This window comes from Prosopis cineraria, unplaced genomic scaffold (genome assembly GCF_029017545.1).
Source record: "Prosopis cineraria cultivar Desert tree isolate PC_DT_omini unplaced genomic scaffold, ASM2901754v1 PC1, whole genome shotgun sequence".
In the NCBI taxonomy this organism is placed as follows: Eukaryota; Viridiplantae; Streptophyta; class Magnoliopsida; order Fabales; family Fabaceae; genus Prosopis; species Prosopis cineraria.
Window position 1 is genome coordinate 41,289,448 of NW_026555332.1, and position 70,472 is coordinate 41,359,919.

Below are 70,472 nucleotides of genomic sequence, written 5' to 3' on the forward strand. Positions count from 1 at the left end.
TAAAAAAGATAATAAAAAAATTAATTATTTGATCTTTATAATTTTGATCAAATTATAACTTAATTTTTATACTTTAACATGTTATAACTTGGTTCTTATAGTTTTAATTTTTGCAACCCAATTCTTATAATTCTAATCATTTAAAAATTAATTTTTATAGTAAAAAAATAAAATTATAAAGATTCAAACTATTTTAAAATTTTAATTTTTATTATAAAGACTAAAAAATTTTAATAATTTAAAATATTAGTCATAAATTTTAATATAATTTTAATCTTTATAATTTTTTTTAAATATAAAAATTAATATTTAAATGATTAAAATTATATGAATTTAGTAATAAAAATTAAAATTAAGGAGCTGAATTATAATCTAATAAAAATTAAAAAAATTAATTTATATAAATTTAAAGTTTAAAAGTTGAGTTATAATTTAATTAAAATTTTAAAATATGATGATTAATTTGTTTAAATAAAAAATAAACGAGTGAGAGAAAAACGCAGTTAAAAACTAGAGCTCCAAATCAAAATCATGTTTCCGGTTTCACTCCGGATGCGTGTGCCGTAGAGTAATATCTTATTACACGTGTCCTATTCTTACCTGTCTTTTCTTCTTCTTTTATCGCTGCTTTCACCCCCGGCTCCCTGTCCTCCTCTCCTTCGCTCACATCATGGAACAACCCTTGCACTTGGACTTGGACGACTTCCAACTTGAACGAGTCGACTCCGACTCCCCCTTCTCTACTTCCTCTTCCGCTTCCACCTTCCCCTTAGTCCTCCGTTCCGAATATTCCCGCAGCACCTCCGGCTCCGGCGACATTTCCACCGTCAGCTCTGGCTCCGGCGACATTCCGGTGGTTGCGATCTCCGAGGCCCTGCCCTCGTCTCCCTCGCTGGATCCCCCTCCGTCCGAAGAGATGAGCGCCAAGAGGGACAAGTGCGTCGGAAGGAATAACAAGGGAATCAGTTGGGGATTTACGTCGGTGATTGGGAGGAGGAAAGAGATGGAGGACGCTATTGCTGTTATCCCAGGGTTTATGTCCCTCCCGTGCGATCACGTCGGCGGATGTACGGCTCCTTGCTCGAAATCCTCCAGTGAGATCTCGCCGGTTCATTTCTTCGGCGTTTTCGACGGCCACGGTGGATCTCAGGTACAAACCATCTACTTCCTCACTCAGCATTCTTCTGTGCTAGTGCTAGAATTTATTGATATGTTTTCGTTTAATATTAATACTACTTCCGTTTTACTATTTTAAAAAATATTTGAAAGAACTTGCTCCCATTTGTGACTAGCTATATAGAGTGGAGGGTAGACCGGAGGAGTACCTACCGCATTCTGCATATTTTTCATCGCGAACAGAAATGATCGGAGAGGATGTTGTTGCCTATTTCATCTGCTTAACAATAAATTTAATTAAACTCATTAGCAGAGTATTTTTTTCTCAGATTAAACGCTGGAATGAGATGATTGCTTAGGAAGACCACGTGGTATGCAAAGAGTGGTCCACCAGAGAGAAAATCCATGGCGCGTTCTGTTTCACATCCCGCCACGTGTAACAATGACCGTACAAATACTTTTCGTCTTGGGTCATTCGAGCGCCCCTTTGTTTGTTTGCCTCGCTTCGCTTCTCTTGATCTTACGGTCTTACTGCTTGCTTTAATTGATATATTCTCTAACGTCACCGACTCTCACACTGGTTTCTGGCTAACCATTACTGTCCATCTGGCCACCTTTCTAGAATTTTTTGGTATATAATATTGATACAAATGGCAGTGCATTGACAACACCGTTTCCATAAAATAAATATTATTTTTGTTCTTGTATAAAGTAGATATTATTATTTCAGCCCGCTATGTTTTACTTGTGTGGTTCGTATGGAAGAGTTTTAAATTTCATGAAAAAATTGTCGTAATTTGCAAAATAGAGTTTTTGTGAGGGGTGTGAAATCTTAACCGTCGGAACTGGAAGAGCCACGTAGAGAGAGGAATCCCTTTATTGTTGAAGGAAAAAGGCAGATAATAACAGTAGTATGTAGGAGGAGGTGGGACCAATTGTTCACTGTGTGCATTGGCGCCACGTTTCCAACTTAGAGCCTTAGAGGATAATAGTTGGTATGTTTTGGTCCTCATCCCCACTTTATTCTGAACTTTTCTTTGTTTAGGGCCGCTCAGCTCATCTACATCCACGTCTACACGGAAAAGCTTACGCCACATTCCCCATTCTTTTGTTACATAAACATTTAAATGAAATCACTTCTATGCTCATATATAAAATAATGATCATTGTGCTCTCTAAAAAACATATACATATATCAGCGTCTCGTCTTGGGTACAACGTACAATACTTGGTGATCAGTGGTTGCCGCGTGGCTCCGTCTGGTAAAGAAATTACTCTCTATATTTTTTGAAAAGTCTTTACATATACAACTGTTAGAGGTCCTTTCTTTCAACTTTTTGTGTGAATCACGAGATGAACGGGGCCTAATTACGTTACGAAGAGGGTAGGTACAGTTGACGTGTGGTATCTAAATCGAAAGTCTAAAGTTTAAATAATAAACCGAATATCATAGTTGGAATCCATTAAATTAAACGGAACAGTAAATCTGCCTAAGAATCCTTGTTACCAAACAAAGGAACAATATCCTATCATGTAAGGCTGACAAGTGCCTTTATGAAGATCTAGGTAAAAGATATTTCATGAATTGTGGTGTGCTGGTAATGTCAAATATGTGACTACTAATTTGTTTTTACTTACCAGTTTGTTTGGTTTTGAATGATTCTTCAACAGTGTTTTGAATCCATGGTAGGCGTTTCATGTTTCAAAGTTTATGAGGTTTTGTTGAAAAGGGCCGCCATTTCTTTATTTGGCTTACTACATTCAGTTTCTAGTCTTCTTCAATGACTTTGTCTCATGTTAGTAAAATCTGACCTCCACAATTTGGAACATGTAGAAGATATCTTGCCTTACAAAAAAGAGGTAATATTATGTCATAAGTAGATGATCACTCTCTTAACTTCGGTGGAAATTCAATCCCAGGTGGCCAAGTTTTGTGCCAAACGGATGCATGAAGCTATAGCTGAAGAGTGGGATCGAGACATAGCTCAGGGTACTGAATGGAAGGGAAGGTGGGAGGCCGTTTTTTCCAGTGGCTTTGAGAAAGCCGACAATGAAATCTTAACAGATGCAGTCGCACCTGAAATGGTAGGATCTACTGCTGCTGTGGTGGTTCTATCTCGTTGCCAAATCATTACATCTAACTGTGGCGACTCGAGGGCAGTTCTTTGCCGCGGCACACAAACGATTCCCTTGACCGTGGATCAGAAGGTCTTCTGAAATCCTATTTTGGCCCATTCTTTACTATATGTTGACATGCACACACACATTTGGTTACATATGCTCTGGTCTACTATCTTTTTTGTTTATTCATGTGTTTATGTGAATTAGAAGATAGAGATTTTGCATGTGTGACTTTATTTTGAGATACTTGCAACTGATGAAGGGGTAAAAAGAAAATGAAGGACCCATCTTTCCCATTCGCAGCCATTAGACATTGTATCTTGGGAGAATCACATTCAAGGACCCCTTAAGGAAATTATTTACAAACAAGGACTAATAACAAGTCCTGTTTGGAAAAAAAAAAAAAGTCACATTCCCATTTTAACAATCCATTCTGTATTGGTCCTTGTCTGTAAATAATTTTTTTTGAGGGGCCTTGGATGTGATTCCCCCTTGTATTCTTTTACTTAAGTACATTTATATATTGTTTTATGAACAAAAATTAAGATACAATTACCCTTGCTTGTACAGCCTGACAGACAAGATGAACTATTGAGAATTGAAGGAGGAGGAGGAAAAGTCATAAACTGGAATGGAGCTAGGGTGTTTGGAGTTCTTGCCATGTCCAGGGCCATAGGTACGTTGATTTCTTCTCTCTATATCCAGTCACAGGTCAATTTGTGTCAAATTTCCTCCTGCTGACCTGTTGATTAGGACGTCTCATTCCTTTGAAAATAATTTAAGAAATGCTTTGTCTGGCTTGTATACACTTGTCAGGTATGTAAGCAGCATTAAATATTCTTGATGCCTGGGCTAAAAAAGATCGTTCTCAAAAGTCAAAGTGGTTTATGTCTTATAAACATTATTATGGTAACTACTAATATGTGGCATGAATTTTCAGCAGTTGTTAAAAGCATGTGTTTGTCCGTTTGGTAACTTTCATGCATTGTATGGATTACCTTGTTGAAGGGAGATAGATTGGAGTGAAAAGGGGAGACCTAAACAACTTTTTTTCTTGGCCTAATACAGGAAACAACTTTTGAAAAGCTAATTTAATAGTAAATGAATGTTGTCACAATGAGAATGAGGGGGTGAAGGAGAGGGATAGGTGAGAAAAGTCTTTGAGAAGAGGAAGGGGAAAACTCATCACGAGAGAAGAACAAGCATGAATTTACAGAAAATTACCTTCGTTCCATGTATGATCCCCAAGCATGCATGGGTAGCTTTAGCCATTTGATTTGCTATGTTAGTTTTTCTTTTTCTGCCTGACATTTTAGCATTGTCTTGTTTATTTATTTTGCCAAGTAGTCTTCAATTACTGGTTTGTTGTGGTTTCTGCATTCTGTTCATGATTTGATGTGTCCGTAAAATTCCTTACTGCGGAGGATATTCAGAATATCTGTGTGCTGCTGCATATAACAGAAAGCTAGTCTGTTCTGACTAAGAAATCAAACCTATGACATTTTTATATATTACGTGGAGCTGAAGCCGGGTAGGTTGGACCTCAATATTCTAGAGTTATGTGTGGTCGGTATTGGGAAAACTTCATAAGGCTATCTTTTATTTCTGATTCTTATTTTTGTCCCTAACCTACTGATGCAGGAAAATGTTCCTAGTTTCTTGTCACTAAAATCTTTTGGTGCCTGAAAATTAGATCGCGAGAGGCTTGCCCCGCAATTTATAGATTTAAGTACACTTTGTTCACTTTCCATTTGACTGGAACAACCTAACCGTTTTAGTTACCTTCTACTAGAAAGAAGCGAGCACACAGCCAAGGTGGGTTATTCCGCTTTCTCTTCCACATTTTGTTTCTTAATCAGTTATTGTAGGAATCTTTCAATGAGGGCAGACATCAAACAGATGGGGGTCGTAGTAACTAAGTAGCTTTTTCTATTATGGTTGGGAACCAAAATGGCTTGTAAAGACTGGAGCGATACTAGTAAATTTACACTATCCATTTATAAAGAAGCAACACAAATGCGTAAAACTGTTTGAATACATGCCAAGATTCAAGTGTTTTACAGTGAAAGGTGTTCTGCGAGCTGCTGGAAAGCATGTTCAAAGTTGAATTACTAGCGTCTGGATATCTGGGAAACGAAATGATTGACTGGTTTTTTTTTTTTTTTTCCCTTTTCACTGGAACTGCTTACTGGTTAATGTTTCAGGTGATCGGTATTTGAGGCCATGGATTATTCCTGTGCCTGAGACCACTTTCACAACGAGAAGCGAGGACGACGAATGCATAATATTGGCAAGTGATGGGCTTTGGGATGTAATGACGAATGCAGAGGTCGGGGAAGTTGCACGCCATATTCTGAGACGACGTCGAAGGTCCTTGTCCACGGAAGAAACTTCACCTGCCCAAATTGTGGCTGATAGCCTTACAGAGATTGCATGTGGTAGAAATAGTAAAGACAATATTTCGATCATAGTTATTGATCTGAAATCAAAGAGAAAACGTCAGCAAAGGCCTCCTTTGACTTCCTAATTAACATCCAATTTTTTGAATTTTAGACATGAGGGCCTCAAGAGATGATACTGAAGTTGTAGCCGTTTCATGAACAAACGGGACCCTTCTCGAAGTTCTTGTCTGACCCCATTTACTGTGCGGGGCTGATCAGCATAGCAGAGGGACTTGGCTTCATGACAAGTAGCCAGAATTCTGCTTGAAGTGTAGATCAATCCTCAATTTTCGTTGGCTTGGTCCGGAAGAAGAGCCATGATTTGAAAGGACACTTCCATTTTACTTCATGAGTGAATGTACAGGAATTAATATCCTATAATCAATATACCATTGATGTCTACAAGGGCATATATATATATATATATATATATGTGCATGTGCGCGTTTTCAAGTATTTATTGTTTTATCTCTATATAGATTATAGAAGCGTTGCGGATTAGGTTGTGGGGAGGAAGGGAGCGAAGATCTCGAGTAATTTGTAAAAGACCTCGAGTGCGATGCCACTGTTACATCGTTTTTTCTTTTTATTGGCCAAATATGCTATTAGCTGACCTATTGATCAGTATAATGCTCTTATTCTCTTTCTTTTGTAATGTCATGTCCGAGAGAAGTCAGGACAGAAAGAGATGAAGACTTGGAAAAAGAATACAATATATAAATCATTCTAATAATAACTAATTAATATCATAATAATATTTAATAAATATAAAATATTCTTTAAATTTCAAAAGAATGAATCTTAATAGATAATCTTAACACAATAAATTGCAAAAGATAATATATTGTTTCCAATTTCCTTGATTTATCTCTGGATTTCTTTTATGGTATAGAGCTTGGTGGCTGGAGCTTTGTTTTGTATATTAAAACTCTAGCTGTCTATTTTTATTTTTTTATAATTTATTTTTTTGAGAATCATTTTTGAATTTTTTACTAAGTGATTCATTTTAAATCATTCATGAGTTTTCTTTCTCGTGATTTATCTCTCTAAGAATCACTCTTTAGTTTTCTTATCCAGTGATTTATCCTTTCAAAAATCACTCTTGAGTTTTTTATGTGGGGATTTATTTTGAGTTTTTTTTTTCGTTCATTTAGTGATGATTTATGTTCATGCATAGGAGAATCATCTTGAGTTTATATGTGCTCTCTTTGAAGTCTCTCTCTATTATACATTTTTTAGATCAAGCAATAAAAGCTTTTACAAATTTTATAGTATCTTGAGTTTGAGGAGGATTGTTAGATATATCATCTTTGAAGATTTATTGTGTTAATATTTGTTATTTGTCGAGATTTATTGAAATTTAAAATTATTTTGTATTCATTAAATATTATTAGGATATGCATTAGTTATTATTAGGACATTCTATATATTATAAGCTCTTTGTACTAATAAAGTACAGTACTTTTTCCTGTCTCATTTCCTTCTCTCCTAACTTATTTTCTAGAGGATCACCCCGAGTGTTACTCATTAGATAATATTAAGATATTAATTAGTTATTATTAGGATGATTTATATATTATAAGCTCTTCATATCAATAAAGTATGACATTTTTTTCAAGTCTTTATCTCTTTCTCTCATAACTTCTTTCATGATACTAAAGCTAGGTTAATCAAGTTTTGACAGTTTGTTCAGGCTAAAATCTCTGGCCTTCACTCTTTATTTTGCTTTTAGTATTTTCATAGTTCAATTTGAAATTTTGCCCAGTGATTTATCCCTTTGAGAATCACTCTCGAGTTTCCTTGAGTTTTTCTACTTAATAATTCATTCATTTGAGAATCACTCCTAAGTTTCCTAGCAAATAATTCATCTCTCTGAGAATTACTTTCGAGTTTCCTGCCCAATGATTCGTGCCTCAGAGAATCACTCGGGTTTCCCGCCTAGTGATTTATGGCTTTGAGAATCACTCTTGAGTTTTCCTGAGCATCTTGCATAGTGATTTGTTCCTCTGAGAATCATTCCCTAGTTTTCTCGTATAGTGATTTGTTCCTCCAAGAACTACTCTAATTTTTTTGTTTAGTGATGATTTATGATTCATGCATAAGAGAATAACCTCAAGTTTATATTTGCTCTCTTTAAAACCTCTCTTTGTCATACATTCTTCATATCAAGTGATACAAGCCCTTACAAGTTACAAACTTAAGGATATATGGGGGAGTGTTATGATGTAGTGAGGTTTATTTTTCAAATTAAACAATACAAGTTGATATAAACTTGAGAGCATCTTGAGTTTGGAGGAGTGTTAAGATATATTATTTATGGAGATTTATTGGGTTGTGTTTGTTATCTAATAAGATTTCTTCTATTGAGATTTAAGACATATTTTGTATTCATTAATTATTATTAGGATGATTTATATATTATACCTATTATACTTAGAAATGAAATGGGAAGACCCAAATCACCTCGTTCAATGTGGAGATAGTAAGACCACACATAGCCACATGGTGGAGTGATGCATTGAGAGAACACATTGCAATCTTATGATCTTATCTTAAATCAATAAATACTTCATCGTAAACACTTACCTAGGATTTCTAAGGAAAATTAAATCAATAGAAAACGGACTGAATTAATAGCAAAAGCCTTTACAACCTAAAAGGCTAAGAAAACTGCTTCAGAAAAGAGAGAGGGAGGGCTAAAGCTTTGCAATATAGAACTCTAATTCAGACAAACCATCAAAACTTGATTAACTAAGCTCTAATATCATGAAGGAAGTCAAAAGAGAAGTAAAGAAGACTGAAAAAAATGACATACCCTATTACATGAAAGGCTTACAAGTTACAATACATAAAAGAACTTAATAATAACTAATGAATATCTTAATAATATTTAATGAATACAAAATATTCCTTATATCTCAACAAAATATAAATCTCAACAAATAACAAACACAAAAGATAATATCTTAACACTCTCCCGAAACTCAACATGCTTTTGAATTTGTAACAACTTACATCACTTGATTTCAAGAATAAATCTTCATATACCATCACGATGTCATATCCTTTATAATTAAAAAATGGGTATGTTGCTTAAGTTCTACAATCAAATTAAAACATAATAGAATATGTTCTCACTAACATGGTTTAAAGAGTATATATATATATATATATTGACACTAAGAGCTCATTTGTTTTAGCTTATTTCATGAAAAAATCACTTATTTTTTTGAAAAAAATTTATTTTATGAGTTTTTATAATGTTTCTTTAAACTTTTAAAAATAATCAAAAATAAAAAAAGTAGATTTTTGATTATTTTAAAAAAGTATTCTAAGTGACTTTTGAAAATAATTTAATATGGTAGATGAGAGAGAGAGTGTTTAAAATAGATGGGATACATGAAAATATCATAAAATTTTAAAATAATATAATAATAAATTATTTTATAAAACAAAAATCAAGAAAGATACTATAAAATTTAAAAATAATTAACTAATAATTACTTTTTTTATTGTAACCAAACATAAAATAATGTCTACATTTTATAAAATCATTACAAAATAAATTTATTTTTATAAAATCTCTAAATTACCTAAAAATTACTTATTTTTTAATCTTAAATAAACGGATCCTAATACTCATACTAGCTAGGTTGCACCAGAGAACTTCAAAAAGAAATAGTATATCGGAGATGTTTTTTGGATTAAGGAATTTAAATTTACTGTTTTTCTTATGTATTTAAACTTCAATTTTTAGATTATACATATGGAAGGAATCACAAACAAAAAAAATATGAGAGTGACATGTAGTCGTCATCTTCATCTTTTCGGGATCAAAATATATTTCACCATGGATATGCCATTTTAATTGTTCTCTTATTTTCTTAATTACTTATTTTTATGCATTAGATTCCGGGGTGGTTTTATAACTAAAATAGATCATAAGAGAATCTCGAGTTATTTATTTCAAGATATAATTTTAAGAAGTTTGCACTTATGTGACACACACGCACACTATTAACAACCACAATTGTTTTGATTATTACATGTCTATTTTGTATTATTGCATGTCCAAAGTTGTTTGTCACTCCATTTATGCATCTTCATAATTATTAGAGCTTTAAATCTATGGATACATTGCTTCATTTATTCCTCTAATACATATATGAAGACTATATCGGTGTGCAACATGAGGTGAATAATTTCAGTGGAATTAAAATTAAAAAAATAAAACTAAACTTAGTTTTAACATTTAAGTTGTTATTTATTTTGACTTCTTAGCTAAATGAGCCCATCAAACTAGGGATCGGAGTTTAATTTATTTTTCTGGATATCAAATATCAATGTATCAATATTGGTAACAAATTTGCAAACAAGTTGTATTATTTATAATGTAGATTATTTTTCAACTTTGTGTAATGCGTGAAGCAACTTGTTTGATTGATCATAAAACTCATATATACTTTATCATTATTATTACAAAAAATAAAAATAAAAATATAATTAAAAATCAAACTCAAATTTTATATAACAAGAAACTATTAAAATAAAATCGAGTTCGTCACCTTCAACTTTGACAATATCATGTGCGCCGCGGTATTACATATTATTATTGAAAGATTTAAAGCATCCTCGTATTAGATTTTGCAATCTAAACCTAGGAAGAATAATTAATGCATGCAGATGCATGAGGTTTGACCCTAAATTGCTTTTTTTTTTTTTTGCACATATAAAATTATGTTCTAGGGTCACCATATTTTGCCACACAACAATGGAGAATCAGCAGCCTTTGCAACAAAAACTTGCTTTAATGAAACAGTCCTTCTTTGATGAGGTTCATCTCTTAGCTTCAATAATTGATGTTGATATTGCTTATTTTGTTATTATGAATTTGTTCACTTTTTTTTTTTCATTTTTTCTGATTTTAACTAACCAAGGCTAGGTTGTTTTTCAGGAAGTGTGGTGAAGGCCAATTTCAATACTACCTTTGAAATTTGACAAGGATCGTAACAAAGAAGCAATTTCATATTGTATTACAAAAATGATCTTTTAAAAAATCGCATGCTATAGACATCAATCAATGACATAAATGAATGGAACATGTTTATTATTTTTAGCTGTTTGGAGACTACAAACTTCACTTCCTCCTTGTTTTTTCTCTCTCCCACCTCCCTTTTTATTCAGTTTTAAATAGCTCATCCAACTTAAAATAATTAGATATTTTACCGCATTGAATATGTCTTGCTATAGCTGAACTTACAATCCTGTCACAAACACCAATTCCTTCTTCCAGGTGCTACATATGGAAACAAATTAGGAGAAAAGTAAGGTTCTAATGACTGTAACTCTGTAATACAAATTAAATCAGAATAATCCTCTATGTCCCTTCGAAATGAGAAGTCTTTATTGAATTTTCTATTGGACAATAAACCGCTAGATTCAGATCCCACATACGTTGTAAAAAACTGAAGACTTAAAACAGTATTATTCATGATTAATAAATAGTGTACGTAACACTGTTAAGTTTTATCAGCTTTTAAATTACATTTATATTGACATTGATTATTCACATATTCATTTACATGGCGTGCATTAATTATCATATACCAAATTACAATTCCAAGAGAAGAAATAATAATGTGGAAAATGGTGCAGGGATTTTTGAGTCGACCACAGTTTCAACAATTGGAGGAGCTGCAAGACTTGGACAGTCCTCACTTTGTTCAGGAAATATTTGCCTTGTTCTTTAAGGACAATGACAGACAGCTCCATGAATTTGACAACAGTTTGTGAGCTCCATATTTACTTTGATCTCAAATTGTTGTACCGTCCTGTTTATTAATCACATCAAATTGTAATTCAAGGATTGTGTGCCTGCAGGTTTCATGAATATAAAGACAAGCATAGCATAGACAGGTTGCTTCACCGACTCAAAGGAAGTAAAAAAAAAAAAAAAAAAAAACAGAAGATTTACAGTGTTGTCGGTATCTTAATTCTTTTCCTCAGCAACACGGTTCAATCAAAGAACATTTACAGTTAGATAAAAATGAGTTACGTAACCTGTTCTATAGGTTTGACAATTCGAAGTGTTAACTTTTGTAGTTTCGAAGCTCTCAAGATGCTGAATGAGGTGGACAAGATGAGGGAAAGTTGGGAAGACGACGACGTGGAAGGGTAAGGATCAATGACGACCCCACTTCACTTAATTTTATTTCCCTGTTGAAACTGAAATGGCTACAGTGTACTGATATGAATAGGCATGAGCCTATGCAGGACAATAACTGCTTATAAGCAGGTGAAGCAAGAGCAGCAGAATCTCAAGGCCAATGTTGAACCTTACTTTCAGGTCTCTCTATATCCTTCTTTGCATATAACCAGTGATACAACTTCAAAAGTTCAATGTAATAACTTCGATAAATTCACGTGCAGTTGCTGCGCCAAATCGAGCCACCTTAGACTACTCAACGGCCAGAGTGAACAAGAATGGGATTCCCCTACATGTTGTGTTTTGTAATAAAAAGAGTTGCCTCCAGCTCATAACTCCGTCTCGAACCACATATGTACATAATAAAATCTTTCCATTTGGCCATATAAATTGAATCAGATTTCTCTGCTACTGCTAGTAACTTCTCTAAGTTTGATGGGTAGAAAGATTGAAGAAGGCACCTTTCATGTGCCTTAGGCGCGCATAGGTTCCTCGCTCTATAACCTTCCCGTCTGCAAGATAAGCAATTGAGTCGAGGTTCTTAATGGTGTTGAGCCTATGAGCCACCACAATGGTAGTCCTCCCAACCATAATCCTATCAAGCGCTTCTTGCACTATCTGTTCTGATTGCACGTCTAAAGCACTTGTTGCTTCATCTAGCAGTAGTATTGTTGGGCTCCTAATTATTGCTCTTGCAATCGCTATTCTCTGCTTCTGTCCTCCTGAAAATTGTACTCCCCTCTCCCCGCATTCCGTTTCATATCCATCCTTCAGTGATCTGCATCGCAAGAAACCTTTGAATTACGTACATACCCATTTTGGATTCTTCCAGTTTTCTGAAAAAGTGGAGAAAGAAGACTTACGAGATAAACTCGTGGGCATTTGCCGCCATGGCAGCCTCCACCACTTCATTCTCTGTTGCGTTTTGCTTCCCAAACAAGATGTTATCACGTACTGTGCCTGAGTATATCACAGGCTCTTGGCTTACTAGTGCTGTGTGTTGTCTGTACCAATGAACGTCTAATTCCCTTATGTCCACACCATCTACTTTGATATACCCTCTTTCAGCTTCGTAAAACCTTTGAATCAGAGCTATCACTGTTGATTTTCCACATCCACTCTTCCCAACTAGTCCGATACTCGTTCCTGCTTTAACCTCCAAGCAAAACTGTCTCAAAATTGGAGCCTCCCTTCTGGTTGGATATGCGAAATCAACATTTTTCATCATTATATTCCCACCCATCTTTTCTAACTTACACCCACTAGCTCCATCCCCAGCCTGCAGTGACATGTCACACCCAAAATGAGTTTGTAACGTCATATGAAGTTAAAAATGGAGGCTTGAGATATACGAGCGCGCGCGCGCGCACACACCTTGGGGATTAGTGATTTGCGGTCGAGGATTTCGAAGACAGAGGCGACTGCTGTGGAGGTTTTGGCGAGGTCAGAAGTCATGCTTCCGGCGTCGGCGATGACTTTGCCGGTGCTGACCAAAACAAAGAATGTCTTGAACACAGCGCCTGCTGATATTTCACTATTTTTGACCAACGTGCCTCCGAACCAGAAATCCAAAGCCCAGGACATGAAAGTTAGACACTGAGCTGAGCCCATTCCTATCCCGGCTAGCCAGGATTTCTTTCTCGCTTCCTTCCTCGGTGCCTCCTGAGCCTTGTCGAATAGCTTCAGCACTAGTCTGGTGCTTTCAAATGAAGTTACGATTCTGTGATTATAAACTGCTTCCACTGCAATTTGAGTGCTCTGGTTTTGAGCCTTGATGAATTTGGTTGAGAGTGCGGAGAGCAACACCTTTCGTGTGTAGAAGCAGATAATTGTGAGTGGTTGAACTGCTATCATAACAAGAGCGAGCTTCCATGCCACCACAAGCCCTATGATCATGGCGATTGTGACCGCAGAAGTGGTTTGTACCAGCAGAGAAACTCGGTCTGCGACGAGTGACTTCACCATGGAAGCCTCATTGCTCAACCTTGAGCATAAGGCTCCACTGGAGTTTTGTTCTTCCTCAAACCATGCTGTTTCGAAGGTTAAGATCTTCTCTAGCATGCGCAATCTGACCCTCTTCGTTAACTTCTCTCCCATATGAGCAAAATTGTAGTGCTGAATGAGATTGACGACGATAGAAGCAAGGGCGAGGATCGAGAAAATGAAACAGTATGTCCTGATCTTTTGACGCATTTCCTCATGGCTTTCAATGTAAAATGCAGAGATCACACCCCCAACGGTGAAGGCATATATAGGTTGAACTGAGCCAGATGCTATAGCCGAGAGGGTTCCAATTAGTCCCTGTTTCCATTCAGATGCATTCAAAGAAAGAAGACGATAAAACGATGGTGGAGGGTAAGACACAGGATTTGAAGGGGCGTCATCAGGCATGGGTGACTTCAGGAAGATGACAGGGCTTGACCTGGCGGTGCTTGGTCTCCCAGCACTGCTTCTTGTGACAGAAGAAATACCCATTTCTGGATTTTGTTCTTGGACATCACAGCTTAGTTGTCTCTGTAGTTTTGCTAGTTTTGCATAGAGGCCATTTGGTCGGTTTATGAGTTCATTATGGGTGCCTGTTTCATTGACACAACCACCATTGACGACTGCTATGAGGTCTGCAGTTCGGATAGTTGACAGCTTGTGGGCAACAACCTGTCCATGTTTAGCAAGTAAAATTAGACAAGGGATGTGCAAATAAAGTTGGATGGTTCACTCACAATCCATAAATAAGAATTACTTTAAAGTAGTTTGAAGTACTTACCAATGTGGTCCTTCCCATGGAAGCCTGATCAAGGGCAGTCTGAACCAGTGATTCAGATTCAGAGTCAAGAGCACTGGTTGCTTCATCAAGTAGAAGAATTACTGGATTCTTTATGATGGCTCTAGCAATGGCTACTCTCTGCTTTTGTCCACCCGATAGAAGTGCCCCCTTCTCTCCAATCTGGTTTACATTTAGTTTTGTCAGTGATTACATTATTGTTGCTTTCAGGATGATATATAGTGACAGTGAATTCATCTATTTTCATTTTACATATCATTAGAGACAGCAAAATAACTGAGACTTGAACTTACCTTTGTCTCATAACCTTCAGGAAGCTGCCTTATGAAGTCATGAGCATTGGCGGCAGTGGTTGCAGCAATTACTTCATCCATGGTGGCATCTGGCTTCCCAAACATGATATTTTCTTTGATAGATGTTCCAAACAGTGCGTGCTCTTGACTGACGAGCCCCATTTTCCCTCTTATCCATTTCAACTGTAAGCTTCTTATGTCTTCACCATCAATTCTCACCACACCTTCATTGGCATCATAAAACCTCTGCAATAATGCAATTGCTGTGGATTTGCCGCTTCCACTCGCACCAACCAAAGCAACAGTTTTCCCTGCTTCAACTCTCAGATTGAAATCTCTCAGCACAACTGTTTCTGGACGAGAAGGGTATGTGAATTTGACATGCTCAAATTCTAGCTTCCCACTCATGCGTTCTAATGCAAGTCCTCTTGTGTCTTCAGCATCAATGGATGGTATCCGATCAATCACGTCAAATATGCGTGAAGCAGCAACAGATGCTTCTGTGAAGTACTTGAGGTCAGGAAGCACCACCCCAAGGGATCTGCATTACAGCTCACCAATTAGCATAATTACAAAGAACAACTTCATGTAAAAGCTAAACATCAGAAAAAGTTTGTAAGGGCTAGCGGTCTCATATTGTCAAACCAGTGAATTGAAACCATGCTGTGTTTCCATCTTTTCCTAACTCAAGTGAAGAGATTGTCGCCGGCGCATGATTTACTAATGAATAAGAGCTGATTTTGAATATAGCATTGTTCATTGTGATTTCTTTCCCGATTATACGAACTACAATATATTACCTTCTAAAAGTTTTATTTTGTCCAAAATATAGAATATTAGATAATTTTTATAATTATTTTTTTAAACTATACTCTTAATTTATTTATTACTCTTTATTTTAAATGATGTATTAAAATTTTAATTATTATTAGTAAAATATTTATATAAGATATTTAATAAGGATAAAATTAGAAAGATACAAATTTTTTTTTAAAAAATGAAAGTTTTAAGTAACATTTTTTATTATAAATTAATTATTAATGTCTTATATTTTGATTCAAACAGTAAATTAATTATTTCACTTTTTTCGCCTATGTGTGCTAATAATAATTGAATATCTTTGACTCGAGTTATCAGTTCATCCCATTTCAACATATTTTTGTCGTTTTAAGTGATTGAAAAAATGTGTCACATTTGTTGCAGCGATCATGTGAATAATGAATTACAGCATTTCTTTATTACAAGTTGAGTTTTTATGCTGATTGCACTTTGTGGCTAAACTATTATAAAAAAGCTTTACCAACTATGATAAATCTTTACAACTAAAAAATTAAAATGTTTTTTTTAATAATCGATTTGAAGAATCTTTGCTTTGCTTTGATTATAACGCACTATATAAATAATTGGAGAATATATCATGGTTGAGACATATTGAAAAGGCAAAAACTTCTCAAGTATATCAATTTCCCTTGGCATTATAACTTAATTGTGGCGGACCCAAAACTTTTATGTGAAAGGGTGCAAAATCTTAAAACTTATAGATAGGGATGCAAATATTAACATTTAAAAAGAAGTAGCTCAAAATTTCAAGTTATAAATACAAAATACTAAAATTTACACACCAAATCTATAATTTCTCCCAAAATGAGAGGATACATTTGTCCCGACCTCTCAACCATGTTGCTCCGCCCACAAATTATAACTCGAGTTCACTTCAGTAAACTTACTCAAGTGCCTAAATGCTTTTGTGAGAAGGTTTGAGAGAGCATTCTTGTGAAAAAAAGGGCAATTTTTTTTTTTTTCAAACAAAGTTAGGTGGCTTGTATTTCATTTTCACTTCTTTACTTTCGCACTGCCAAAAGCATGTTGTGTTGGAGAGTTTTCAAAGGTCGATGTTTGAGCAGTAAAAGATGTGGGGTTAGCGGGATCTTCTTTAATTTGGATGCACATTAGTCAAGATAATGATCAGTTAAATAATAAACAACTTGATTCTGGTCTTACAGTGCACATCAATCATGAAGTTGAACGAATTTAGATCTCCTTTACCCCACTAAATTCGGGGAGGATATCAATAACAAAACTACTAGTAGTTATATAATATAAAGCTATAGCCAGTTACTGCTGGTCTTGTGAGTATTTTTTTTTTTAATAAGATTTAATTTCTTGAATTTTCATGACTCAAAATCAATGGAAACATTTAGTAAAGATATATCTTATGAGTATAATAAATTTTATGTATAAAGAAGTTTAAAGACACTTTGAAAAATTAAATGTTTCATGTATGAAGCAACTAAAAAGAGTACTGATGAAAGAAACTACTTACAGCCCAGCCATAATGAAGGTGATGCTAGCTGCATAGACCCTTCCTCCGCTTTCACCACTGTACATAACCAAACGGCTTCCATGCCAAGAGAGAAAGGCCCAGATTGCAAAAGAGAGACCCATACTTCCTACAGCAAGACCCTTGGCTAGGCCATGCTTGATTCCTAGCTCTGAAGTTTTATCCAGTATAGCTGAGTACTTCTGGATGATTCTCTTCTCCGCAGTGAAGGAATATATTGTTTTAATAGAGCTTAGAGCCTGTTCTACTATGCTGTTTGCTTTGCCATACTCCTTATAAGACTTCTTTGACAAATAGATAAGAAACTTGCCATAAAGCATTCCTGGAATAATCAGCAAGAGCAGTGTTGGGAATGCTGCTAAGGTCACCCTCCAACAGAAGTATGCAGAAAATGCAACTCCTGAGATGAATGATGATGAGTGCATAAAGAATAGGGGTACCTGAGATCCCAAACATGAAATGAGAAATTCAGTAGATGATCAGTTAATGAATGAAGTTGATATAAGAGCCAGAAGGAGAGCTGAGAAAAATATGTATGCATGAATGAATGAATGGATTACCTTTTCACTCAGAACCTCTTGGATGAGAGAAGTGTCCTTTGATATGCTATTGATGATTTCTGAGGTGGTTGCTTCTTGGGAATCAAATAACCCCACTTCTTGTCTCAGCACAGCCTCCAAATACTTGTAGCGAATTCTTAGCACCTGCCTCTCGCCTGTTTTGCTCCAGCAATACCCTTCTGCATTAATCATCAGCAGTTACTCAGACTTGCATACATTATAGTTCCTATGGTTTTGTTTTTCTTGCTCAAGATCAAATCTTTAGAAAATATAGCCAGTCTTTTTCTGAAAATATGAAGCCAGAAGATGAAGAGGGGGGAGGAGGAGGAGGAGGTGGTTTGGAATTACCCATGAAGGCCACCACCATGGCTGCTAATCCCAAGTAGACAAAATATAAACTGCACTGTAAACAACGATCCAAGCCAAAATAAACAAGTTAAGAAAGGAAAACAAGTAATATATATATATATATATATATATCTCACTAATTAAGCATTACAACATGTGCCAACCTTTTCGACCTCAGCCATGAAGTTCCCACTATTTTGGTGTTTATTCCCATAACCCAGGCTGTTCATAATACGGCTAACAAATATGAGCAATACGTTGGTGGACATGCCATCTCCTATTGCACCCAAAGCACCCACTACCATGAGCACCACATCAATCCAATCACTGTATCTGAAAATTATGGCTAGAGAGTTATTCGAAGATCTCTGATCTTTTCCACCCTTCTCTAACACTTGCCTTTCTGATGAACCCATATATGTTGCTTCTTTCAACTTCTCCCAAAACTCATCAACTGCTTGGAAGTGTTGAATCAAGAACGGATGAAGGAGTTGATGTCCTCATCATGCTTATATATGAGCGGACAGGCGCGTGTGACACTATTGTTGAAGTGGAATACATAGTAAAATGAAGCACATTTTAAAAAAGCACTGTCTAATTAATTAAGTAATAGAGCTTTATTTATGTGTGGGTTCTTAAAGTTGTGGGGCTGCCCTATGGCGCTTCATTATTCAATGAGATCTTTGAAGATGCATATCAAACCTGTTTGTCTGGTTTTAATGAACGATATATGAAGACTACTATTATCTTGCATTATATAATACTTTCTATCTCTCCTTTATTTATTTTTTTATTCCTCAGGCTTTTTCTTTCATTGGTCAGTCAGTCACCAAGTTCTATTTTTCCTGCTCCTCCTGAAGGAAGGACTTCAAGAACATATTGAATATTACAGTAGTGGGAATGAAGGGGTCAAAAACTTGTTACTTTGTTAGGTTCAGTTTCCCTTGTCTACCAATTACATTAATCAATCAAGTCTGAAAAGTGAATTAGATCAGTCTGCATTATACACGATCATGAATATCATTTTCGGCGGAAAGAGCTTTAATTTATTAACGTTTCAGAGAAGGAGGGACGAAGATAATCAGAAACAGCATATTCTTCTTTTTTCCTCACAAGTCTTACCAAATAAAGTTGCATGCATGCGCAGACCCAATAATTCCTTTATTTCCTATCTATATTTCTCCTTTTGAACGTACAATGTGAATAAAACGTCACTGAGCTTCTACGTATGATTAGAATTTTGTTTCTATAATTAATTAAAAGTTAGATAGCATGCCAACGTGTTTGATCATACAAATACGTGTCTCAAAGTAAATTTTACGTACAGGAAATGTCCATAATTTATGGGATTTGCTTTTCTAATTAATGTTGTCAAGTACAGCTCTCTGTTTATTGGATAGCCATGTATTCCATGGAAGATAGTATGCTAATATTTTTGCACTATGATGATTACACCATGAAATAACTGATATATATTTTAATTTAGAATGGATACTAGACTAAATTTAACACGTTTAGCATGAGATATACTTAGGTTTTCAGATCAAATTTTGACCCGTCGATTTCCCAATATGTAAAATGAAGATTGTGGACAAGATGTCCAATTTGTTGAATTTTTAATTAGACCCATATCCTATGTGGTAATAATTCTAATATTCTGCACACTCTGAATCTATGATGTTCATGATCCGCGTAAATCACGTGTCAATTGAGTCATCTTTTCTTTCTTTAATTTGATATAGAATTAGTATAAAATCGTGCTTTTGCTTTTAATAAACAATAAATGAATCAAGTTCTTGCATTTATTTTTACTTTATTCTCTGTTTTATTTTGGTGAACGCTTCTTCTACTTTATTCTTGTTTAATTAAGCATGGCATCAACATCAAATTTTGATTTGAACCCACATAACATGAGTGATAGTAAGACTATTATTGAATCCCTTTTGTCAAGCGAATCTATTCATGTTAATTCGAAGAATTATTTTTTGGAAGTCACAATGTTTAGGTTTTAAATTAATTAATTATAACTTCACACTCTACATCCTAAATTAAAGGTTATGGTGAAATTATTTTTATCAAAAGATAGCCAGCCCCCATTACCATCGGTCGCGCCAAAATAAATGAAGGACTGTAGTCTTTAAATGTAAATTTAACTATTTCATGATACTAAATCATTCTTATTTATAATTTTTGTAGTGAGGGCCAAGCTGCTAGTTGGGAATGTAAAATGAAATTTCAAGTTTAAAAGAATCATCCCTAATGAGTCTAAAAATAAAAAGGATGGTTTTTCAAGCCTTATTTTTGTTTTTATTATTTTTTTTAATTTTCAGTTAAAATGAAACAAAGTAAAACTAAGAAATACATTTAAAAGCCTAAAATCCTAGGCTAATGACAATCATCAAGATGTTGCTCACTTCATTGGTGTTGATTTTTGATGATGTTGCTATTTGGTATTATATTTGATCTGGATGTTTAAATTTTGTATATATGTTATGGTATAGATTTACTTAAATTTATTTTTCTAGGTTTAATTAATCTTATGCGTAATAATTTCTTTGGGATTATAATTTTTTTGTAATTTTTTAAATTTAAAAAATATTAGGACTTAGACTCATAGGACCAGCCCTTAGACTCTAAAAAAGAATAGGATTGAGCTTTAAAAAATAGAATGCTAAAGCATGATTAAGCTTAACAAAGCCGGCCATTTAAGTCCTGGTCCTTTAAGAGTTTTCCTCTCCTAATTTCTAGCTTTAAATGAAATCCCACGTAACATACATGTGCCCATGATTAAAAAAAAATAATTTTTCAGTAGATATAAAATTATAGACTGATTAATATTTCAGTATATATATTTTAATAAAGTAACAATCGGACTCGATAATTTCGGCTAGAACATAGCTCTGTTTGTAATATTATATTAGGTCTCTCCTGGACCTGGACGTTATTATTATCACAGATTTTGCTCAAATATAATTAAGGATAAAAGTTGGCGTAACATTTTACTTAGCGGTGCATTTTGGTTGCCTTCATCATTAAAGGTTGGAGTGCACAATTTGTTTATTGTTTTATTTCACGGAGCCCCACTTACTTTCTTTCTTTCTTATTTTTTTATTTCCAATTCACGTAAAACATGTGCCCCCAATCATGAAATAATCATCCGCTTAATTAGTTAAACTGCACCCTGTGTTCACACTGGGGATTTGGTAAATTATCTAAAGGGAAAACCAAATCATACCAAATTTTAATTGGCTTTATTCTAATGCCGACGTTTAAGATAATCTAATACAGGTGCCAAATGGTGTGTCAAGATTCTAAATAGTTAAATGGGTCAGCTAGAAAATCAACAGTAATTTTATTTTATTTTTTTGGCCAGAAAACAGTAATCGTATGCTCAGACAGCTAGCTAATGATATTCAACAGCTATTGAAAATTAAATATATCAATGATAAGTAAAGTATCACTCCAAAAAGGTGATGCTGGTCGATCACAGCTACCTAAAAGTGAGGTAAAATGTAAACAAAGGTTAAAAATTTAATCCCTCTTTCAAACACTATTAGAAAATGTGTCTGATCATTAACATATTGCTGCAGAGATATGAGACGACCTATAATATAAATTAAGTTGGGAAGTGGGATTTTGACAAGAAATTGACCGTAGCCACATCCATTATTTACTTTTGGTTTCATTTTTTCAAACTACCAAACTGTTTGCCACATCATGATACTTCAAAAGCAGGTCTATAAAGTATGATTAAGATAATTGCATTGAATGGTTCTTTCACTTGAGCCATATGATTTTACAGGAAGGCAAAGCAAGCATAGGTTATTAAAAACTTCTTCACTCTGATCAGATTTTTAGCCCTTTCTCTAGTTAGTTGTCAGGTAATGTAAAGATTCACCATTACAAAGTTTTATCGGTCAGGGATTGAATTGGGAACAGAATAGGAACAGAGATGCGAACGCAACAGCTTTTTTTTTTTTTTTTGGACCTACAAAACATGAATAAGAATACCTGAATGACAAATTATAGTTCAAATTATTTCACTTGTTGCATAAAAACTCAGTATGATTATTACAATAGCCACCTAGCAACTGGTAAAGATACAAATAGGTATGGAATACACGAAACAATATTCAAGTGAAAGAAAGAATACACGAGCCATTGTATATAAATTATTGAAAGCTACACTGTTTAAAGAGTCATAAACAAGAACTTCTAAATTCAGACAAGATCTAGTTTTGCATAATCTAATATAGACCGCCATCATCATGCTAAAACTAACAGCTCTTGAAAAGGAATGGCTAATTGCAGTCATTTGATGGTTGTTGAGAAGTGAGACCGGCAAGGAAATTAAAAACCTGTCTCAAATTTCCCCTGGAAGGTCTTGCATTTGTTACAAACTTGCAGATATACACAAGTCGCCGCCTCATCTCTCCAATTTGGTGATACGGGTCTCACTGAAAGACTTTCCACCATCATACTTACCTAGCCATGGAAAATGAGTCAAAGTTTAGAAACAAGGGATGATTAGTAATTATAAGAACTCTAATATTAATGCCAATGAAGCATCTACCTTAAATTCATTCAGTGAATTTTCATAATCTTATAGTATATGTGTAATTTAATTTCATTTAATATGTGGTTAAAAAAAACTACTTATTTATCAAAAGATTAAATTACATTTTTGGGCTCAAGTTTTACTCAAATTTTAATCTGGTCCAAAAGCTTTAGAGTAAATTACAGCAGAATATCATGCCAACTGATGAAAGTTGTCTCTATCTGATTTCTTTCCACACAACTGAACAGACCAGGTATAAGATTTTTCAAGCCTATAATTTACAGGATTTATTTCCAAAGTAACAATAGTCACAGCAGAGGAAGCATTATTCAAAACTAAGTTGCACGGATACTGATACGCGTATCGTATATGTATCCAATAATTCTCAAATCAGCATGAAGTAAACATGGGAATTTTCAAGGGCAGAGCCCAGTGGCCAAGTTAAGCACCTAAAGACAGTTTAATCATGTGCTTTTCAAACTGAAGCATGTTGTATTTTTATGTTGGGCACAAACTTGAAAATTTAGCTTTAGGGACATTATAAGGCGTGAGTCACCATGTGATTCAGTGATACTTTTTCCTGGTTTATCCATCGTTGACTAGAAAAATCACTGGCTTTTCATATATGGTGACCCTTGCTAAACATCGAACAGTAAATCTTTCAGACGGAGTAAAAACATCAGCATCTTCTCTCGTTTTATTCTTCTTTCACTCTCTCATCATGCAATCAATTTACATATTTGAATTTCTTAAAACCATAAGATCCACGAAAGTGTTGATTTTATACATGAGAACTGGGCTTAAAATTAATCTTCCGTATCTAATGCAAAGCATAGACATGTACCTTCCTCATTGAATAATGATGTAAAAATGCTAAACAAACGCATACACTAATATCTTCCCCTGAAAAGCAACAAAAAAGATGTAAGTAGGAAATAATGGTAATGTTGAATAGCTAGAGATTAAAATAATTTGCTTATCCATAGACCTGTGCATGAGAGAGGAAGGTCATTCATTCAAAAGATAACCTAAGAATAGATACAAAGTTGAAGTGTACCAAAAGCTAATCTCAAATTCTGAATGCTCACTCAATTTCATTACAAACACATCCAACATTTTATATGCAGTATTATCAAGGAAGGACTTAGTTGTTCTCAAATCCTAAACAAACTAAAAATCAATGTTGAATCTGGTTATGCACAGATCCTTGTTCAGGTAACTGATTGTCAATTAAACTGTTAGGAATGGACTGATTAAGAATGACTCAAAATTAAAATAATTTGCTTATCCATAGACCTTGTGCATGAGAGAGGAAGGTCATTCATTCAAAAGATAACCTAAGAATAGATACAAAGTTGAAGTGTACCAAAAGCTAATCTCAAATTCTGAATGCTCACTCAATTTCATTACAAACACATCCAACATTTTATATGCAGTATTATCAAGGAAGACTTAGTTGTTCTCAAATCCTAAACAAACTAACATCAATGTTGAATCTGGTTATGCACAGATCCTTGTTCAGGTAACTGAATTGTCAAATTAAACTGTTAGGAATGGACTGATTAAGAATGACTCAAAAACGTATTCATTAATATATCTAACATAGCTAAACAATCGTGAGTGAGAGAGTGAGAAGAGAGAGAGAGAGAGAGAGTGGTGTGTGTGTGTGTGCGTGCGTGTGTGCGAGAGGGAGGGAGGTAGGGAAGGAGCCTTTACCGTTAGCACAGCAAACCAGAAGTCTCTTCCCTTCACTTAGATTCAACTTTGCAAAGCTCATCGCAGAAGGAAGATTGTTTATCAAGGAAAACCGATCATATTTTGAACTCTGGACATCAGAAAACTAAGATAAGAGAAGTTCATCCTATGAAATAACGGAAGCAAATTTTCCTTCCACATTATACTCACAACTATGGGAAGATGCAGATGTGCTTCTTCAACTCGAAGAGGGACAGAAATGGACTCATGATCACAATTCAATATGCAATCAACATCAGGCACTTCTGCAGCTGTACCAAAAATAAACAAAAATGAACCAATCAAAAAGAGAAGCACTATTCACTTGAACTAAAATCTGTACAATTAAAATAGTTTCATGGATGTTGCAAATCCTTCAAAAACATGCACTAGATAATCACAAAAAGGACATCAGTTCACTGTGCATACCACGTTGAGAAGTTCCAACAGACAGATTGGTTGAACCTAGCCAAGATATTGTAGAATCTTCATCAGAAGACCTTGACATATCAAAATTTATGTTTGAAATATCAGAAGATACAGACAATTCATCATGTGATAGAGTGGATGGTTTGAGAGACTTGACTGTGATCTGAGGGGCATTCTCTCCTCTGTAAGAACGATATACTCTGCTCTTCTCAACTATATCTGAAACTTTCTGATTACACACATCAGGACCAGAGTTTATAATATCATAGACATCATTCCAAAAAAGATTAGGAGATAAACCCTTGCCCAACTTTCTTCATCATCTCAGCACCCGGTATATAACTCCAGCTAAACTCAGAGGTAGTCCTATGCTGACTTATGCCAGTTGAGGAAGACGCAGACACTAGTATGATGGGTGTAAAATCCCAAGAATCATGGTGGGGAACTTCATTTATCCATATGAGAGTTCTCTGTGAAATCCACAGAGGGCGTAAGGGCTTCTTCAAGCATGCTGAAAGGGAAGCAATATCAGCTCGACTTTCTTTCAACCTTTCAGTCCATTCTTCAAGGCGCTCCTCAATGGAAGATTTCTCAGTTTCGGAAACCCACAGAGGAAGATGCAAGGAACAATCCCAGTCAAGGGACAACTCTCCCATAATCTCATGATGCTGATCATAAGCGCTTGAATCCTGTTTATGAAGGCAGTAAAACACAAGAAATTGTAAGGACAACATAGAGATAACCATACAGGTGAATATCCATGATAAGATTCCAAAACTATTATTTACTAAACCAAATTATTGTGCAACGAAATTCATTTTCATTTCCAAGAAGATTGCTCCATGCAATAGAATGCATCCAATGTATTCAATATATTCCTTCTCTTTCATCGTAAATCTTTTTGTTTGTTTACTTAAATAGCTCATAGGGTTGCGCCCTCCTACATGAATATATACCCATGTAACTTGTTCGATAAAAATCACTCGAGAATTTTTACAGACCTCTCTGTGTCACCATAATTCAATAGAAACAAGTGTAGTGAGAGGTATTAAGAATGCGTTTGGTACATGGAACAGTTATCTGAAGAAAGGGAAAAAGGTGAGGAATAGTATTTTTATTGTGTTTGTAGAAGGCAAAATAGCTTAGTTAGAAAGAAAGCTTTCCATGTTCTGGGAGAGAGTTTCTGCATTCCCACTATCTTTCTCATTCCCATTTTGTAACAACAAGTCGTAAGTGTAAGGTAAATAGCATATGATCAGTATTTTTGAAATATAACGTACTAATAGAATCATTAATTTAATTGTTCCGAGTTACAACTACTTACCCCATTGGTTGAAGTATCTTCATCATGAAATTTCTTCCTGAAGTCCCTGATCGCTCGATTCAAAACACATGCCCACATAGGTATTGTTTTTGACATGCTATCCGGAAACCTCTTTCCCCTCCGGGTGGAATCAACAATGAAACAACCTCCCTTCTGTCCTACCCGAATCATTAGGCCGCAAAAGAAAAGGTGTATTAAATGCTACATTTCCATCAAGCTCGGCGTATAGAAATTACTTGTGCAAAAAGAAAGAAAGAACTATAAAATTGGCAACAACTTGCATACAAACTTCAAGTAAAGAGGAAGGGAGAAACCTTTTCTAATTTTCTCGACAGATTGAAGCTCAGTGCAAAGTCTTACATCTATTTCGAATACCAAAATTTCTTTTTTCTTTTCATTGGCAGTGTTTTGCATCTAATTAAAATGTACTGGGAAAGAGATAAAAAGGGGCGTTGTACCTGCGAGGTGAGCAACATGGAGATTGAGACGAGAGGTGTTGAAGGACCAATTATTGGTGTGGCCATCAGTGGACTTGAAGTAACAGGTGGAGTGGAATCTAGGGAAGTACCAGAGACCGCAACGAAGGTTGGCGAGAAGAGGGAGATCAGGCCATAGCTGATTGATCTCACCTACGAAAATGGAGTCCTCGTATATCGATCTCAATGCATTGTAGAGAGTATTATCTCTTCGCTTTATGGTTCTCACTGCCCTATAAATGCTTAGCTTCGTCCCTTCCTCCATCATGCCCGACTTCTTGTGTCTCCGATGGCCAGTCGCCGAATTGGCGAAAACAGTTTGTACTTTCTACAAGTTCTGCACGTAGGGTTGTGTGTGTGCACGCGCGCGCGCGCACTGAACAAAGGAAATCCAAATGACTATAAAATCAAATATCAATAATCATAATATTATAAATCTAGATAACAATTAAAAAAAATTGTATCCAATAAAAAAATCACAACTCGTCAACGATAATTTTAATGTAATCAAATTACAATTAATTAAGGTAGTATATATCAGAACATATTAATAACAAAGTTAGAAACATTTCACTATTTTTTTTTGTTATTTTTTAAATGTTGATATAAAATTGTGCTTTTAATTTTTTTTAGCATTAAAAATTATAATATAAGTGTAATAAAATTAAAAATTTGTGCAAGCTGTGTTTGGTTGAGATAAAAGATTCAAACACAATGGAGATGGGAATGAAAATAGATATGAAAAATATGGTTCATATGCACAAAAATAAAAAAGAAAATTTTTTTACCAAAAAAAATATTTAACTGAATAATTTTTATAAAATAAAATTAAAAATAATTTAAACAAAAATAAATAAATTCCCATCACCCTTAAATTAGAAAGTTATTTGAATAGGGAGCTTTTAATTTCAGAAAGCTCAATGACATTACATCTCTCACTTTAATTTTCTCTCCTGTCCATTCTTTTTTAACATACCAGATCATAAAAAACACTAATTTTTCTCATTTTTCGTTTCCTTTTTGAGGTACCAAACACGGGCTTGAATTTCTCACACTAATTTTTATTGAGAAACTTATCTCTCTCTTTTTCTTTTTTTTTTGGGAGAAATTTATCGTTGTTTTCTTTTTCTTTCTTTTCTTTTCTTTTCTTCCCCTCAAAACAGAAGAAAGCAACTTATTGCTTATTTCTAGCTGTAAATATACTAAATACAATGTCTAAAAATTCAATTTTTCTAGCTGTAAATATTTAAGTACAATGTTTAAAAATTCAATCCGTTTTCAACTTTTGACCCTGTGACACCACACACATATTATAACATATTTTTTACTTATATAAAATGAAAATAAAAGAAAGGAAGAATTACATATAAGTCTCATTTAACACAATTAATTACATCCATTGACACTAAGCTTATGAGATTGTCAATAGATTTAGGAATAATTAATTGTATTGAGTAGGACCTCAAGTAATTCTCTCTAGAAGGAAAAATTTATTATAAACATTTAATGACATAATTTATAAATAAGAAAAAATCATGCATATTTACCTTATAAATAGAAGGGGAGGGGGTAATCTCTCTTATTCAGCGTATTGATCCAAGGATAATTCCTATGTTGTTTAACAATGAGGTAATAGCTTCCGTGAAGTCACTACACAAGATGGCCTTTTTCCTCCCTTGACTCCAGCAAAGTTTAAAACCTTCAATTTCCTATCAGTTTGATTGATGTTTAGGCAAGTTTTTAGGTCTTTTGCTGAAGCCCTTAGTCCAAGAATTGTTTTATCACAAATGAGCCCCCCCAAGTAGCTTCTTCATTAAGCCATTTGTGTCTACAAAAATTCAACACCCATGAAGCAGTGAAACAGTCTCTTTGACAATTTCCTAAAGAATCCTGCATGTAAAATTCTTTTGATTGGTCTGACCTTGTCATGCAAATAGAATATTTTGAAGTGCTTGGCGCGGGGCAAAAGAAAAGTCTACAAGCCCCTTCCACTTTTAAATCCAACCCATTAGCTATCAAACTTTTATTTATCTTAAAGAGCTCAATCTTTCTTGAAACAACAAGTTTTTTAAGATAATATTTACTTTGACTCTTTTAAAGCTTTCGAGCGCATTCGCAGTGATTTCAATGACAATCACCCTTTCTTTAAAGCCATAATGAAAATTAGAAACTTTATTATGAAAACTTGATGATCAATTCTAAACAAAATTTATAAAAGCCAAAAGTTGTGTGAATTAGCTCATGCATCAAGCTCTTAGGAGTAGCCTAAATATTAAAATTTTAAATGAGCTAATTTAAAATATAGAAATTATTTAATTTTGACTTGACATAATTGTTGTCAATCACATGACTTTTGTTATGGCCTTCCTCATTCCAAAACAAAATCCAACCCATCAACAAGTTTATACTTAAATTTTAACACGACTTTGGGGTTTTTTTTTCCTCCTTATTTTCTTATTTAAAAAGATACATTTGCCTATTCTATTTGTGAAAGGGATTGAAAGATTGAAAATTAAGAAGTGAGAAGAGCATATTGTACGCACTGATACATAAATAAAATTTAATTCCACATTTAAATTGCAAGTACAAAAATGGTTAAAATCTTAAATTCATTTTTGATATAAAATTTTCGTTCAACTTTTAAAATATTATAATGTTACTTTTATTATTAATAAAAGTCATCTTTGACCCTAATTTATAAAAAAATAAAAAAAATAACCCCAAAAAATTAATTCAAAAAATTGACATTATAAAAAAATGACCAACCAAAATTTCTCGATCCTTTTCAAAAAAAAATTAATCAACCAACAATCAAAATTAACATTTATTAATGATAACAGCAATATTATACCATTTTATGATATTAAAAGAAAACATCATACAAAAAACAAGTTTAAAATCAAATACTCGTAAACTTATAATTTAAGAGCAAATTATCAATTAACCTTTTATAAATTACACTTTCTCTGGTCTTATTAATAAGTCATTTTTTACCAACCTCATTAATACTAATACAATAAAAATATAAAAAATAAAAGTAAGTAAAATTTTAAATATAGCCCTCAAATAAAAACCTAAACAAATTACATAATTATTTTTTCTATCTCTCTTTCCTTGCTTTTCAACAATAGTTTTTAGGAATTTCAATTTAAAACAAAACAATTCCATCAACTAATATTTTATAAAGTGAATAAAATTGTGCTTCCAAAAGATGCCTCATATAGAGGACTAGAGGGAGTACATGACATACCACACTTGAGCTCTTCATTTCTCCATAAATCACCACTTAAGCACCTATTTTTTCTCGTTCCTCTCGCAGAACGCACAAGGGGATAATGCTAGTTTTGGATACCCCAGAACCAAAATTTTTTATAAGTACTACAAATGCTTGGGATATTAGTGCAAGGTGAAAGTTGTGTATAAATTGAGAACTGAATCGTTACAATTACAAGATGAACCCTGATGGGACGGGGATGGAGTTGAAGAATGATGGACGGAATGGATCTCGAATTTCCTAACACATTTAAAATCAATGAATAAATCATGAATGCATCAGACAATAAACATGACCAATTGGTCAACCGAACACCCATACACTTTCTAAGCTCATGCTGCCCACAAAACCTAAAATAGTGGAGAGACACAAAATGAAGCATTTCCTAGTTATCAAACTTTTTGGGTTGACGCCACTGTGCCAAACTCCGGGACAAAGAACTGAGGAATGACACTCTAGCAGGTAATCCTTTCTTGCCGTATAAATGTTTTCCTCCCAGTCTGTGAATACCGGATCCATATCCTTGCTTCTTTCAGTTTCTTCTATCTGCACAATATGCAAAATCATTTCGGTCCAGAAACAGTGCTGCAATAGTGCATAAACTCAACGGATAGTCTGAAGCTATTCATCAATAAACGTGGAATTTTTCCTTTTGGGTACATGGCAGAGTGAAGGATTGGGCCTAAAACCCCTTACATGCTAGACAAGCCCGATGACACCTAGTCTAGCACTTAAATATCATACAATTCTGCGTCTGCTAAAATAGTCAAGTCAGGAAAAAAATTGTTTACTGAACTAAAAAGAGCCTTGACAAACTTAAACTTACCTTGCTTATTTTTCCATCTTTCAAATGATACCAAATGCCAGACCAATTGATAGACTGTGAAAAAATGAGAACGAACAGCAGAGATAGGATATAGAAAATTATCCACCAGCATTGCAATGAACACTGCTCAGTAGATAAAAAAAAAATTACGTTTTGGGGGAAAATAAACTCATTACTTCGACAATCAGTAATCAGACAATTCACTTCCTTTGGTTATCTGGCATATTCTTACGAGAAACCAATTATAGGAAGCAAGCGAAAGTTGGGGTGCCTCTGGAGACAACATGTTGCAACAATTGAACTTCTATCCTTGTCAAATTCCACATTGAAAGAAGTTCTATTATAGTGCATATGGCTTGTAAGCTCACCAGTGACAACCCTGGGCATAGAAAATGCATCAAAAATACGAGATCGAAAATGTAAACTTCAAAACATAAAGTTTAACTTAACAGTGCATCTCTCCAACTTTTAATTTCTCCTTTACAAGTCTTGTCTGCCCTTCGTAAAATGTATAAGTTCAAATGCAACTATAGGGAGATGTAACAGTTGAAATTAAATTGTGTATATGATGTCAATGAATTGTTGGAACAAAATGATTCACCCAATACTTCACAGTATAATAGCTGACACGACTTTTTTTCTCTCTCCTTTTCTATAGATATTGTTCCACAAAATTGATATTACATAACAGTATGTACGTGTGAATATAAGGCCTCAGACTAGGTCAGGCTAATTATACAAAATCTCTACGAACTTCTGAGTCATTTGAAGATAACCCTCCAACATACAAAACTAGCAATGACCTCCCTTACACTTAATGTGCAAATAATTTCCTTACATTAGTCTACCGTATCCTAATGGAGTGTGATATGTCAGTAATGCTGAACTCTTACAAAAAGCTATTTTTTTGTGTAGATAACCCCCTCAACTTGCATTATGTGCATATAACCCCCCTAAACTTTACATCATGCACAAATAATTGCCGAACAATTCACATCCTGTTTGTGAAATAAACAACGAACTCATGACATTGGATTATGAACCACATTGGAATCTAGAGGTTTTCTATATATAAACTCAGTTATGCACAATTTAGCCAATAGTTCAATAGTAACCATCATTCGGCATCAGAATACTGACTCTGGCTACATTAAATCAAATTAATAACTATCTAGACTGCAAAAGTAGTGGGCTCACCAACAGAAGTGTGAGTCACTTCTTCGAGTGAGTATCCTTTAACATGAGATCTAAGTGCTGCCACAACATGAATTGTTGCCATAACATATGGTGCTACAAATCCCCATGACAGATAGCAGTGGGAAGTAAATAGTGCACGGTTCATCATCCAGTTCACTTTTGTTGTATACGACTCCAAAACAAAAGTCTGTTTCCTCAAATAATTCCAGTACCTGTACATTTTTTACCCAAACATTAAACATACAACTATAACAAACAAGATACAAAGGAATTTCCCACAAACATAGAGCATCACTCAGTTTGTCCACTGGACCAAACGGAATAGATAGTTTGAAATATTGTTTAAAACAAACAATAGGGATAATAAAACTTTTGGTCCTTTAAATTTGTCTCAATTATCAATTTGATCCTGAAATTTAATTTTTATCAATCAAATCCTTAACATTTATAATCATACACAATTAGTTCTTATAGTTTGAAAAGAAAATAACCCTGCTAGAACTGTGCAGTGGAATTATTCTGCTAAGGCATCACCATTGCCTCTAATTATCGCTAGCTGCTTTTTCATCATTGTGAGTCTCCTTCTCTGGTTATGTCTTCTATAATTGTGCATGTTCTCCTTCGCCATTTTTTCATCTTGGAAGTGGAGGCAAACTTAATGGATCAAATCAATAATTAAGGCAAACTTGAGGAACTTGATTGTTAAAATTATACTCTAAAAATCAAATTGACAATTGAAGCAAACTTGAGGGACCAAAGTTTCATCAACTCTAAACAATAATCACAAACCTTCCAAAACTAAGATCACTTGCAAGGGGGTGTGGAAAGACAGCAACTGGAGGAGACGTAATGAGCCTTTTGTGAGCCCCTGAAAGAGAAAACATAATAAACAACTAGAAACAAAATAAAACATATATAAGGACCTCTGCGTGATAAAACACGAAAATAATAAATAAGGACTAGCTTTAAACAATTAATTTATTGGAGAGAGTATCAAAGAAAAATAAGTGATAGTGAATGGAAGACCTATGCTAGTCCTTGGAAAAACCTAGAACTTAATTTAACTGATTTATTGATTATATTTAATCTAAAAGGTTAAAATTTTAATTTATTTTGAAGTAGGATTTAGATTATATTACCTTCATCCCAAATTATAAGACACTTTTGAGAGAGATTTGATGTCTCAAAATATAAGACACTTTGACAAAAATAAAGTTTCATTAATGACGCTTTTCCAATATTACCCTTCCTATATATTCTCTCTTTTTAATATTTTTTCACAAATAGAGTATTAAATGAAAAGCATCTTTGAAAATTTATATTTTTGTCTTGAAAAAGTAAAGGTGTAAAGTGCATTTAATGAGTTTTATTGATATATGTGATTTTATCTAAAAGTGTCCTCTAATTTGGGATGGAAAGAGTACTACATAGGATAAGCTTAATTACTATTTATTTTAAATAATTGCACCTAAGGCTCTATAAATAGCCCTAGGGTTTCCTCCATTGTTAGAACTTCTTGCCTTCAGAATATAATTTTGAGAATTTGCATTCACTCTATCCTCTCCCTCCTCCTCTCTAATTCTCCCTCCTTTATTTCTATCTCTCACTTCTTATGCTTCTCCCTCCTTTATTTCCTACCTGTCCCACGTCAATAAGTTTTCTGCAAAATGTGCGTGTATAATCAGCAGTAGTAGAGCCAAGACTATGAGCCAAGGGTTACAAGATAATTTAATTTAAAAACTAATATTTTTAAAGAATAATAATAATTACACTAGGACTAAAACTGTAATAACATAAGTAGATTGATCACCTTTTTCCTTTTGAAAAATTATATTGAACAAATTGATATAGTCTTTTACGTAAATATGTTCTTCATATCTTATCTCAATCATTAAAATATTACATATCTAATAAACTTTTAAGCCCAAATATTTTTTTTTAGTCTATGGAGTACAAAATTGTAAAATTTACATGCACTACTTGTAAGTTTTCCCAAAGTAAGGGGGTGTCACTACAACAAGGTTCCGCCACTGATAAACAGCATGCAAGAACAAGCCGGATTCTCTTAGACACTAAAATCATACGATAAAAGCCATCTATTTTTTGGTTACATCAGAAGAATTTAATCCTAGACCTCTGCCCCCACCACATCTTTACTATCTAAGTGAACCATAAGAAGCTAAAAAGCTTCCTTAAATCACTGATTTCAATGCACAATACTGATATAGTTGCATGATATAATGATATAAGTTTTTAAGACAACTTCTGAAAACAGAATGAAGGATATACCAGCTATAGCTGCAAGAGTCATATCATCAGAATATCCACCATCTCTAAGTCCTGAAACTACACCATATCTGTCTAGTCTAAAGTCATCAGCATGCATCTGCAGGCAATCTACATAGTTAGAACGCAAGTTCATTTAGGCAACACCCAAATTTTGTAAAAATTGTAGAAGTTACTTGCCATCATGCACCCTCCCCATAGAAAGAATGTTTTTCCACCAGTGGCAAAGCCCATTGAACAAGGCTGTTAATTAAAAAGAAAAAAGTTGAATGAGTATATTACATATAATAATATTAGCAACCATATTGAAAAAAATCTCATGCCCATCCCTTAAAAACTCATTATCATAACAACCTGCTACTAGCATACAGATGAAGCATCCAATAATCTAAAGACCACAGAAAAATTTGTTTAGCAAAACTTCATTTATATTGAACCACCAACAGGCTTGGACAAAAGGCAAATAAAAGAAGAAGATCTTATGCATAGATGCTGCAGAGTGTAGATATATACAGCAAGTGTCAGTGGTGTACCATATGGTATTCATAGATGCAGTAACTTCCTAGGCTTCCAGATGGCAAGTCAAGAGGGTATCCAGTTTGAATAAATATCTGTCGGAAATCAAAACAGTTTTGAACACAATCAGACACCAAAAATAAAGACCAAAATGGCAACAACAAAAAAGGTTTTATACCTCAGGGTTAGGTTTTATACCTCAGGGTTCTTTTCCATCTCAATAGTGAGTGCTCCTATAGACCCAGGATGCAGCCTAACATCATCATCCAAAAACAATACATACTTGCTGTCTTTATGCATTGTCTCCACTCCAACCTGTCCGTATGCAGACAGTATGAATTATTAACATGATTGATGAAACAATTCTGACATAGTTCACTTGAAAAGAAAAATAGCCCATCATTTTCCAGCAGTGAGCAAAAATCTATGACTACTCATTTAAACATGCATTTGCCAAGTATATAAAGGGAAAATATTTTGCAATAATTAGTCAATGAAAAAAACTAAAACAAATCATGTTTTTCATGTGCATAAATATGGACACTAATTATATGTAGGGTGGCAAGACTAAAGATCCCTATATGGCAAGGCCCTAATTCGCACTCAAGAAGACTACTAAATTGTAAATAAAGTAGTACATACCAATTGATTGTGAATTTTCTGACTGCAAGTTGTTGACAAACCAGCTACAACAATCTTAGCATCAACGTGATCCTGAACACAATTAACAGGCATCTCATATCCAAGTTGAAGAGTAACCGACAGGAGTATGTTTAAGTTTAAGCAAACCAGAAAAGAAGGCTTAAAACAGCAATAGAGAACTGCAAAGATACAAAAGGGGACAGGACTCATCCTCAAAGTTCTACTCTTCCAGAAATGCCAAGGGAGAGAATATTGGTGAGATGCCAAGGGGACAGAACCCATCCTCAAAGTTATACAAAAGATAGCAGAACATCAATTTTTTTACTAAGATTTACGAGGAAAATTTTGAGAAGAAAGCAATGATCAGTTTATACCTCAAATTCTGATATTAGTCGCGACACAGCATGATAAGCAGGATCCTCTGTACTTTCTACCACAAAAAGAAATTCTAGAGGGCCACCATAAAGAGATGTTATCTGCATTTGTAAAAGAGCATAACTACGTTGAACATAACTTTTCTATTAAAGGAGAGGCTTAAAAATAAGTCATAAAGATGCTATAACATTGGATGACAACCATACCTCAAGTATTGGATCAAAAATATATTCGAACACCACAATTAACAACTAAATGTTATAGATCAAAAATAATTTGAAAGAATATAGTGGATTTTTCTAAAAGTAAGAAAAAAACTGAGAGAACAAAAAGGGATGTAAAAAGAAAAAACAAATATAGGATTCACTTAGATGTCAAGCCATAACTTGGTGTTGGTAAAGAACCAATAAAGCACACATAAATACCCAAAAGGCTAAAATAAGGTTTTTTCATAAAGTTCCAGAGGGGCAAGTTTTATAAATTCTCACCTGGCTTCTCCAATTATGTAAATTGTGTTCACCAAACCCTTTTAGGGGCATAATCACTGTCACCCTTGGCAGATTGACTTGATTAGAGTGCTCGAGTTGATTTATGTCATGGTAAAGGAAAGCAAAGCTGTTCTTTTTCTGCATACAATCCTTCATTTGTTTTATCTCTCTGTTCCTGTAAGAATAAAAACAGATACTTTAAAGATCTCATTCATATCTAATTAAAATTTGATCCTTAACTTTGTTTTACATCAATGAAAATAGGTACCTGACATAAGAAGCAAAAGCCCACCCAATAGCAAGGACTAAGCAAATTACACATCCCTGAAGAGGAGACATTAAACTTAGGATTGAGTGACATGCTGTCATGGTATATATTTTGAGCAACGAAGGGGGAGAAATAAAATTAAAACTCTCATGCCACCTTATCCTCATTTAAACAATTATCATGCAAGGATGCAACTGAATGGTGAAAGTTACATTACCATACCATCGATGGTGGTAATATACAATGATAAAGTCTGTATCAGAAGCTGAATTTGCCACTGCTAATTCCATTTCATTCAATAAGTGGCATTTTCAAAAGTTGTTTTACGAGTCCTTACACTCTACATGAACCCTTAGAAACAACATTACACAGGAAATACAAGCACTTCAGGGCTAAAGCGATCCCAACAGCAATGTTAATATGCTATAGTGGAATCCTTTCTTATTAGGAAACTGGCAACATTTACAATGGGATGCACAGCATTCATGCGTGGCACCACATTAGATCAGTGAAGCCACCTATGCATCCTGAAGAGTGACATACAGTCCACAGAAGCTGGTTGTCACTTCACCTTCCATTCCTCAGCCAGAATGACTAAACCATCCTACTATATTGACAGCCAGCAGCTTGACATCCCTAAGCCTCAGAAGAGTAGCAGTTAATTTAAAAAAATTCCCTCAGAATCACAAGTGGAACTTCCCATCTCCAATATTTTGCTAGACATGAAGTGTATTATTCTCTTCATCAGGCGTTAAGACAAACAGAACTCTCAACTTTGAGGATCATGGATCTGAAATTTGAGAAATTTATAAGCTGCGCTCCAAGCTATAATTGCAACACTGATATTGCCGTTGCAGTAGTTTCTGGAGCCACATCAGGCACAAAGGCAGTCTGAAATGCCCATATTGATCAGCACTTTCCGGCAAGCACAATATCAGAATTTAAAATCGTATGTGAACATTGCATACAGGGAGAAACGTCTGCAAGCCGATACCCTAACCACACTATATTGGAGGACCAAATTTAAACACGTAATCACAAAAATGCAAAACAAATTCCTCGGAGGAAGTAGAGATTGTATACATAACGAAGACAAACTTTACGTTTAGAATAAGGGCAGCACTTATAGAGCCAAAGCGAAAACATTCGATCCTCTTTACGGCAGTAGCACAATTGACATCACTTTTCAGGAAAAACTTATGTTCCAGGCAATTTGCAAATGCCCCAGACTAAATTTTCTCATCCAAAAGATAATCATCTCTCGCAACCAGAATGAATCGCTATCGAACGTGAAGCCAAAGTTGTACTTGCCACTGAGACAGTGTGCATACGTCTCCCAAAACCCGCGATCGTCATAAAACAAAACACAAGCAAACTATCGAGTTCTGAATAGCGAAGAAACTATTTAGCAAAAAAGAAATAATAAATTTTCATTCAAGGGCTTTCAGCATCAACAAGCCCAGGAGACAACAGACAACAACCATTCTTTTAAAAAAAAATCATATAATTAGGAAAAATTACTCCAGCTCAGCTGAATCCCATCCCAAAGGAAGGACTTAAGCTCATTTGTTAAAATGATTCCTCGGAATTAAAACTTACAGTAGATACATTTGAGCACAAATAAAGGAACCAGGATCGAGAGAAGCCAGAAAAGAAAAAACAAAACGAGAGGAAAAACGTAACCTGGATCTGAAAGAAAACAGCGACCGGACTGCACAAGCCTCTGCTGAGAGAGAAGAGAAACAAATCGAAAGGCCCAAAGGAAGGCATTGTGACCCTTCTCTCTCAGTCTTTCTCCACTTGAACCCCCAAAATATATATATATATATATATATAATGTATATGTATATGTATAAAAGATTACGAGAATGCAGTTGCTTGGGGGAATGAAACTGAAATGGCGGAATCGTGAGGTGTCAGCCAGAGGGAAGGCGTGAAGGTTTCTCTCCCTCCGTCGCTCTCAGATGACCTTGCACAGCATTTGAGATGCGCAAGCGGGAGAGAACGAAGAAGAGTGTTTGGAAATGGAAAGAGATTGAGCGAGAGAGAGACCGCCTTATTTTATATTCCGAAACACTGTCTCTCCGACTTGACCGCACAATTTCTCTCCCTCGTTAAAATTAAATCTAAAAGTAAAATATATAAGAATAATTTAAAAATAAATTGTGTAATTTCTAATAGCAGAAAGTTAGTGAGAGAAACTCGGTTTGAGAATGAGCAAATTATTATGTAATGAAAATAAAGTGATGAGGCTCCAAAAGTAACAATCGGAGACCGTTTGGATTGGTGGTTATGTAATGCGGAGGGAAAGGACGCTAACAATGGGAGAGAGTAAGGTGTCCCGTGGGGATTCGATAATGAAAAGAAGCTTTTTTTGGAGGATCTGAATATTTCATTTTCTGCCAATGAATAAATAAATAATTAAAATAATAATGGCTCTTCGCAAATTCGGTGTTAGGATTGGGGCTACGGACAGCCTTGCACATGCCTTCTGTCTGTTTGGCAAATGCCTCCCTCAATCATCACTTCTTCTAGCCTAATTCCCCCCTCTCTCTCTCTCTCCCTTCTCTCTTGTTCTCAGCTGTCATCCTGATTATCGCATTTGATTCATGCTCTGTTTAAAGTTTAAACCTTTGTTTTTACTTGTTAGCATAACAAAATTATGACGAGTCTCACTGGAAAATGATAGACATGGCTATGTTTATTGAGACTAATCATATTAACGAAGGCCGGATTAACCCAACTAGTTGATCAGTTAACTATTAAACCAGCATACTGATTGACGTTAATAATAAGCCTGGTTTTCAGTACTTTGATACAAAAAGAATATTATTTATAAGAGAGGACATTTATTGAGTAGAATAGGAGCTTCAGGAGATGAGTAAGGGAATGAGATGGAGAAACGGCAGCACTTGACTGGCTAGAATAGAACGTCAGGAAGGTAGAATGTTAGGTGTGTCCGTTTGAAGGAAGAAAAGAGCAGAGCAATGGACATTTTAGAGCGGGAGGGAAGGGGGAGGAGAGAGAGAGTCAGAACGTGACAGTCAATAATGATGGAGTATAAGAAAGATCCGATACCATAATCTGGTTTTTAAGGAATGGCCATGTGCTTGTTGGGACCTAGAGGAAGCATCTTCTTGCCCCAGATTCCAGATACTCTTGTCATTTTGTTCCTAATTTCAAACATTAATGCTGGATTTTCTTTTTTCTTTTTCCCTGGTTGCAACATCTTGTGTCTTGTGTTGGGTATCATTTCCATTTTAGATAAATATTTAACATCTATGCACTTAGACTTGATAAAAACTAATTAAATTAGAAGAATTTTAAAAGTATCCACGGATTTAAAATTAAAAACTTATTCTAAAATTCTAACAAATCAATTGGTTAACTACTAAATTTCAGGAAAAACATTGAAGCTATAACTTTCTCAAAAGATGATAATGCTTTTTACATTAAAAAAAAATTGTATAGTAGGCTCTCAAATTTCAATGACAGTTTTTTTTTTTTTTGGTTGTCTTTGGAAGTACTGCAACTTTTAGATTTTTTTTCCACATACAATACTTGTAGAATTTAATCGGTAAATGTGATTTTTCTTACAATATTCTTCTGTTGTGGTGACATGAAAATTCAAATGCTTAAAATGTACTTCCTCCAAACTATATAATATTAAGCATTTTTTAAAATTTTTACTTAGTCTAAAATATAGAGCATTGGGTAACTTATAATTCTTTTTCATATACCCTTACTTCATTTGTTACTCTTTTTGAAAAAAACAATACATTAAATTTTAATTATCATCATTAAAGAACTTATATAGAGCATTTAATAAAGGTAAAATTGAAAAGAAGTAAATTTTTTAAAAAATTAAAGTTTCAATAACATTTTTTAAAAATTATAAATTAATTACTAATGTTTTATATTTTGATTCGGACAAATTAACCACTATATAATGAATTTCATCATTTTGGAGAATCCAGTTACATCAAAATTGGTAAAAGTTAACCCCACCCCAATACCTATAAAACTCCCTCCCTCCCCTACTTTCTTCCAAAAAAAAAAATACTCGCCTCCACATACATATTAAACATAACTCTCGTTTGCTTATTAAAAAAAATAGAATGGATTGCAAAAATAAAAATAAGATAATTAAAAAAATTTATAAGTATATTCATGAGATGGAGAAATAATTTAGTTCATAAGGTTAAAAATTATAACTTATGAAATTTTTATAAGATGTAATAATTCTCACATTTATAATATATATTAATAAATTTTATTATACTTATCATAAAAAAAGAGTGATTTATATTATCTTTGCTTCAATTTTTTCAATTTACTCCATTCTATATCATCATCGTGTAACCAAACGGGGACTTTTTTCTATCTCTTTTTTTCCCTTCTACTTTCACACACACACACACACACATATATATATAAGAAGAGACCAACAAAAAGTTTCGCCACCTAATGTAGCGTCGGCTCTTGCCAGCTATTTGCTTTCCTTCTTCTCATGGGATACTACTCACGTGGCCCCTCTTCCCATTTCCTTCTCCTCTTATCCATCCGCTCCTCTTGTCTCAGTTATAATCAAAACTTAACCTTTACCAAACAATAGTTACTATTCTTAAATTTGTAATAAAAATGTTTGATTTTTTAACTTTACTTCTCATAAAATTAATTATCATAATAAAATGTGTCTAAAAACTATAACTTAATGCAATCGAGTAGGAAAAATATTAAAAAAAAATTTAATCGCTACATCTTTGTCTTATATTTAAAATCAATGTTGATTTTAAAATTGTCTTATAACTATCCATCTTCACCTACCTGCCAGTCTTGTCTTCACTTCAAACCCCACGGTCTTCAAATGAAGAGAGGCAAATACTAAAGACTTTGTTTCGATCGAGTTTGAAATCCCAAGTAAATTTCGGTTGAAAAGGAAGCAACAAGGCAGGGACCAACTTGAATTGTACGTGAATATATGATGACCCCAAAAAGCAACACCACTTGCTGCATGCAAACAGGTGGGGTCCTGTGGGGATCATCTTTTTCTACCATGCTCTCTCTCCTTGACAGTGACTACTTCACAATTATTGCACAGGGAATTTCACTCTTTATACCTTCCTCCCATCTAAAGTTGAATTCTTTACCATTGATTAAAATCTTAACACTAACTAACATGTAGGTACTGTGTTTCCTCCATCGTTGATACTGTGCATGACAGGACATCTTGCTGCTTTGGTGCTCTGTTTCTTGCAACATGCGATCCTTAGCTTGAGAAGCAACAAAAATCTAAAACCATCGTATTGTATGTCTGCGTCTATCACGTCTCCTTCAGGACCTGCAATGCACCCTAAGCCTCAAAAGTTTAAATTCTAAAGTAAGGGTGTGTGGATAGCAGTTGAAATTGTTCCAATCAAAATCATGACTTTTATATACCGCCTTTTAGGTGAAAATCACTCTTAAGCCAAGACAAGTTGACTCAATTCATGGTGAAGATCCAAAGTCCTGTTCCATCCCGGTCTGACGAAATTCTAATTCCGTTTTCCTGGCAACCTCTTGACTAGCTTTATCTGGAAAGACTTTTTTTTTTTTTTTGTAAGAATAAAAGCTTTCTCTGATGACTAAGAATAAAAGTTTTCTACTGACGATAGAGATTAATTATCCTCCAAATACAGAAAGCAAAATGTAAATCTCTTAATTTTCACAATACACATTGTGTATTTATGATCTTAATTTTATTTTTTTTATAAAAACATGTTATTATTTTTGACAATATTATTTTTACTTTATTTCATTTTATAATAATAAACAATCCATAGTAACCACTAGTAGAGAAATAATAAATTGAACACTACTCGAGAACAATGAAGAATGTTTCCGGTACAATTTTTTTTAGCAATACACGGAAGATGAATAAGTTACACATTAGGTCACATTGAAGAACATCTTCAAATGAGAAATTTAGAAGCTAAATTACAGAATCATTGTCATATCCCCATGGATTACAAGAACATCTAAACTTCTGATGATTCAGAAAGAATCAATTCCCAAATTCTGGGAAATCATTGGCGGAGCACTTCTAAACATGATCTTCTGAGGATTCAGAAGTAATGGATTCCCTCACTTTGGGGTATTTATCAGGCAATTTAAACAGAGCATCATCACCTGCAGATCCTTGAAATGCAAGCCCTAAGGCGAATCCTAATGCTCGTGCCACAGGAACTGCAACTGCATTACCGACTTGAATGTACCTAAAAACAACACCAACACGGTTTGCTCTCCATCATTGTTATGGTACTTCAGTTACAATATTCAAATGCCAGGTAATTTTTAACAAGTGAATTATTCAGATTTAGATATCACGAGACAGTCACCTCTCTTTGACGGGCCCATAGAGTTGATAGTAATCTGGGAAACCTTGAAGTCTTGCATTTTCACGAACTGTCAGCACCCTATCTTGTTCCGGGTGTAGAATTGCCTATTGAAAACAAAGAGTTCTACATTGTAACATTCCTAAGGCGAAAGAGAGAACCCCCCCCCCCCTTTTCTTTTTTAAGGGTAATTGAGTATTCATGAAATTGAACTGGACACTGTGTACTGCCAGCATACTTGATTATGTGGCTCTGCTCTTGTCACAACAGTTGGTATAGTCTCATCCCACCATAATCTTGCAAATGGTCTAAGCAAACCCGAAAAAAAAAAAAAATCTTCGTCAATGTTTTGGAAAACCTGGAATTTTCTACATTCAGTCAAAAATAAGAACCATAAGGCTAAATCCAATATCATCATAAGGATTACTTGGATGAAGAACCATTAATAAAGGACATGGCATAATCTGGTACCTATGGCAACAATTCAAGAAAAAAAATACAGGTCACACGTTATAGATTACAGAATAAAGGTCATAGGAAAATTGATGAATGGATAAAAACAAAAGTTTCATTACCAATGGCTTTCCTGATTCTAAATACACACGATCTACATTAGGGTCCCATTCAACCCTGTTATCTTCTCGCACACGTACACCAGGCAAGTCCCTGAAATTTGCACCCTAGTTGCAACAAATAATCAATACTGAAAATTAATCTTATAATTCTTTGCAATAACACCATTTTCCTTGAAACAATTATGTCTATTTGATAAACAAGAACCTTTCTTTTAGGGATCTGACACACACGTTGATAATCATCCTTATTTAATTCAAGTGGACGATGATCATGTATCATCTTTATTGATTTTGAATTCTCTGGAATACCTAACATTTCTGCAAAATACACATCTTAATTTGGCGACTGCATATAACAACAGAGTGAAAAAAACGTCATGGGCATAGGTGCCATATAAATTCTATCCATAAACGAATAACTATAACCATTTAATGTATTATTACCACTTCTGCTTAATCTAATAAACCGCTGAAACTCCGTCTGGGGAGGTTTGCTATAGGGTATTTCATCACGGCTTTCATTGTTTTCAACCTGAAAAACTTGTAAAATGGCATCAAATTACAAGCGAACCATCAAACAGTCATTACAAAACAACAAACAGAATAGTAAACCATACAGGAGGCAGATCAGAGATTGAATCCTGTAACAAGAGCTTCTTCTGCAACTGGACATCTTCTCCTGAGTCATGACCAACAAGACTTGTCTGCATATGATATGTCATTCAATGAATTACCTCAATTACAAGGTGCAAGTCCAAACAGGTAAGAAAAGGTTGTAAATGTTTCCTGGATTTACAGTTACCTCAAACTCTAAAGGAATGACGCCCCTCACTACAACATCATGAGTTGGAAGTGGGAACTGAGGAAGCTTCTGCACCAAGTCAACAAACAGCAATTAACATGAACTTCAAGACAAAACAACACACATTACTAATGTACCTCAAAAGGACGGGCCCCCCAAAGAAAAACACGAAGGCGAAACTGGGGGAGACCATAGGCACCCGCAGCCATTATTCCCATACGACTTTGATAGTTCATCTGAAGCAACCGACCCAATGCATACCTCCCAAGAAATCCATTAGCAAACTTTACAATATCAACAACATTTTCCATCAATACAAACTTGGGCTTCAAGTATTGTACAATGTCCATGAATACAATAAGTTGCTTATTTTTTTCATCACTCAAAGGGCTTTCTTTGTTCCGAAAGCGGTTAAAACCACTAATGCCTTGGCATGGAGGTCCGCCGCATATCACATCAACATCTCCCTAAATGTCAAATGTGATGGTAGAAAAGTCAAAGACTGAACAATAACACCAGCTTCTTCATTTGTACAATTCAAGCCAAACTTACTGGCAAAGGTAAGATCTTCTTGTTGAATCCTTCAGTGACAAATTCCTTTATAGTTTTCTTGCAATTACTGTAGTCAAGCCGATACTTAAATAAGTGATGTTTGGAATATCTAAACCACGGAAGCACCAAAAAGAAGAAGAAGAAGAAGTAGTAGTAGTAGTAGTAAAACCCATTATATCAAAAATGTTCCCAATGCAGCATTGCAAGGCTTGCCTAAAAGTCAAACCTTTTTATGCCAAATGTTGTTCAGAACGATTTCTTAATTATTGGGCAGCTAAAATTACTTACTCAAACAAAAGTGCATCAACACATGAAGCCACTTTTTGGTCTTACAGTTCAACTCACCATCCTATATAAGCTATGCCAATTTATAAGTTTAAATAAGCTATATTCAACAATTCAAAAATTGGATGGATAGGAGTGGGAGTGCAACCATTCAGTCTAACCATACATGATATGTGGGAATTAGGAGTAATAGGGGAATTAATGATATAAGGGTAGTTTGGGTATTTAGTATATTCTCTATAAATAAGTCTCTAAGTTGTAATGGATGGGTATGGATGGAATTAATCTTTCTTCTTTTGGTCTTCCATAATGCTTGCAATGACATTGTCCAATTTCAAGGCATCGACATTCCTTGTCTCAATCAATTCACCCATCATCTCCTCATCAACAAGGGTGAGTGTTGAATCCACACCAATCTCATTGATAACTGGCTTGTCTATGTTTTTCTCTTTCATGTTGAATGCTCGCTGCTGTGAGCACTCATTCACTATTGTAGTAAAGGCAGATGTAATCATCAATGGGTGAAAGAGCTGGTTGATAAGCATAAAGAGCTTAGCTAACATTTCAGTCATAAGTTGAGACATAGTTTGCTTAATCTCAATGAAATTGTGATTCTGCTAGTTGTGTTGGAGCAAGGCCAATTGCATCTCCAAACAACATTCGAGGGTACCAATATGTTCATTGGATCGGCTCTCCGACAAAGCCATAGCTGGAGAGGAGACTCTGATACCTTTGATAGAGGTAGAAGAGAAAGAGGGAGAGAGAGGATTGGCAGGAGGAGAATAGAGAGAAAGAGAATAATTCCATTCATACCCATCCAATACAACCTAGAGACCTATTTATAGAGAATATACTAAATACCCAAACTACCCTTATATCCCTAATTCCCCTATTACTCCTAATTCCCACGTATCAATACATATATCAGATGCCTTCAAATTTGGACTACATTGTTTTACTGGATTGAACTGCAATGATGCACTGCATACATTTACATGAATAATTACGTACAGCATGTGACATAATTTTAGGATAATTCACATTTTCCCTCTCACCTTAGACCCTCAACTGGCTCCCAAGTGTCTTCATCAGAACCATAACCCTTCCAGCTGACCTATACGAACATGTACAAAACCCAAAAAAAAAAAAGAAAAAATCAACTTCAGTAGTAAAAGAGAATGAAAGTAGGGGGACAGTATAGATTTAATCATTTGAAAAACAAAATACAAGGTAAACAGACCTTAAAGTATAAACCCTGCTCTTTTTTGTTGTTTGGATCACCATAGCATATAGCAAGCACTTTAGAAACTTCAAACACCTCTTCATTCTCCCCATCACTTTCATTTTCTTCAGTGTCAGTATCATCATCTTCTTCTGCTGCTGCTCCAAAGAGATCATCATACTGTTGAGGTGCATTGCTTTTTAACAAAGAAAAATAATTACATAGTTTCTCCCACTCCTTCAATAATGATAGGAAGTTTTCAGCCATTTCATTTCTAACCTGGTTTGCAAGGTAGTGAGGTGTAAAATTTAGCATACAGAACATCATGGCAAAATACCAGTTACAGCTAATAAGTGAATGCATGTATAAAACAAAACAAATAAATAATGATAGGGCTAAAGTATATTTTTGATCATCTAACTTTATATAAGGTTTCAATTTGATCCCTTAATTGTAACTGTGTTAGTTTCAAATGATTATAACCCCACCTAATAGGATAAAGGCTTGTTGTTGTTGTTGTTGTATTGTTATTTAAAAAAAAAATTAAACTTAGCATGTGTTTGGTTCTCAGTTTACATTTGTCAAAAGTTCATTTGGAGAATCCAACTATTTGTTGGATTTGATAAAAACACATATCAAACGTAACTTGAATGTACTTTTGAAGGTTACCCAAACGAGCCTTCAATATATCAATATTTGAGAATGTTTTATTAATATTTAAAAGTTCAATGTAAACATTTTTGGTGATAAAACTAAAGATGTTAGGGTTGAAAGACTAAAAATACACTTTATAAAATTAAAAAACCAAAATGAAACATTATGTAAAGGTAAAGGATTAAATATATACTTTAGCCATCATGATAGATACCTCTGTTTCAGGATGGTTAATTTTTAGTGCTTGACAAGCATATTTATTTAGGTCCACAGCCCATTTCTGTTGAAAATGAGAAGATAATATCAAGTCAAAGTTAAGGAAATAAAAATATAAATGTATGTTGACTTCCTTAGTGAAGAGATGACTCACAGTTACAATGTTCAAACCAGACAAAACTCCACCGAGACATAAACCAGTTGACATTGCACCACAACCTGAATATAAATCTAGTAATTTGACCTCTCGTTCTTTATGTTCTTCAACATGAGAAACTTCTTCAAGCATAGAGTTATGCTCAGATCTTCCTTTTACATCAACTTCAGAAGATATGGTGGATGATGTCTCACTAGCAGTTTCCCTAGTCTCTGAATTAATTCACCAGTTATGAGAAGCAACCTCAATTGAACATTTACAAAGAAAAGGGTACAGATAAGACAATAACCTGATGGCAAGTTAACAAATGTGGAGTATGGCAGAAGATACAGTGTATCACAGTAATAATCACAAGGCGGAATCAATTTCATCTTAGCATCCAAATCCATCTGTAAATGAGCACGCAAGTAGAAGGAAAAAAAAATTACCATGTACAAGAACACAACTTCAAAAAGAGAAGAGAGCAAAAGGAAAGAAAACGTGCAATTTGATGGTGTACATTTAGTGGTATTCTAGCAATGTCTAGCGTTTCAACAAGACAGTCAAGAGGATTATCATCTCGAATTTCTGAAAAGAAAACTCGCTTTTTATCTATAAGATCTCCAAGGTTCTTGAGAACCTGGAAAAGTAGGAGGAAACAAACAGAATTAGTAAACTGGCATGCATCACCGTAGTTTTTAGATTCATATATGATGAGAACAAAAATATGTCTTACAGTGTCTTCTGCCCTATAATACCATTGTGCTGTGAAGTACAAAGTGCCGTCAACAGATTCAAACATTTCAACTATTTTACAAATATAATTTGGCTTCCCATCTTCACCCTACAATGAACATGTATAAATTACATCATAACAATGTTAGCCATAAAAAATTTATAAGGCACACCATGTAGAAACAAATTGAATTATACATTGAATTCCACAACATCTACTTATGCAACATAAAAGCAAACAAGTGAAAGTCCACATATAGAAAATCCCCTGCATTTCATGTGCGATCAAGTTGAGGCTTGAAAGGTCTGCCTATAATATCCCATGGTAATGTTCATTCCTTTGATCCATAGTATATCTCAACAACAAAGCAGAAACTAAGACATGACAAAAAATATGAGATTGGTTGAAATCTTTTATGATAAATTGTTACAATGTCTGCAAGGATAGGCAAGCAGAGACTACAAAATTGGAAGAGCAAATATGAGAATGTTGAAATAGATGTACAAGTATACCAAAAAAAAAAGATAAAATTCAAAATGGACAAATATGAAAAAAGTGGACATGACATCTATTGAGGGGAAAATGATAAACAATCGTTTGAGATAACTTGAACATACACATAGAAAGCTATGGGAGGCACCAATGAGGAAAATGAAACAAATAATCTTGAACCCTATAAAAAAGAGTAGAGGAAAACTAAAAATAATACTTATAAAAATTATTGAACAAAATTTGTTAGTTCATAATATTCCTAAAAGCTTGATTGATGATAAAACACAACAATATCGTACAATCCATATAACCAACTCCCCTTAGTTGGATATGACTTTTGTTGTTTGCAAGGATAGGCTGGATTGGCAAAATAAACTTGCATAAGGACCTCCGGATCCATGCATAGTAAAGATCCTTTTTTGATAAATGTTCACTAATTGCAATGTATCCTGCGTTGGAGTTGGAACAAATTTTCTAACTCCTAATTTTTATCAACCAAAAAAGCAGCCACTGCCCACTACAATATAGCATCCCTAACTAAAGTTGATTAGAATCAAACTTACAAGTCATCTATGTCATAGTCACAAATTCCTTCGATCTGACAAAAGTAATTGAAGCACTTATGTTACCGCTTATCTCTATAATGAATTATATTTATTTTAACTCACTCACTTTCACATGAGCATCATCGTTTAGCTTGTAATCAATACAACCATCTACTTCTGCTTGTGTGTAGTGTCGTTGAGCTTGAATAATCTCCTCGTCATCATTACTGTGCATAAGACGTTAGTCAAAACATGATTGCAACAACTATTTGAATGTTATCATCACACTAAAAAGGAACTCTACTCAACGTTGGAAGTAACACCAAAATTAGCAAATCAATGTCTACAAGCATGCAGTCCAAGGTTAACTTACTTGATAGCATTTGATCCAACAGATTGCCTCTTTTTCTGAAAATGAAAATAAGAATTTTATATTCAAATTAAAATTGACAGTGGTGGAAACTAAAGATACATCAGGAAAATTCGTCTGAGATAATGTGTGTGTGTTGCTTGCAAATTATTGCTTTGAAACAGATCTCGTTCATATTCTGTAGTAAAACCCTGCAAATAGCCTTATGGCTTACTCAATTGTCAGACTTAACCACTTCACCATCACAAGAAATCTAAATCAACCAAAATTACACAAAAAACATTTAACAACTTACAATGCACACATAATCCGAGTATTTGTAACTAGTTGGGATCCTCTCAATTTAGAGGTCGGTGGAGTTGAAGTTGTATGGGATATAGGATTAATGATAGAGTGTAAGTTTGATTAATTTAAAAAGAAAAAAGAAAAATGACCGCGTCGCAACACAACAGAAGAGAAATATTTCCACAAAAGAATAGGGTTTACTTTCTCAGTTAATTGCCTTGCCTCAATAACTTAGACAAAGGGTATATAAACGTACATTAGGTGATCCTCTTGCAGCTAGCTATATTAGCGACAAACCAAACTTCAGTCTATCTCAATACGAACGCATAACAATGGTGGAGACACCTCAGGATGCACCATTTATGATCTTATCCCTAACATATTTGCAGCTTGCAAGATTTTGGGTACTACGCACCTTTAAGGGTGCATAATTTTCCGATGGCGAAGCCAACATTCAAGTTCAAAGGTACTCATATAATATGAATTCCATACAATGCTGCATTATTCACAAATCAGAGTACGGCTTACCGCAAATAGCATGCAAAACACTTGCACACTATCTAATCGTGCTCTCACTAACAATGGTAGCTTTTATAATTCACAAGTGTTAAATATTTTGGAGTAATTATTTAAATTGATGATGCAATTGGTGAAAATATTGTTCTGAGTGATTCAAATGAAAGGTGATAAAAGTTACTTGTAATTGAAAAGTACCTGATAAACTGAAAGAACTACTATAAATCCAGTCATATTATGTAATAATAAATATTAAACTTTAAAGGGATAATAAGAATATAAAATTAAAATAGTAAAGATAAAAATATTAAAATGAATATACAGACAAACAAGAAAAGACAAAATCTATAATGAACAAATATGAAAAAATAGTAAATATGATATCTATTGAGAGAAAAATGATAGAAAATCATTTAAAATAATTTGGATGTATATAAAAAAAAGATATAGGAGGTGCCAATAAGAGAGTAAAATAAATAATCTTAAACCTTGTGAAAATAAGGAGAAGTAAAGAAAGAATAAAGAAAACAATCAAACAAATCATGAATCAATGTATGTGCCAAAAGATCAATAGGAGTTAAATATGATTTCATATGCTACATGTAGGTGGCATATTACTTGCAACCAATTATATGAAAAACAAGCCCACGCATTCTAGGATTATCACAAGAAACTCTTATCAATAAGATTCTAAAAAGATTTAATATGAAAGATTGTTCATTGAGTGCGTCATCCATTGTAGAAGGTAACAACTTCAATTTGATCAAGTGCTCAAAGAATGAGTTAGAAAAGAAACAAATCCATGACATTCAGTAGGTTTATGCATGCTCAAGTTTGCACAAAACCTAACATTGTATGTATACCGTACCTGTATCAAAGTAATCACAGGATGGAGCATAAAGAGTGGTAAAAAAAGTTATAAAATATCTGAATACCAAAGAATGCACGTTGATGGACAGGAAAATCGAAAACTGAGGTAGTCAACTACCCAAATTTGGAGTTTCCAATATCTAATTACATTTTTATGCCACTTTCAAACCTATGCCTTGGATAAACGCAAAGTAGATTTCGATTGCAACTTTTACCGTGGAAAATGAATTCATCTCTTATTTTGAGACAACTTTACATGATGTATAACTTATGAATTTTATATTTGATGATGTTTAATTCTAGACTTAGAATTATTGATTCCACCTCTAAGCCCTTGAGAATATATCGTGACAACTAGATTGTAGCTTTTCACGCGGGGAACAATAAAGGCAGAAGTTGAATTAAACATATCAACATTAAGTATTTATGCATTCAAAAATGTGTCATGATTTTTCATTGAATCTATAAAGCAATAACTTGACGATAGCAGATCTTCTAACAAAAGGCATGCCTCCAACTAGTTTTAAAAATAATATAGCTAAATTGTTAGTCGGTTCCATGCTATGCCTTTTATGTAAATATTGAATATCATTTATAATAAATCTTTTACTTTGTTTAAAGTTTCCTCCCATTTATTTGACTAGTCAAACAAGTCAAACATGCATCAATGCGATTCCTGCGCCACATCTTGCAATTTAAATTGCAAATATGAATGCTCAAATTTGCTCCATCATGGAATAAAATGGACCTACTCCATTTTTGAAGCTTCTTTGACGAGAAGCTCCTTCATTTTGCTATACATAGGGTATCCCTGAGTTGTGTTTCTCCAAGCAAGGCAAGAGCATAATGCATACCCACCATGACGAGAGAAACTCCCTTTGGTGAAAAATAAAAAGCTTCAAATGCAGCAATGGCTAGAGTATGAAGCACGGATATTTCAAAAGTATAAACATATCAATATAATACGATATTTGTAGGAAACTTCAGTATACATATTCTACATTCTAACACTCGTAGTATAATTTTTTTTAATATTTTTTACTATATCACTTAAAAATTTGAAAAAATACTTAATGTTTTAGTTGATTGTTATGAATATCCTTATATTATTTCAAAAATTCTTATTTAAAAATCAAAATACCTATATCTATATCATAAAATGTTGAAATATATATTATAAATATCCATGTACCCATCCCCTAAAATTTTGAAAATTTACCGTATCACCATATCATGCTATATCGTATAGATATTTGTACCCATATCTTTGCAACTTAGGATGGAGGTATAAATTCTTCCACAGGTTTACAACCATTGAAGAGAACTCAATGATATGTGCTCAAATCAAAGGGAAAAATTTAAAGTAAGAGAATAAGATAATAACATAACAACTTAAGTGATAATATTTGATTTTAAAAATAACACTTGGGTAAATGAAATTCTAAGGTGTCTCTTTTCTTCAGAGAAAGGGTATATCCATTAAAACATAAAGGCGCAAAAACAAAGCAAAACAACAGCCCAAATAATACCAAATGAAAACAAGAGGGGAATGGAAAGGATTGGGGGAAAAAAAAGACACAGCACAGACATCCCCTAATCCGGCAAAAGCCAGAGAGGGAGACGCCATGACACTTGCTCGCAGGACAATAGCCAAACCCCCACCGTCTTTTATTGATAATTCTTTAGTGAGCCAGATATTGGACTGTTGAGATCTTAGGAATCTCTACTTTTGAAGAGTTCATTCGATGCTTTGAGTTCTCCCTGGAGTTCAACAGTACTGGTTCAATATAACAGATACCTAGCTAGATTCATTTATTCTACTATAATAAAATCAAGCGGAAGGGGGAATAGATTGAATATAGTTATCCTAAATTGAAGAGTACTGGAGATTGGAATAAAAGCCTTGGTGATGAAAACATTTTGTTTTTGTTTGCTAAATCTAGCTTCCTGAGGGCTGCTTGCATTAACGCGTTGGGGGAGACATCATAAACCTAGTTTATCTTTTTTTTTTTCCCCAACAAACGAAGCAGAGTAAGTGGTACATAAAGGTGAATCTGAAAAACAATTCTTCAAGACAAATTATCAGTTTCACGAAAATGAAAATACCTTTACGGTTAAAAATAGGAAACTTTATATGAAAAAAAAGAAAAAAGAAAATACCTTATCCTTGCCCTGGTACCGATGGGGCCAGCGTTGCCTTGCTTCCTGGTCGGGAACTGGTTCTCCGAGAAATCTCGCAGTAGGCTCATCAGCAGTAGCACGGGTCTTTGAAGAAGGAAGCAGCTTGTCTGCCTCACGCTCCAGCTCCTCTGTCTTCTTGAACTTCTTGGAAGACTTGCCAGAGGCTGAAGCAGAACCGGTGTTGGACTCTGTTCCGCGCTTGCTCGGCATGGCTGATGCACCGTAGGGGTAGATCGCGGCGGAGGAGAGAAGCAGGGTTGTATTCTGGCCACCACCACGACAAGCAGATCAGAAGGATTCTTATGTAAATGATGAATGCATATAGAAAGTGAGAGAATGGAAGAATGATAAAGGCATTTATAGAAGGCGCTGAATTTGAAGATTGTGGTAGGAGGGCGGGAAGGCAAAATTTAAGGGATGTTGACTTTAATGACCTCGTGAACGTTAGGGCTTCCGGCGTGTTTGGTTGTGGCCCAAACTAGTGAGACACAGTTTTATGATATCTCTGTCCGCCGTTGATTAAGGGGCAGAATTACAAACTTATATCGTATAAAAATGTAAAGTATTTTTAATTAAATTTTATTTTTTAATAAAAGAATTATTTATTTTTTAATTAATTTTATTTTTTTATATTATTTTTATTAAACATTTTACAATAAATATAAAGTTATTATCAATATAAGTATTTTTTTAAAAAAAAACAATAATTACACCTTAAAATATTAAAAATCCCTTATATTTTTTAATGTAGGGAGTAAATAATTTTTTTTCATTCAATGTCTGATCCAAAAAAATTCATCCAATGTATTTAAAATATTTTAAATTTTGTCAAAAAAAATAAATTATTTGTATCAATATAACAACTGAAACTCATTTGCAATATAGATTTTTTGTAAAATATGTGAAATTTTAAATCGCTTGTCACGGACTAATGGATTTGAGTGCCTAGTTATGTCAGGCAGAAAAGGACACAGGAAAAATGAGACACCTGAGATATATAAACTTCCCAGTGTTTTGCTTGGGAAGTAATTTCCCAAATTCCATGTGAAATGCTGAAATTGGGCTTCACACTTCTCGAGAACTTATACTTATTTTTCAATCAAACGGTATTTACTTTTCATAAAGTTTTATTTCCTTCCAAACATCCCCCATGCTAGTGTGTGTGAGCGCAAACAGCGCGTTGTAAGGATTCTATTCAATTTCAACGAGAGAGTCAATAGCGTATGTAACAAAAGGAGGATGAATCTCATGTGTTTTTCAAATCCGTGAGTTATTATCTTTTTTTCTTTTTTTGATGTATAACTTATAGGTGTAGGAATTCAATTTGTATATATTATTAATTTCGATCACGAATTTAGAGAAAATGCCTCCTCCTCTTGGTTTTTTTTTTTTTGGTGCTAATTTCCTAAAATGGTAAGAAGCCTGGTGCAATGTATGAGAGTCTGGAAATATGAGCGCATGTTTCAAAAAAGAGACAATGAGCATTAACTGTCTAAGAAATGATATTTTAATAATAATTGATAAATAAATGTGTGAATTGATTTCAGCTGAGGTTGAAACGTGAACTTGTTAATGAGACTAAGTACTAATGCAAGAGATAAAATAATAATAAATAAACGAAATATGGTTAGTCTCGTGTGGTTTCATTTACCTGCATCATTATCTTCTTCTCTGAATGCATAACTTTCAATTGTAGAAATTCTATTTTGCGTCTATTATTAATCTTTACTATGAATTAAGAGAAAAAAAAATTTACCACATTGCAAAACAACGAGAGGCCCTATGCAAAGCATAAAGGCATAGAACATGAGCGCATATTTCAAAAATTTAAATCAGTAAGCATTAGTTGTATAAGAAATGATATTTTAATAATAATTGATCAAAACATGTGCAAATTGATCTCAATTGTTAGAATGTGATAAGCATGCCAACTTGTTAAGGGAACTCATACACAATACGCATACGAGAGATGGAAAATAATAAATAAATACGAGTAAATAAATAAAATACAGTGAATCTTGCGCGTGGTTTCATTTCTGTGTGCCATTATCTCTTTTCTATGAATGCATAGCTTTTAATTGTAGCAAATCAATTTGTATATATTACTAATTTCGACTGAGAATAAGAGGAAAATAATTAGTTTTACCAATTTGTCTAACAAGAATAGGCCTTGTACAATGTATGAGGGTCCAGAGCCACGAGCTTGGAAAAGAAAGTCTGGAAGCATTGGCCCTACAAGAAACGATAACGATAATTTTATAATAATTGATCAACACACGTGTAATTTATCTCAGCTGTTAAAACACGATGAGCATTTTAACTTATCAAGGGAATTCCATATGCGATCAGTGGTAGAGCTCGGACTAAAGTTAAGAGATACAGGATAATTTAATAAAAAATTAATATTTTTTAAAAAAATAATAATTATCTTATAGGACTAAAATTATAATAACATGAATAGATCAATTATCATTTAAAAAAAAATTATAATGATCAAGTTGATATAATTTTTTATATAAATATGTTCTTCATATCTTATATAAATGATTAAATTATTTTATATTTAATAAGTTTTTGAATTTAAATATTTTTATTAGTTAAAAGGGGGCAAAGGATCAAATAATAAGAGGTTAAAACGTTATAAAACTTTTACACCATACTTATAATATTTTTTAAAGCAAGGGGATGCATTCCCCCCTCCCCCCCATGTGGCTCTGCCACTGTACGGATGCTCATGTAAGAGTAAAAGATAATAAATATTTCAAATGCAGGAATCTCTTGTGCAATTATGAAAGCCTTTTATAATGTATGGAAGTCTTGACTTTGGCAAAAAAAAAGAAGAAGAAAAAGCAGCAGCAGCAGCAGCCTCGAAACACGAGCGCGTATCTAAAAAAGAAAAACATTAGATGTATGAGAAACGTTATTGTATTGTAATTGATAATTGATAAATACACAAGTAAATCGATGTTAAAATGTTATAAGTCTGCCAGCTTGTAAGATATTACCTACCGTACTCATTCAAAGAGATGGAAAATAAGAATATATTGACTCCTGTGTGTGATTTATCTTGTGTCATAATCTTCTCTCAAAATTTATAGTTTTTAATTGTAGGAATTCAATTTTGTATATGTCATTAATCTTGATCGAGAAATACAAGAATTTTTTACCATTCTGTGATGTGAAACAATGAGAAGCCTCTTGCAATGTATGAAGGCTTAAAAACATGGGCACATATTCTGAACAAAGAGAGTCAGTAAGCATTAGCTATATAAGAAATAAAATTTCTATTATCATTTATTAATACATGGTAAATTGATTTCAATATTAAAAGGTCATGATTCAAATTATAAACTCTTAAAGTTCAAATTAAAAAAAATTATAAACTCTTAAACTTAATCTTAAGATTTTTCAGGCAAATATTAAAAAAGTGGGTGTCGCATGTCATTTATTAAAAAACAATAGTAAAAAAATTATTTAAGATGATTTGAACACATATAGAAAAAACCATGAGAGGCACTAGTAAGAAAAATGAAATGAATAATCTTAAACTCTATAAAAAAAATGATAGAAGAAGATCTTAAAAACACTTATAAAAATTGTTGAACAAGACTTATTAATTAACAATATTATTAAAAATTTGATTAATGATAGAGCACAATAACTTTGCTTGATCCATTTAATCGATCATACTTAATGAGATAAAGCTTATTGATGTTGTAATATTTAGGCTGGGTATGCTTCGCCTAAATTACTACCTCTAATGTTGCTACCCCCATGTGATGTCAACTATTGTACAAATTAAAATTCACATTAAGAGAGTTGCTCACATTTAATACCTTGAATAGAATTGCCTTTAATAAAAAAATATCTATGAATGAATTATAAGAAAAAAAGAAAACACTGTGCAAGTTCAAATAAACCGAAACATCAAAAAGGTCAAGGCCAGAAAGAAACATTGTGTCATTTTAGGCAACATTTTCTCTTCCAGTTTTTCAGTGAAAAGACAGTCATAATTATAAACCAACCCCCCCTTTTTGGAATGGTGAAAACTGCAACTAAAACAAATCAGATCACGTAGCGTTCCTATGCAAGTAAACTATGGTTTCAGTGAAAAGACAGTCATAATTATAAACCAACTTCGGTTCTAAAAATATTATACATGTAACATGAATGCATGATCAATGAGACGACAAGCTATGCAATATTCAAAGAAACAAACAAGGCTCCACCAAGAAAAACTCAGAGTAGCACAAAGTAAGTCAATGTATGCATCCAGGGATCTTCCAACTCTTATTCAAGTGCATCACTCTGACTACACACATATGGCAATGATGCATCTAACTTTTTTCCAATTAAATGATGAAGAAGCACTCCTGCTGCAACACTAACATTTAAGCTTTCCACAGCTAAAAACGATTGGAACTCTTTACCAGAAATCTCACAATTCAAACCAGTAGCTTCACCATCTAATTCACTAGCAGCTAAGTCAACGGGAATATTCCCAGGAATCCTAACTAAATGAGTACATGATTTCTCAACCAAAGGTCTCAAACCGGTGCCCTCACTGCCCAAAACAAGAATAGTAGGTGGACCAGGACCAATCTCATCCAAGGAAACAGCTTTTGAGGACACAGAACCCCCAAGAACTCGCCAACCGTTTTCAGATGAAGACACTAGAAACTGCATCATATTCTTGCAATATCTGAGCTCCATTAATTCAAGAGAGCCTGCACTTGCTTTGCTTACAACACCGCTCAACGGGGCAGAGTTTTTTGCACATAACACTATCCCAGAAGCTCCAAAATAATAAGCAGACCTAATTATGGCCCCCAAATTTTGAGGATCAGTAACCTCGTCCAAGGCTACCCAAAGGCAACCTCGCCCTTCCTCAACAGAAATAGGATCCATTTCTTTTACTTTTACCATCTCCAATGGTGAAGCATCTAACACTAAACCCTGATGAGGGCGGTTATCAACCACCATATTAAGGTCATGCTTCGATGCTTCTTTAACACTTAAACCAATATTTTCAGCAATCTTCAGAACTCTCTCGAATCCTTTCTTGTCCTTCTTCTTCCTGTTGTTGCTACTCAACTCCAGTCCTTCTTGCACGTACAATGCATAGAATTCTCTTCTTCCAGCTGATAATGCAGCCAAAACTGGTCCAACTCCATAGACTCCCTCACCAACAATCTTAGGCACAGTTGATTGTGCGGCCTCTTTCCATGTCCTTCTACCCCAATTTTCCTGCTTATTCCATCTCCGAAGCTCAGGTCTATCCGGTCTAGCTCTTCCTTGCGCCATCCCTTGAATGTATTTTTTATGTTATCCCACCTTGGATCGTCAATGGCCTCCTCTAATTCATCATCACCTGCTTCATCATCATCATCAAACTTCCCATGCCTGCCACCATAATCACTTCTCCGTTCTCCCACCATCTAATTGACCCGTTCCTACTTCCTTTAATTGCTACAGCAGAAATATCACCTGTTTTAGAAAAGTTACCTGCTGCTGCCTGGTAAGAAGAATGTCCAGATTCTGCCATTGTCAAATTCTCTAACCTTGGAATTGATTCTTCCCAAGAGGATCTGTAATTTACCTTCCCTGACCTCTTCAGTGATTCCTCCACAGCAGAACTGTTACCAAATTCCTTTTCCTTCTTTGCTGATTCTTCTTGAATGGAGCCCCCAATATTTGTCATTTTTGTCTTCCCAGACTCTTTAGCTTCCTTAGCTTCATTTGAAACTAACCAAGGAAGTTGCTTTCCCGCTCTTCCCACATTAATCCCTTCGTTAACTTTTCCAGCGTAAGAAGTTGACCAACTTCTCGGCCACAATGAAAAGCAATAACATCCAGAAATTTTTAGCGGCAACCCATACGAGACTTGCCTGCAACTCACTAGTTTTCCCATTTCCAAGGTCCCATGCAGCAATTCGGTTGAATGCTTCACTGGGTTCATCAAACAGAAGCTTCCGATTTTATTACTGGCCTTATGTGAACAAAAATTGGGATTCTTTAACATATGACTCAGAGAGGGTGTCGGAGTTGAACAAAATGGTAAATATTGGGTCTTTAGCGCGTGGGACGATTGGAAGCATTTGAATCCCGAAGAAATCTTAGCAACCCGCGGGAAACCCTGCGCTCTGGTCAGGTTGGTATACATTTTATACAACAACAACAAAAAAGAAAGAAACTGTATCTCGGAGAGTAAAGCCCAGAGACGAGTCTCAGGGCCGATAAAAGATAGATATAAGGAGAATCAAAATACCTACGCCTACCTGATATAGGAGTTTCGTGGGTTTCAGAGCTAAAATGGAAATATCTTATCCACTTTCCATTGCTAAGTTGGACCCCCTTCCCGACGCCTGAGCCGAGCCCGGGAATATTTAGGGAATTAGGGCAGTCGATCCGGTACACAACGACGCTGCTTTCTGAGATTAAGATGGTAATGCTGGTACAAAACAAAACTCTTGAGTATAATCCAACGAATGGCAGAAAAATGTTAGCAGGATTTTTTTAATTGAGGGGAATTACACTAAATCAAAGCACCTCTCTCTGCGAGATTCATTGACAATATTTCATTAAAATTAAAGGGTAAAATAACTAATTGATTCCTGAATTATAGGTGAATATTCTCAACTCTCAAATCATTTTTGATATGACGTCACAATTTAACTTTTAAAAATATATTCCTTTCGTTTAAAAATATAAAATATTTTTTAAATAGTTAAATATTAAAAAATATAAAATATTTTTAACTTTTTAAAGTGTAATTATTACTTTTTTTAAAGTGTTCCTATTGAATAATAACGTTATATTTATTGTAGGATATTTAATAAAAATAAATTAAAAAAATAAAGTTAGTTGAAAAGTAGATAACTATTTTATTGAAAGTAAGATTTAATTAAAAATATTTTTTATTTTTAAATGAAGGGAGTAGCAATTTACTTATACCCTTAACAAAACTAAGTTTAATTCAAAAATTACATAAATACGATTAAAAAAGTTTTATTGCTCACTATTTTAAATCTTTGAATATTAATTGAAGAGAAATGTTATATCAAAAATAAATTTATAATCTCAAACACCCATTTATTCATAATCTATATATCAATTTACTCTTTTACGCAAAATTAAAATTAAAATGGATTCGTTGGTGATTTTTGGAAAGCATTATAAATTATCAAAAGCAGCATAATTTTTCAAATACTTACTTTTTCAAATACTTACTTTGACAATGCACGAGTTTTTGTGGAAAAAAATTGTAATATAAACATGTGATGCATAACAAAATATCATAAGATATAATACGAGTACCATTTTAGATTCAAAGGATTTTTTTTTTTTAAGTATCAATGCTTCATATCACTTGGGCAAATAAAATTATAAAATCATAATATTTTTTTTAAATTATAATTTTCCTATTCAAGATCTTCAAATACATATACCATTATAAATTAAAGTTCTCTGTTTTAATATGTTAAGATGAAACCATCTTGGCCTAATCGTATTCAACTAATAAATAATACACCAAAGGCCTAATACTTATCCAAACCACTTCAGCTTCTGTAGATATTTACTTATGCAAAATAATTGTAATTTATTCTTTCATCCTTATCTTGAGCTACACGTGGCTCCCATCTGTGTATTAGGGTTTTTACCCTTCCCCTTTATGTAGCAACCATATTCATTGAGCCTTGTGTGCCTTTTACACATTTCCATATTTGTGTTTTCCTTATCTTGCTATTAGAGCTGACACAGGCTAGCTGCCATGGCTAACGAGAGGTCCCCTAAATTCAAAAACACCTTCGCATTTACAAAGTTCTCTTGTCTCTGCATCCAATTTGCCAAAACTCTTGACAAGGTTGTTTAGTCCTTCTCAAGGATGCTTGGTTAAGCTTGACTGAACCAAATTTACACTTTGGTCTACTCATCTTCTTCCTATCATTAAAGGCCATAAACTCAAAAGCTTCATTGATGACACCAGTATCTGTCCGCCTCAATTTATTGTGAAGAATAATGTCTCTAAACTCAATCCTGATTTTGAGAATTGGGTTGCTATAGATCAGCTTTTATTTGATTGGCTCTCGAACACTATAATTATAAATGTTTCTTTTGAAATGTCTAACATTTTCACCTCAATTGGTTTGTGGCATGCTACTCATAAGATTATAGGCACTCAAAACAAAGCTAGAATTCTGATGCTTTATGTTGAGCTCCAATAAACCAGAAAGGGGTCCTTATCTATGTAGGAGTATCTCATAAAAATGAAGAAAAATCTCTGATGGTCTTTCTCTTGTTGGTAGTCCAATACCACATTTAGACCTCTTGCTTCAAATCATGGCTGGTTTAGATAGGGAGTGTAACCCCATTGTGGTTCAACTTGCCCAAAAAAGAGGATATCAGCTAGATTGAGTTTCATTCTTCCCTTTTAACCTTTGAATCCTGACTTGATCAGCTTATGCAGATCACTCAAAGTAATGTGTCCTTTCAATTTGCTAATTTAACCCTTGCTAACTCATCTCATGGTAGTTAGTGAGGAACTCATGGTGGATGTTTTGCTAAAGGTCATGGTAGGTGTAGTGGTCGTAGGGGTAGTGACAAAACTCCTTATGCACTATGTGATAAACCAAGCCACCATATGAAGAATTGTTTCAAACACTTTGATCATTCCTTTAAGCCACCTACCATCTCTAAGAGTCTATTTGATGATGCCAATACCAGTCAAAATAATGTGTTCCATGCTTCACCAGAGGTTATTAATGATGAATCTTGGTATCTAGATAGTAGGGCTACAATACATGTCACTAATGATGCTTCCAAACTTGAAATGTAATGAAAAATGATTATAAGACCAAGTTATTTGTTGCAAATGGTCATGATATAAGGGTTGAACAAATAGGCTCTTCTAAGATTCAAAATGTCCCTGATCAAAAAGTTGTTCTCAAACATATTTTATATGCTCCTTTTGCTAAGAAAAACTTACTTAGTATTCCTAAGTTATATGTTGATAATGATGTTTCAGCATTTTTTAACTCTCATGGTTCTATCATGAGGAAACAAGGAACTCAAGCAACTCTGCTTTAAAGGGTGAGAAGTAAAGGAGGACTTTACAAACTAGATGTAGTGCGGGTCATTCAAATTAAACAACAATTTGGGACTTCTAAAGAGCCTCTCTTGGTTATACAAGTTGGACACAACAAGAATAATACTATTGGCCATTCTAGTGGCACTAGTTCTAGTAATTCTATTAGGAGACTTTGGCATTGTAGACTTTTTCACCTTAATAACAAGATTTTGAAACAAATCATTGGTGATTATAATGTGAAAATCAATGAGAAAAGGTGAACCTTTGTTTTGTCAATCATAAAAATATGGCAAGTCCTATTGTCTTCCCTTCAAGGTTTCTATTTCTCATACTTCTCACCCTCTTGACCTCATCCACACAAATTTATAGGGACCTTCCCCTTTTCAATATTTGAATGGTTATAGAAATTATATTTTATTTTTTGAATGATTTCAGTCACTATTGTAGGATTTTCCTTTAAAAACTAAGGATGAAGCTTTACATATGTTTCTTAAATTTAAGCAATATGTTGAAACTCAGTTTAAGAAGAAGATTAAAGCTATCTAAAGTAACTAGAAGGAGAATGTAGAAGTTTCACTAAAATAGTATAGAACGCTAGAATTCACTTTTATCATTGTTGCCCACATACTTCTTCCTCAAAATGGGAGAGCTAAAAGAAAGCATAGACACATTGTGGAGGTTAGACTAGCTTTACTTGCTCAAGCTCACATGCCCTTGTTTTATTGGTGCAAAGCATTTCATACTACTACAGAATTGATTAATAAACTTCCTACTCTTGTTTTAAGAGGCATTTCTCCCTATCAAAGGCTCTTCGTTAAATATCCATAGTATGGCAATTTAAGGGTATTTGGTTCTGCATGCTATCCTTGCCCAAGAGCCTATAACAACTATAAGCTCCAATTTCAAACCATAAGGTGTGTATTTCTAGGGCATAGTAATCATTATAAGGGATTTCATTGTCTCAGCCTTACAGGAAAAGTGTACTTGTCTTGAAATGTTGAGTCTAACAAGCTATCACTTCCTTTTACAAATGGTGGTTTTCTTAATAAAAGGAAGGCACCTGATGTGAAAATTCATCCACAGTAATTTTTTAAGGTTTCATTAGCAAATGTACCTTCTATTTATTCAACTGTCAATCAAAGCATAGATTCAAACTCTTTGAATTCTCAAAATTAACTTGTACCAATATCTCTTTAATCAATAATCAAGAACTTGGTTCTCCCCAGTCTAGTTCATGAGTTTGAATTGAAGAAATAAAGGAAGACAACACAAGTTTTGACCCTACATAGATTCAGTCTTCATGTACTAAGGTTTAAGTAAGACATCAGACCATATCTAATTTTTCAGCAGCACCTGATTCCACATAGAGCATGTTATAGCAGATGAAACTAGAAGAGACAAAATGATGTACATAACAAATATCATATTGTCACTAGGAGCAAATTAGGTATTCTCAAATAAAAAACTCCTTATGTTAGATTGATAACTGATTCTGAAAATAAGCTTGTTCTTGAACTATTACAATTCAACAATATTTGGAGAAAAGCCATGATTAATGAGTTTGATGCTCTTGTAAAAATAAAACTTAGACCTTGGTACCTTATATAAGAAAAGGAAGACCTATAGACTATAAATGGGTATCTAAAAGTAAGTATAGCCCTAATGGTAACTTCCTAAAGGCTAAAGCACACTTAGTTGCCAAGGGCTTTTAACAGCATCTAGGGATAGCTTATGATGAAATCTTTAGCCTTGTTTTACCCTTGTTTTAAAGCCTTCTACTTTAGGATTCATTCTTATTATGGCTATGAGTTGTAAATGGCAACTTAGACAAATTGGTATTAACAATGCCTTCTTAAATGGTTTTCTTCATGAAAAAGTTTTAACGAAGTAACTTGAAGGTTTTACTGATAAAAGATTTCATAATCATATTTGCTTACTCAATAGAGCAATTTATGCTTGAAACAAGCTTCGCGAGCATGGTTTAAAAGGCTAAAAAATACTCTACTTGGTTGGAATTTCATTCATTTTAAATGAGATAGTTCTTTGTTCTTTCTCAAGGTGAAAAATAGTATTCTATTTTGCTTGGTGTATGTAGATGATAGAATCATCACAAGCAATAATTCTTACACGCTTATAATGCTTGTTAAGGATCTAAATGCCTATTTCCATTTAAAAATCTAGGAAATCGTCATCATTTTCTTAAAGTAGAAGCCTATAGGGATTCTATTAGACTGTATCTCAGGCTAGATAAGTACATACTCAAAATATTAAAGAAATGTAGGATGGAAAAGTGTGTGCTAGTGCCCACACCAATCTACCTATCTACTTATGACAGTGTTCCACTTTCGAATCCTACTCTATATAGATAAATTGTTAGTGCTCTATAGCATTTGGTTAATACTCAACCAGATATTATGTATGCAGTCAATAAACTCAGCAAATTTCTTCAATCACATATTGATAAGCATTTGCAAGCAAGCTATGAAGAAATTGTTACGATACCTAAAAGGTTCTTCTTATTTAACCATGCACATTAGATTGAGCTCCAACTCAATCTTTAAGGCTTTTCCAATGCTGACTGGGCTATGCGTGTGGATGATAGAAAATCATTTTGGAGGGCATTGCATTTTTTTAGGTAATTCTTTGATTGCATGGTTTGGTAAAGAGCAATGGACAGTAGCTAGGTTAAGCACAAAATTAGAATATCGATCTTTAGTTGATCTTGCGACTACTTACTTGATTGCAATCATTGATTTTTGAAATTATATTGAAACTTGATCACACACCTGTAGCTTGGTGCGACAATTTGGGTGCTTCTACTCTTGCCTCAAATCCCGTGTATCATGCAAGGACCAAGCACATCAAGCTTGATGTACACTTCATCAGTGACAAAGTAATGAACAAGCAGCTGGTTGTTCAATATGTCCCTTCAATTGAAAACACGCCTATTATTTTCACTAAGGCAATGAATCACTCACAATTTCTTACTCTTAGGAACAAACTTAGGCTTCGAAAGTCTCCAGCCTCTCATTTGAGGGGGCATGTTAAGATGAGACTAGATGAAACTATCTTGGCCTAATCATATTCAACTAATAAATAATACAAAGGCTTAATACTTACCCAGCCCACTTTAGCTTTTGTAGATATTTATTTGTATAGAATTGTAATTTATTCTTTTATTCTTATCCTAAGCCACACGTGGCTCCCCTTTGTCTATTAGGGTTTTCACCCTTTCTCTTTATATAGTAACAACATTCATTAGGCCTTGTGTGCTTTTTACACATTTCTGTATCTGTGTTTTCTTCATCTTAATTTAACTAAACTCATCCAACAGCTCTATATGTAACTCCGTTAATATAATTATTTTTCACATAGAGAAGTTGAATAAGATATTACAGTCATTTAGACTTGATCGAAGATAATCAAATTATTGAGCATCGTTCCTTAAAAAAAAAAAAAATTCAACTCATTGAGCTTTGCCCACAAAACACAACTCTCCCCCGATAACTTATGCCCGGAAATAAAACCATTCATCGTGTCCCGATTTATTCTCGAGCGAAAACAGATTACACTAACACTCCGGATAATGTGACTCCTCAAGTATAGTTTACATTTCCCACTTTTATTCCTGCAACCAAAAATATAGCAGCCACTACAAGTTGCAGTAAAAATAAACAGAGTCCTTGATTAAACTTTCCAAGAGGACTCCAGCACAGTCCCGTGGTTAAAAGCTCCGTCGAAACTAATGATTTATGCTAGAAAAAAATGAACATATTACACATCTTGACGTCGGCTTTAATCAAATTTTCAGGACTCTTCAAATCCCAAATACTGGGAATGAGAAGCCGCGAGCAGCGCTGCTCCAATGCCAGAGCCATCGTTAGATTGCTCAATGGCGATGGTCTCAGCCACCTCATCTCCCAACAACTCCTTCATGGTACTCTCCAAGCAACTTCTGAATTTAGCGTAGTGTTCGAACAATCCTCCATCCAATGCTATCACTGTCCTCTGCTTCTCCCCAGCCTTTACCGTGTCCCTTCCCATTTTCTTGAGGATGCCTAGAATGCCAGCAGCAGAAAGGCGGCCCCACGAGTAGCAACAATGTCACAGACTTCAAGAACAATCTTCCTTGTCTTAAGGGATACATTAGGAACCTGACCAAAAGGGGGAAAACCACTGAACTTTCTCCACTTATCATTAATGTGTGTGTGTGCTGCTTCTAGAAAATGAATTGGATGACATGCAATAAGTGAGGATGACATGTGCTAAGTACGACCAGAAAACCTGCACATCAAGTATGAAACAGAAACTAAAGCGTACGTACCTCTAGTATATCCCTCAATTTGTCTCCAACCACTTTCAGATCTGGAGAGGTATCATCATGCATAGCAGACATGTCAGGTGTCCTATACATCCCAAAACAGATTAGTGAAAAAGCTCAAAAGCTTAAACACGCCATTAAAAAGCGATGTGCTCCACTGCATAGTTATACAATTCAAAAATGGATGATTAAAAAATGAAAATATGATCAGCCACAAGTTTAAAGAAACATGCAAAAGCAAGTTTCCACCAGTACTTTTACATTTTGTACAACTGTCCTGTAACCCCCCCCCCTTTTTTCTTTTCTTTCTCAGAATAAATTTAGAACATGGGTACACACTTGAGTTTCCAAAAAATGGCAGGAATCAGAATTGGAATAACTGAAATGAGAAGTAAAGGAAAAAAAAAAATTGTATGCTCACTTTGCTAGAAGTATCAAGGAAGAAATGAAAAAGGAGTTGCCATCACTATTTTTTTTAATCAATACGGGAAGCCATAATCAATTCAATCAGAATAATGTCTTGCAATTCCTTTCCTATCAATATCAACCAACTTAAAGACACAAGGGGGCGCACGATCATAGGTACAAAAATTAACACAACTACCATGGCCCAACTTAGCTAGCCTATGAGCACATTCAATTACCTCTCCATAATCAAAGTTAACAGAACAGGCGGAGATATCAAAATTCAAAAAGAAACATTTTGGCTTCCTCAATGATGAGCTGCCGTCACTAGGACTTTTACAATTTCTTATATCTCAAATTAGGAAGCAGAATGAGATAAAATTAGTGATGTCAACAATGCAAACAAAAATGAAAGATGTAATGATCCTCTGCTCTCATGGTAAACATAAAAAAACTCAATACCACATACCCCAAATGTGAGAATCACTACATCCACCACAAATTTCAGAAGTCATAACTCTTAACCTCATGATTTAAATTACCCACCCCCCTCATAAACATGATTGATTTATCTCTTATCCACATCTTGATCATCGTATTTTTATCTTTATTTTTTTTTAATCCATTCTTTTCCAGCAAGCAAACAGGACCTAAGTGTAAACAGGGATGGTGCATTTTCAACACTGAAACTACAGCAACTAATAAGCAGGATAAAGCATCAAACAAAACCATTGCTGACCAGGTAGATGCCCAAGCAAACACCTCTCCAGCAACAAAGAAGGCAGATACCAATATAAACAATCGTCAACCTAGGCTTGTAGATGTTGAGGTTTAATTGTATGAATTATCACACCTAAGTATGAACGGTTGTTCTAACTTTGGAGGGACAGTATCTCCAAAGAAGTCAGCTTCTTCAGCCATCTTCAATAAAACTCTCCGTACAATCTCCCCCAAGTACATGCCAGAAATTATCTTTTCAAATATCTGCAAATAATAGTGGCAAAGTGTTACATAGATGGCACATTTGTCATTTAAATTCATGGTGGATGATCAGTACCTGCTCTCCAGGGTTTAAGCTCTCTTCATCTAACAAGTGATCGTATTCTGTCAGAGGAAGATGTGAGGACCGGAAATTACCCCACTCCATGTTTATAACCTATGTAATTAAAAAGTAATGTGTTTGACTCAACACCAACTTATCACCAGCTGTCTCTTAGTCTTGTCATAAAGACAGGTCTATCACACAGGAAATTAGACTTACAACATCCTTACCATCTCCCCTGATTTTGGCAGAGGACCATGCCACTTTGGAATAGCTTGTGCACGCTCTACATATGCAGCATTTGTTCCAGTACCAAGAATCACAGCAGCAACGACATCCGGATTGTGGAATCTGCCTCCAGCTAAAGTTCCGATGGTATCATTAACCTGTATCAAATCACTATTATGTATTGTTTTCTACCTGAGACATCAAATTACCAATAAAAATGATAGTAAATACAAAAACCTCATAACTCCAAATTTTTCCTCAGACATAGAATGAGAATCATCATCCTCATAGCCAGACTTGGAGGGGGGAAAAAAGAAAAGAAACTAAAGGGATGGAAGTGGAACTGACTAGAGCTGAGACCCGCATGTCAATGCCAATTTTTCCCATAGACTTGGTTAGTTCTCTCACCACATCTTCCCCGATCTACAAACAAGCCAAACAAAGTCCATTAAGGAATAACAATCAGATTATTATACCTGAAGAGTCGATGCTGAGAACTGAAGAGAAGATTACTAAAAGATAACTCTTTCTGTGAAAAGATGTAAATATGATATGCATGTTTACCATAACTTAGTTAGCATAGGAGTATCTAAACTACAGAAATTCAGTACAACAAAAGATAGGGGGTTGTTAGTGTCTCTAACAGATAGAGAATACTTATGCATGTATTGAAGTCTTCACAACAAAACAAGAATGGTAATACAACGAAAGTTGAACACAAACGAATCAAAGTAAAAAGATTCACCGCATCTTCAATATTGAATCCCTTGGTCCATTTAATTAGTGTCCCAGAAGCAATTGATGTCTGCCTCACTGGGAATGAGAATGTAAAACCCAGTTCTCTTTGTCTGCCTGGGGGCGGATGAAAAGCTTCAGGTTCTGAATCAATGAATCTTGCAAGAGCTCGTGCTATAAAATCAAACAATGCCTGAAATCACTTGAATTAATGCATCTCAGTGGCACATTATTGTATGCAAATTAATTGGATACAGTTTCTCATCAGAGGCTTACCTCTGAAGAGCCAGTCATCAAATGAGGAGGAATTGAAACTTCTTTAGACTCTGCGTGGACAACTCCCTTTTCTTTTCCTCCCAGCTGTACACGAAGCACACGAAAATTTGTCCCACCAAGATCCAAAGCATAGAAGATTCCTTTCTCATCCCTAGAAACAATGGATAAAATATGGGATTTGCACAACAAGGAACAATGCTTAAAAAATTTCAAACTCACATGGCTGAAATTTATATTTCTCCCATCAAATAAAATGTGATACAATATCGTATCATTCAAGTAGTATATTTCTACATTCTGGCTGTAATTTTTTCACGACACAGAGAAAAGTATGCAATGATTGGTGATACATTGTCTAATACACATCTAGTCAGTGACTATCACCATAATCATGATTGATTGAAAGATAATTACTGGATAACTAACAAAAATAAAAAAAATGGTTACACATGGCTACTCGGTGAAGACTCAAGAATTCAGTCAGCCAAAATCAGCGAGCTCAGAACCTTCAGAAGTTTAATCAAAATGGTCGAGATAATTAATTAAATGAATAATAACCAAGAAATGCGAAGAAAGCAAAAAAGGTGAAAGTCTCCATTTTCTAAAAGAACAGGCCTAGTTATATGAGAGTGGATCGATCTAGATAAAAACTGCTCAAAAGGATGCCCAAAAATATATCTACATAACCGGAGGGAACAGAAGCGCCAGCAAGCAAAAGAGTTATCAACCCTAGATAGATAGCTCTTGAATCCGAAAGGAAACTTGATCCTTGCATATCTCAATCAATTAGCCCTCTCTATTCAGTAGACTTGCATAAATTATCTTCTGAGTTTAGGAAAGGACACTTGAGTTGAACAGGAAGAGAGGAAAAACGCGATCCTTTTTTTGCATAAATTACTTAGACATAGTAATCGTTCCAATCAAAAACGCGTTTCCGTTTTTTGAGAATTGAACAGGAAGAAAATA

At 34.4% G+C, this 70,472-nt stretch overlaps 8 protein-coding genes and 1 long non-coding RNA gene across 14 annotated transcripts in view; 2 read left to right on the forward strand and 7 right to left on the reverse strand.

Annotated features, from left to right (window-relative positions):
• The first annotated feature begins 640 nt into the window (after window positions 1-640).
• LOC129320003 (probable protein phosphatase 2C 6) lies at window positions 641-6,131 on the forward strand. Its single transcript, XM_054965133.1, has 4 exons — window positions 641-1,150; window positions 3,037-3,324; window positions 3,808-3,913; window positions 5,442-6,131. Exons 1-4 carry the CDS (start codon window positions 671-673, stop codon window positions 5,762-5,764), a joined length of 1,197 nt encoding a protein of 398 aa, XP_054821108.1. The 5' UTR covers window positions 641-670; the 3' UTR covers window positions 5,765-6,131.
• A 4,975-nt stretch (window positions 6,132-11,106) lies between these two features.
• On the reverse strand, window positions 11,107-18,666 carry LOC129315200 (putative ABC transporter B family member 8). 2 transcript variants are annotated; one of them, XR_008594416.1, is made up of 10 exons: window positions 18,372-18,666; window positions 18,208-18,262; window positions 17,860-18,038; window positions 17,282-17,739; window positions 14,959-15,499; window positions 14,648-14,827; window positions 13,258-14,538; window positions 12,747-13,162; window positions 11,739-12,661; window positions 11,108-11,509 (listed from the first exon to the last, which is right to left on the reverse strand). XR_008594416.1 is itself a non-coding variant. In XM_054958773.1 (9 exons), the coding sequence occupies exons 1-9, from the start codon at window positions 18,621-18,623 to the stop codon at window positions 12,310-12,312; spliced, it is 3,714 nt and encodes a 1,237-aa protein (XP_054814748.1). In that variant the 5' UTR covers window positions 18,624-18,666; the 3' UTR covers window positions 11,107-12,309. The 2 variants fall into 2 exon arrangements, 1 of the variants encoding a protein (XP_054814748.1); XM_054958773.1 differs by having other exon boundaries at window positions 11,107-12,661.
• Window positions 14,716-15,705, forward strand: LOC129315223 (uncharacterized). Of its 2 annotated transcripts, XR_008594420.1 has the most exons (3): window positions 14,716-14,830; window positions 14,979-15,324; window positions 15,399-15,705. It is a non-coding gene; the product is annotated as an uncharacterized LOC129315223 (long non-coding RNA). The 2 variants fall into 2 exon arrangements; XR_008594419.1 differs by having other exon boundaries at window positions 14,979-15,705.
• Window positions 18,667-22,345: 3,679 nt separating the features above from the next.
• On the reverse strand, window positions 22,346-27,097 carry LOC129315214 (uncharacterized protein C3F10.06c). The gene is given in 11 exon segments (XM_054958784.1): window positions 22,346-22,640; window positions 22,643-22,692; window positions 23,610-23,630; window positions 23,633-23,668; window positions 24,482-24,590; window positions 24,671-24,771; window positions 24,929-25,231; window positions 25,234-25,254; window positions 25,257-25,617; window positions 26,253-26,410; window positions 26,711-27,097. Coding segments are annotated over 11 exon segments (1,578 nt in total). The 5' UTR covers window positions 26,997-27,097; the 3' UTR covers window positions 22,346-22,508.
• Window positions 27,098-30,825: 3,728 nt separating this feature from the next.
• Window positions 30,826-38,722, reverse strand: LOC129321930 (uncharacterized). 2 transcript variants are annotated; one of them, XM_054967924.1, is made up of 13 exons: window positions 38,284-38,712; window positions 36,601-36,656; window positions 36,333-36,507; window positions 35,844-35,945; window positions 35,470-35,541; window positions 35,026-35,142; window positions 34,845-34,922; window positions 34,492-34,554; window positions 34,315-34,411; window positions 32,815-32,893; window positions 32,026-32,237; window positions 31,059-31,207; window positions 30,826-30,950 (listed from the first exon to the last, which is right to left on the reverse strand). In XM_054967924.1, the coding sequence occupies exons 1-12, from the start codon at window positions 38,368-38,370 to the stop codon at window positions 31,071-31,073; spliced, it is 1,275 nt and encodes a 424-aa protein (XP_054823899.1). In that variant the 5' UTR covers window positions 38,371-38,712; the 3' UTR covers window positions 30,826-30,950; window positions 31,059-31,070. The 2 variants fall into 2 exon arrangements, with proteins under 2 accessions (XP_054823899.1, XP_054823907.1); XM_054967932.1 differs by having other exon boundaries at window positions 30,829-30,951; window positions 31,056-31,207; window positions 38,284-38,722.
• Window positions 38,723-42,443: 3,721 nt separating this feature from the next.
• Window positions 42,444-53,744, reverse strand: LOC129319526 (DNA (cytosine-5)-methyltransferase CMT3). Of its 3 annotated transcripts, none has more exons than XM_054964660.1 (21): window positions 53,391-53,744; window positions 49,563-49,597; window positions 49,317-49,416; window positions 48,153-48,260; window positions 47,937-48,056; window positions 47,727-47,826; window positions 47,435-47,649; window positions 47,279-47,344; window positions 46,429-46,689; window positions 46,244-46,302; window positions 44,904-44,970; window positions 44,489-44,818; window positions 44,352-44,420; window positions 44,167-44,253; window positions 43,994-44,081; window positions 43,755-43,867; window positions 43,550-43,654; window positions 43,402-43,445; window positions 43,213-43,282; window positions 42,978-43,081; window positions 42,444-42,854 (listed from the first exon to the last, which is right to left on the reverse strand). In XM_054964660.1, exons 1-21 carry the CDS (start codon window positions 53,619-53,621, stop codon window positions 42,683-42,685), a joined length of 2,544 nt encoding a protein of 847 aa, XP_054820635.1. In that variant the 5' UTR covers window positions 53,622-53,744; the 3' UTR covers window positions 42,444-42,682. The 3 variants fall into 3 exon arrangements, with proteins under 3 accessions (XP_054820635.1, XP_054820687.1, XP_054820739.1); XM_054964712.1 differs by lacking the exon at window positions 53,391-53,744 and adding an exon at window positions 50,260-50,313; XM_054964764.1 differs by lacking the exon at window positions 53,391-53,744 and adding an exon at window positions 50,101-50,219.
• A 3,769-nt stretch (window positions 53,745-57,513) lies between these two features.
• On the reverse strand, window positions 57,514-58,857 carry LOC129309759 (rRNA methyltransferase 1, mitochondrial). The gene is given in 2 exon segments (XM_054951503.1): window positions 57,514-58,714; window positions 58,717-58,857. Coding segments are annotated over 2 exon segments (1,146 nt in total). The 5' UTR covers window positions 58,850-58,857; the 3' UTR covers window positions 57,514-57,701.
• Window positions 58,855-59,691, reverse strand: LOC129301689 (uncharacterized; the record flags this gene model as incomplete). Its single annotated transcript, XM_054940283.1, has 1 exon — window positions 58,855-59,691. A coding segment is annotated over exon 1 (720 nt), but the record flags the coding sequence as incomplete, so codon positions are not given.
• A 6,329-nt stretch (window positions 59,692-66,020) lies between these two features.
• LOC129321262 (hexokinase-1) overlaps window positions 66,021-70,472 on the reverse strand; it is a 5,123-nt gene continuing 671 nt past the window's right edge. Inside the window, 9 exon segments of the mRNA XM_054966980.1 lie at window positions 66,021-66,587; window positions 66,590-66,653; window positions 66,824-66,905; window positions 68,079-68,209; window positions 68,283-68,381; window positions 68,498-68,653; window positions 68,844-68,918; window positions 69,241-69,423; window positions 69,507-69,657. Coding sequence (XP_054822955.1) covers window positions 66,307-66,587; window positions 66,590-66,653; window positions 66,824-66,905; window positions 68,079-68,209; window positions 68,283-68,381; window positions 68,498-68,653; window positions 68,844-68,918; window positions 69,241-69,423; window positions 69,507-69,657 — 1,222 coding nt within the window. The 3' untranslated portion in view covers window positions 66,021-66,306.

What these genes read in the sequence shown, in the direction of transcription:
- LOC129320003 (XM_054965133.1), top strand. Translation starts at nt 671, where the DNA reads ATGGAACAACCCTTGCACTTGGACTTGGACGACTTCCAACTTGAACGA. An exon ending in ACGGCCACGGTGGATCTCAG is followed by an intron (nt 1,151 to 3,036) that starts GTACAAACCATC and finishes ATTCAATCCCAG; the next exon opens with GTGGCCAAGTTTTGTGCCAA. An exon ending in CCTTGACCGTGGATCAGAAG is followed by an intron (nt 3,325 to 3,807) that starts GTCTTCTGAAAT and finishes TTGCTTGTACAG; the next exon opens with CCTGACAGACAAGATGAACT.
- LOC129315200 (XM_054958773.1), bottom strand. Translation starts at nt 18,623, where the DNA reads ATGGGTTCATCAGAAAGGCAAGTGTTAGAGAAGGGTGGAAAAGATCAG. An exon ending in AAGAGGTTCTGAGTGAAAAG is followed by an intron (nt 17,740 to 17,859) that starts GTAATCCATTCA and finishes TTGGGATCTCAG; the next exon opens with GTACCCCTATTCTTTATGCA. An exon ending in AATGCCCACGAGTTTATCTC is followed by an intron (nt 12,662 to 12,746) that starts GTAAGTCTTCTT and finishes CTTGCGATGCAG; the next exon opens with ATCACTGAAGGATGGATATG.
- LOC129321930 (XM_054967924.1), bottom strand. Translation starts at nt 38,370, where the DNA reads ATGCCTTCCTTTGGGCCTTTCGATTTGTTTCTCTTCTCTCTCAGCAGA. An exon ending in CTGTTTTCTTTCAGATCCAG is followed by an intron (nt 36,657 to 38,283) that starts GTTACGTTTTTC and finishes TCTCCTCTTCAG; the next exon opens with GGATGTGTAATTTGCTTAGT. An exon ending in GACTAATATCAGAATTTGAG is followed by an intron (nt 35,542 to 35,843) that starts GTATAAACTGAT and finishes AATTGTGTTCAG; the next exon opens with GATCACGTTGATGCTAAGAT.
- LOC129319526 (XM_054964660.1), bottom strand. Translation starts at nt 53,621, where the DNA reads ATGCCGAGCAAGCGCGGAACAGAGTCCAACACCGGTTCTGCTTCAGCC. An exon ending in GAGCCAGTTGAGGGTCTAAG is followed by an intron (nt 44,971 to 46,243) that starts GTGAGAGGGAAA and finishes GCTTGACTACAG; the next exon opens with TAATTGCAAGAAAACTATAA. An exon ending in ATTAATGGTTCTTCATCCAA is followed by an intron (nt 43,283 to 43,401) that starts GTAATCCTTATG and finishes GGGTTTGCTTAG; the next exon opens with ACCATTTGCAAGATTATGGT.